General features: G+C 45.8%; 7 protein-coding genes across 7 annotated transcripts; 4 read left to right on the top strand and 3 right to left on the bottom strand.

The window, feature by feature from the left end:
* Positions 1-49: 49 nt before the first annotated feature.
* On the top strand, positions 50-1499 carry LOC136956231 (sentan-like). Its single transcript, XM_067250146.1, has 4 exons — positions 50-126; positions 293-327; positions 636-772; positions 1347-1499. The coding sequence occupies exons 1-4, from the start codon at positions 50-52 to the stop codon at positions 1497-1499; spliced, it is 402 nt and encodes a 133-aa protein (XP_067106247.1).
* Positions 1500-2728: 1229 nt separating this feature from the next.
* LOC136942154 (interferon-induced GTP-binding protein Mx3-like) lies at positions 2729-7399 on the top strand. The gene is made up of 13 exons (XM_067234965.1): positions 2729-2853; positions 2946-3172; positions 3667-3804; positions 3949-4103; positions 4301-4439; positions 4672-4870; positions 5335-5413; positions 5525-5647; positions 5735-5876; positions 6007-6165; positions 6310-6386; positions 6461-6718; positions 6869-7399. The coding sequence occupies exons 2-13, from the start codon at positions 2986-2988 to the stop codon at positions 7091-7093; spliced, it is 1881 nt and encodes a 626-aa protein (XP_067091066.1). The 5' UTR covers positions 2729-2853; positions 2946-2985; the 3' UTR covers positions 7094-7399.
* thoc7 (THO complex 7) lies at positions 7123-9498 on the bottom strand. Its single transcript, XM_067234977.1, has 8 exons — positions 9409-9498; positions 8918-9038; positions 8589-8716; positions 8416-8502; positions 8244-8301; positions 8032-8098; positions 7789-7858; positions 7123-7678 (listed from the first exon to the last, which is right to left on the bottom strand). Exons 1-8 carry the CDS (start codon positions 9425-9427, stop codon positions 7617-7619), a joined length of 612 nt encoding a protein of 203 aa, XP_067091078.1. The 5' UTR covers positions 9428-9498; the 3' UTR covers positions 7123-7616.
* Positions 9499-9845: 347 nt separating this feature from the next.
* On the top strand, positions 9846-27361 carry LOC136948643 (ataxin-7). The gene is made up of 13 exons (XM_067242563.1): positions 9846-9961; positions 11868-11957; positions 14290-14505; positions 14676-14744; positions 18677-18781; positions 22799-23063; positions 24237-24532; positions 24704-24786; positions 24903-25168; positions 25279-25477; positions 25847-25968; positions 26094-27189; positions 27344-27361. Exons 3-13 carry the CDS (start codon positions 14298-14300, stop codon positions 27359-27361), a joined length of 2727 nt encoding a protein of 908 aa, XP_067098664.1. The 5' UTR covers positions 9846-9961; positions 11868-11957; positions 14290-14297.
* A 4164-nt stretch (positions 27362-31525) lies between these two features.
* Positions 31526-34103, bottom strand: psmd6 (proteasome 26S subunit, non-ATPase 6). Its single transcript, XM_067236729.1, has 8 exons — positions 33852-34103; positions 33367-33572; positions 33107-33252; positions 32764-32983; positions 32361-32469; positions 32068-32236; positions 31872-31949; positions 31526-31760 (listed from the first exon to the last, which is right to left on the bottom strand). The coding sequence occupies exons 1-8, from the start codon at positions 33994-33996 to the stop codon at positions 31664-31666; spliced, it is 1170 nt and encodes a 389-aa protein (XP_067092830.1). The 5' UTR covers positions 33997-34103; the 3' UTR covers positions 31526-31663.
* A 431-nt stretch (positions 34104-34534) lies between these two features.
* Positions 34535-40191, top strand: slc2a9l1 (solute carrier family 2 member 9, like 1). Its single transcript, XM_067231532.1, has 12 exons — positions 34535-34558; positions 34993-35088; positions 36592-36752; positions 36892-37016; positions 37136-37265; positions 37430-37578; positions 37841-38028; positions 38402-38512; positions 38871-38972; positions 39230-39305; positions 39659-39786; positions 40006-40191. Exons 1-12 carry the CDS (start codon positions 34535-34537, stop codon positions 40189-40191), a joined length of 1476 nt encoding a protein of 491 aa, XP_067087633.1.
* A 6614-nt stretch (positions 40192-46805) lies between these two features.
* prickle2b (prickle homolog 2b) lies at positions 46806-62069 on the bottom strand. Its single transcript, XM_067244457.1, has 8 exons — positions 61675-62069; positions 57023-57206; positions 52573-52686; positions 52268-52405; positions 51100-51303; positions 50524-50710; positions 48543-49394; positions 46806-48315 (listed from the first exon to the last, which is right to left on the bottom strand). The coding sequence occupies exons 2-8, from the start codon at positions 57152-57154 to the stop codon at positions 47381-47383; spliced, it is 2562 nt and encodes an 853-aa protein (XP_067100558.1). The 5' UTR covers positions 57155-57206; positions 61675-62069; the 3' UTR covers positions 46806-47380.
* Between the last annotated feature and the right edge of the window lie 2162 nt (positions 62070-64231).

The following is a 64231-nucleotide window of genomic DNA, read 5'->3' as shown; positions in this document are numbered from 1 at the left end:
TGTTGTGTGTGTACCTGTTGCCAAGTAACATAAATCCAGGTGGATAATAATGGGTGGATCACCATCAACGGAAAAGAATACCAGCAAAACAATGGCAACTACAACTTCCAACAACTCACGAAAAAGGTACAGAACATTGACTGAATGATAATAACATAAAGACAATGTGAAAACTGTACAATCCCCTGTCCTGTATGTATTTGTGTGACTGTGATCAGTTATGTTTAGTGTACTGGATACACTGGTAACACTGGTATTCTAAATGCCTTCTGCTCCTAACTTGTTCAAACAGGGTTGCAACAGCAAAACAGCTATCCTCCATTGAAGGTACAAATGCAGAGGCAAATGCGACGATAATTTGCAATGACATAAATGAAATAGAGGGAGTCACATTTGTAATCAACATTTTAAAGTAAAAAACCTTGCATGGTTTTGAGAGATACTCTGTTGACTGGGAACCCTAATCACATACAAAACACCTCTTCTATTTTGATTCTCCTTCCTGCAAACCATAGTCACAGCCACTCTCTCTCACACACACACACACCTGCAATTCCCCCCGAAATTGCTCTCTGATTCGCATTTTTGGCTCTCTGATTCTCTCTCCTAATATTTCTCTCTGTATCTCTCCATAGCTCTGGTTGGTTCTGGTGACTTGGAAAGGGCTGTGGCCACCTTGGTTCTGGTTTTCTACACCTCAGAACGGGATGGCAGACTCAGCAGAGCTGGGGTCCGGGACCTGTTACTGACACACTTCCAGGCCTTCACCAGGGTAAAGAGGCTTTAACCTGGGAGAACATGCAGATATTCCAGCACAGACCTTTACTCATGCAGTGGCTGTGCTGTGGCTACCCTGATGCTGGTCTACTAAACCTTTTCACAGCCAGACCGCAGGATTTCTCTATTACTTCCTGACCATTTGTCATTGTTACTATAATTTTTCCTTAATCTGGTTCTTGTGACTAGGAGCAAACTTACTTGGATCATATTGGTCTTTCTTTCAAATGTAAACCCTTTCTGGTGAGCAAGAGGGTCCCCTTGTGTTGGTAGGTGTGTACTGCATATTTCTCAGGTTTGTCTTTTGTGGGCTGTTAGTGTGTCTGCTCCACTGGTAAAGAGAAATGAACTCTGTTAGCATCTTCTCTCTGTCATAGGAGAGGGATGCTTTCTGCTAGGCCATCACACTGCCCCACCAAAACACACACATTATTTGATATGTTTTTTAATATATCAAAGTATTTTGGAGGCATTTATAAAGGTTTGGAATACTGAATCTCAATGTGTGTTTAATATGTGTGGCCTAATAGCTTAGCTGAATCTTAAATACCTCTAAACATTTCTTGCAGGGTCAAGAGATGAAACCAAGATACAAGGAGATCTTTGGGGAGTTGGAGGCAGATGGAGAGAAGAAGATCGCTCTGGAAGACTTCCTGCTCTTCATCATCAGTCTCACTGTCACATCCGATCTGCTTCCAAACATCCATAGAGCTGCACTGTAGAACCACCCAAACGTCTGATCCGATTCTATATTCAGATAACCTAAATTTGGAGATTCAATTTTTAAATTAGTTCAATGTAGCTTTGGCTTTCACTTTATGTTCCTTGATGATGTTACAATATTTAAAGGGACAATTCATGTCTTACAGTAACATGTAAAAAGGAACATAATGTCTGTTAGACCAAGAGGGAAATGCCTTTGCTTCGTATGCCAACGTAGGCCTCGAACATTAGAGCAATGGTTCTCAACTGTTCTAATCTCAGGAGGACCCTCATTTGTCCTGGGTCATTAAGTCACAACACAAAAATTATATATATTTGTAATAATAGTATTACAATTTTTTACTTTTTGGGGGGGTAACATGAGCAAACGCTGCATAATAATGTCTGTGCTAATTTGCATAAATACCACAACATATCTAAACATTGGATATAGCCAGGTAAAAATCTCTCGTAGAATCTTGTTGACATCTTACAGTAAAAGACTATAGAGGCAAACAAATGTTACCATAAGGGGCAGAGATTCAGTCATTTATTCAAGGTCCACTCAACTGTCAATCAACTGTCACTAAGCTGTCACTCAGGTAAGAAAGATTTCCTTTTGTTTCCCCTACATGGATTATTCAACCTGCATTAATAAAACATACCTGGTGATCAACTACAATTTATTGGGAACATCTGGATGTGAGTTGAGCTGTGGTATGACTATTATTGGTGAAACGACCCAGCCCTAAACCCCATCTCTGCAATAATAATTAATAACGGCTGGTTTCTTCCTGCCTCTATGTATTAATGCTCATGGTTATCTTAAATGGGTTCCATTCAGACTTTAACATTAAGTATTTTACTGTTATATGTCAACTAGATTCAACAAGACATTTTCACCTGGCTATACCCAACGTTTAGATCTGTTGTGGTATTTATGCAAATTAGCACGTACCTAATTAGATTATGCACCTTTTGCCCATGTTAACAATTACAAAAAACCTGTAATAAATGTTTTGTCTTTACCCTATTCACGTGAGAAAAAGAATGAATGGGTCTTTCTCTAAACTTTCCCCAAGTGGGATTCTCAAGGGCTTTTACTCAGGACACTGAGGATCCTAAATCAGTTGAGTCCTTGTTTGCCCCACATTGTTTGTGTACTGGAGGAGGTAACGGAAGTTACATTTATGGTTTCGTTTTCGTTTCCTTAAGATTCGATTTCCCCGTAAACCTCTCCTCGTATATAGGACTGTCGAACAGTGAATTTCTTCAAAGGTTTGCCAGAGATGAGATGTGCATGAGTCTAGCTTTACTGATCCTTTCTAATCATCATCATTCTGGACATAACCGGCAGCCGCATTGGTAATTTGGGTAAGTAGCCTTCATAAACTTACTAATAGGATAGAAACACAATAATATTATAGGGCTAGTTAAATAGATTACCTTTGTTTAAAAACGTATAGGTTTCCCAGGCTAAAGCGAAATTGTCAAACAAAGGTAACTATGAACACGCTCAATCAACAATACGAGGAGAAGGTGCGTCCCTGCATCGACCTCATCGACTCTTTGCGCACTCTGGGCGTCGAGAAGGACCTTGCACTACCAGCAATCGCCGTGATTGGAGACCAGAGTTCGGGGAAGAGCTCTGTGTTGGAGGCGCTGTCCGGAGTGGCTTTACCAAGGGGAAGTGGTAAGGTGTATGAACGCGTTGTATAGAAAACATGTAGAGATAGCCTATAAATCACACAGTTGTTATCAGAATCAGAATCGTATTTAATCGCCAATAAAGTGGTCACAAACAAGGAATTTACTTTGGTGGGCAGGTGCATACAGTGAATATTTAAACATAATGAACAAAATAAATGTCGAAAATGTACAACAAAATAAAATACTAGGGCTTTATAAAATACTATAAATAAAATATTATAGAAAAAAATAATACTGAATATGTTATCAAGTGACAGAGTGTATGAGGTAAAGGGACAAAGAGAAGGTGTCAGTTTGGGGCCTTGTTAATAAGGCTGGTAGCGGAAGTAAAGAAACTGTTCTTGTGGCGTGAGGTTTTGGTCCTGATGGACCGCACCCTTTCTAGTAGTGTGGTATATGATTTCATACCGCACTACTAGAAACAGTTTATACAAACTAACTTTCGTCTCTTCTTTCGTTTGGTTCTTTTGCCCAAAGGTATTGTGACAAGATGTCCTCTTGAGCTGAAAATGAAAAGGAGGAGAGAGGGAGAAGAGTGGCATGGAAAGATCAGCTACCAGGACCATGAGCTGGAGATAGATGACCCCTCGGAGGTGGAGAAGAGAATTCGGGAAGGTGAGGTTATTCTTACTGGCTATAATGGATAACAAATATGAATGAAAAACAAAACAGCACCATATAAAGTGTAGCATGGCTGTGCACAGGACTTTTCCTGGTCTTAGTGATCCTTGTGTTCTTTATGCTTGCGTCCCTCTCCAGCCCAGGATGAGATGGCAGGTGTGGGAGTGGGCATCAGCGATGACCTCATCAGCCTGGAGATCGCCTCCCCTGACGTCCCAGACCTCACCCTTATAGACCTGCCTGGCATTGCCAGGGTCGCTGTCAAGGGCCAGCCTGAAAACATTGGGGACCAGGTGCGCATGTCACTTCTTGAATATGTTGCCATTGGCAAGCCAATCTCTTATGGTTGTCCTAGACAGTTAAGCCAAAATCTTTCTTATACGATTTCCTAGACCAAAGTTGACACAATCAGGTAGCAGAATCACGTGTTGACACACAATCAAGTTATGCTGGTAAGCCTCTATTAGACTTATATGTTATATGTTTTCAGATCAAGAGGCTGATAAGGAAGTTCATCACCAAGCAGGAGACGATCAGCTTGGTTGTCGTGCCATGCAATGTTGACATAGCTACAACAGAGGCTTTGAAGATGGCACAGGAAGTGGACCCTGAAGGGGAAAGGACCTTAGGTAAATTATGACTAGCAAATTATTTCCCCATTAGTGGTTGTTTCCCCATGATGTTTTTCTTATTATCAGCTGCTAACTGGGATTTAAAAATCAAGTATAATAATGCAAATTCCATAGAATAGAGTCATATAAACTGTCATTGGTAGCTTTGCATAATTATATTTATTCAGATATATTTATTAATTGATTGGCTGTGACGGTGTATGTGTGTTATATGTGCACCATTCTACAGGCATTCTGACCAAGCCTGACCTGGTTGATAAAGGCACGGAGGAGACAGTTCTGGACATAGTTCATAACATGGTGATTCCCTTGTCTAAGGGCTACATGATCGTCAAGTGCCGAGGCCAGAAGGAAATTATGGACCGTGTATCACTGCCAGAGGCCACAGAGAGAGAGAAGGCCTTCTTCATGGAGCATGCCCATCTTAGGTCAGTCCCATAACTTTCACTTGCGTTATTATAGCTGACAGCATTGAAAGACACTTTAGTTTTCTGACATTATAGGTTTAATTTTCATCAGATGCAGTACCATGGCTAAACCTTAATATACTAAGAATTATGATGATGTCACTTAAGGCTCTATGACATTAAAAACAACTTCTTTCACATTTTATGTTTCAAGAAAATAATCAGCAGATTAATGGATAGATAAGTTAGTATTGGTTTCAACTCTAATGTGCTCAGATAGAAGGTACAGTATGCATGATTAGATTACAGAGTCTGATTAGTGTTTGTTTGGTGCCACTCGTATTTGCTGTGCCATACATTTCTGGATGAGCGCCCTCTATTGGCCCATATCATCTTAATGCTTTTAAAGCCACTGTATTTCCTGTTTGGCAAGGTGTGGCACCTTTGATGTTGTGTCTGTAATTCTTCAACACTTCCTGCTATAGCACACTTTACAATGAAGGCCATGCCACCATTCCTAAGCTGGCAGAGAAACTAACCTTGGAACTGGTGCACCACATCGAGGTAATTTCCCATTTCCAACATTTCACTTGACAGAGTCCTTTTGTGGATCTTAAACTTTCCTGAGCTCCTCCTCCAGTATGAATGTAAATGTCACTGTCCTGTGTTCTATAGAGATCCCTGCCCCGACTGGAGGAGCAGATTGAAGCCAAGCTTGCGGACACCCACCTGGAGCTGGAGAGGTATGGCTCTGGCCCCCCCTCTGGTGCAGCAGAACGCCTCTACTTCCTCATTGATGTAAGTAAGCTCACAGTCTAACATTAACCACATCATTGAGGTGGTTAATAAAACCACTGTTCTTTCTTTTTTCATTTTGGATTTTAGAAAGTGACAGCATTCACTCAGGATGCCATCAGCCTGACCACGGGTGAGGAGCTAAACAGTGGAGACCGTCTGAACATCTTCTCCATCCTCAGAAAAGAGTTTGGGAGGTGGAAAGCCCACCTGGACCACTCAGGAGTGAACTGTAAGTTAAACAGCTTGCTGTGCTCCTCAAAACACATCTCAAAATGTAGATATCTGGGTGGTAGAGCGTTGACACAAATTACACATTTTTTATAAATTGAATACAATTCCTTGTTTGGACCATATTGCAGTTAATAAAAAGATTGAAAAAGAGGTGGCTGACTATGAGTGGAAGTACCGAGGCAGAGAGCTTCCAGGGTTCATAAACTACAAGACCTTTGAGGTGATGGTGAAGGACCAGATTAAACAACTGGAAGAACCTGCAGTCAAGAAGCTGAAGGACATATCAGGTGCAGTATATGTGCTGTCGGTGTGTAGGCCTACTACATTATAGGCTCCTAAGCAAAGGTCACATGGAGCCGTGAGACAGCCTGTTTGGCTAATGTGTGAAATAATTTCAAATATATAAATCCACCTAATATTTACTCCTGTAGATGCTGTGAGGAAGGAATTCATACAGCTGGCTCAAAGCAACTTCACAGGCTTCCCAAACCTTCTGAAAATGGCAAAGGTAAAGTCAACATCTCTGTAGTTACAAGATGGTACATTTACTGTACTGTCACTTATTGGCTGGTTGTTCTGCAGACTAAGATTGAGGCCATCAAGCAGGAGAAGGAGTCCACAGCTGAGACTATGATCAGGACCCAGTTCAAGATGGAGCTGATAGTTTACACCCAGGACAGCACCTACAGCTACAGCCTGAGTGAAAGAAAGAAGGAGGAGAAGGAGGTGGAGGAGGAGGAGGAGGAGGAGGAAAACAATTTCAGTACAGCTGTTCTCTACCGTTTAGACAACAAGGCCTCCCTGCATGAGATGATGCTGCATCTGAAGTCTTACTACCATGTAAGTACCAGTCTGCAGAAAGGTTATCAAGTCACTCACTATATTTCCCACATGAAAATAGCATGTTGAGTTATGTTAAAGGGCAAGGAATGCCCAGGGATTTACAAGTGTACAGTCACCAAGATCCTTTCCTCTGCACCGCCTCACCAGATTGCGAGTCAGCGCCTGGCTGATCAGATCCCTATGATGATCCGCTACCTGATGCTCCAAGAGTCAGCCTCTCAGCTGCAGAGGGAGATGCTCCAGCTTCTGCAGGACAGGGAGAACATGGAGACACTGCTGAAGGAAGACTTTGATATTGGCAGCAAGAGGATGGCATTGCATAGTCGCCTCAAGCGTCTGATGCAGGCACGCAGCTACCTGGTGGAGTTCTAGGTGTGTGAGCAAAGGGATAGGGACAACATGAGGTTTACCCTTTAATGTCACGTCTGGCAATGCAAAAATTCATTTAAAATTTGTTTTTATATTTTGCTCTGAATCAGTCTACTTGTATCCTCTTATATTGGTTTAGTTGGGAACATAAAAACTATTTCACTTCAGTTAGTACAGTTTACTTAAAACACTGCTTGAAGTCACCATCTACTGTTGATCGTTTAAAAGGTTTAGAAACAATCTTTGGAACTAATCCCATTGATTACCAAAATAATATATTGGTCCATTAAATAAATTAATACCTTTGTAGTCCAAGCTTGCTTCCCATCATTTCTACTCACAAAACTACAAAGCATCTGAACATTTTTTACATATCTTCAAGTGACAAACTTTATTCATCAAAAATACATGTTATAAAAATTTGAAACTCAATAAAATTCGGTTTCATATCTTTCAAATGAAAACCATATAGAGTGACATAATAGTAGTACATGACTCATTCATTACATTGATGATTACAACACTTTCAATCCCCGTTCTCCATGGGACTTGACTCCTGAATATCATAGTTCTCCGATTTCTCGTCATCTATAAATGGAAAACAGACACATATTTAACAGGGATTGTATCAATACTACGTCACTCAGAGTAGTCATCTCGGGGTGTTAGAAGTGGTAGTGATTTGTGTTCATACTCACTCTCTAGTGTTTGCTGCAGTTCCTGGATGGTACTGAGGAGAACGTGGAACTGCTTCTTCCTCAACTCCAACTGAAAGAGATAGATGGGAAAAGATGATGAAAGATCACAGTTTTATCTGAAAAGCATGAGTAGCCGCCTTTTCCTCAAAAACATTTTGATGAATAGGATGGAAGGTGCCAACGACAGACATTAACTTAGATAGTGTAAGTCGGCACAGGCGTGAAGTCCAAAACGAAGCTCACCTTGTCGTCCACATTCTCTTTGATGTGGGATAGTTGCTGGAGTTCTTTGTCAAGGGCCTCCAACTGTCTGTGATGAAAGGAAAAATGTCACATAAAAAAACATCAGTACATTATAACACTGGTATTCAAGCTAATGTAGGCATCAAAACATAAAACAACATTCAGTTGGGATCAGATCTCAGTTGTGAATTTCATTACAACCCTACACTCACTTCAGTGTTTCATGACGATCTGGATGCTGCTGGATAACCTTTGCCAGAGCATCATATTCTGAAAGATAACCACAGAACAATGTACAAAGCTGTAAATCATACAATGCAACACCAATAATTACATCAACAAATGTTTGACAAACGTCCACTGATGCAGTGCGCAGCCTCTCACCTTGCCGATTCTTTCGTATTCGCTTTGCTCTCAGTATTTCTTTTTTGCACTCCGATATTTTTTCATGCGCAGATGTGATATTTTCCTCTATAAAATGTTTGTCAAATTGGAATAAGGTTAGTTAAACAAATACATGTTTTGATAGACAATTGACTTAAGTCATGATAACTTACCTATGTCTGTGTAGATTTTCTCATAGTTTTCCATCTCTCGGAGGTTCATGTCATAAACCAGCAAAGTCTTAACCATTGAGAATTCACACTGTGCCAATGTGCTCAACATCCGCTGGTATTGTGTAAATCTGCAGTTACAGACACTTTAACTTAAGATATCATTTACACAAAGCATGGTACGGAGTACTGAGTATAGCTTACAGTTGTGCTTACAGTTGTCAGATAAGACTGATCTTATCGCAGGCGGCCTAGACTAGTCACTGTTAGTTACACAGCTCAGAGGATTGTGGCTCAATTATGTCAAAGTTTAGTTTAAAAGCAAAACGTACCCATCCTCCGGTGACCCAGATGAGTTGCACCACTTCGTGAAACTCTTTAGGAGTACATTGATGCGCCGGTCATCTCCAGCTCCGTCTCCATCAATGAGAAGACGTTTCCGGATAACTTCATCTAAGAAAACCGGATTGATTTTGCATGCAAAATGTAGGGTAGCTGTTAAACCACGTATAAGATTTGCGCAAAAGTTAACAGAACGTTAACTGTATGCTTACATCTGATCCCATGGAGAAATAAAATGCAGCACCTCAATTCATGTTGTTCCACGCTAATTATGCGGTGCGCCTACCCATTGCACAAGGCCAGTTTAAACGAACGCACCATATGTGCAGCTAGCAAAAGGTTAGTTAGCTGTTCAACACGTTTGTGAGTGGACACCCCTCAAATAACTGGTTAGATAGATGTGTAAATATGTATCGACAAGGATACGGTTAAAAACAAACGTAGATCGGCTACAAAAAACACCAATGAACACAAATCTTACCATCTGTAACAGCCCCCATTTGCGTACCGTGTGGCCAACAGACGATTTGCTTCTTTCAATAAAACTTTATTGGTATTAGCGGAAATGACCACCCAAACTACATACAAAATCAAAATTCTGAATCTTCCTACTTCCTCTGTGGAACCTCCTTGGCCCCGCCTCTAAAAAGGACAGCACTGATTGGTCAGCAGGCATATTTGACAGCTCTGTTTGACAACGTGAAACTCCTGAACTGTGGTTGCTCATGTCTTCGTCAAAAAGATGAACAGCATCCCCTTTAAATAATCATAACTGTCCAATTTAGTAAATACTTCAATACAAAAACAGTTGTCCTGGAAAAAAAGCAACGACGTGCGTGCCTGTTGGTTAAGTGACGTCTGGGTCCCAGAATGCAGTCTGGTAAACAGACATGGAAGCACCTGGTGAAGACCTCCACAGTCAGTGAACATTGCATTCGTTATTTTTCACGATCTTCGTTCTTTGATATCCACCTCACTCAACTGATTTGTCTCTGTCTGGAGTCACATTTGCACCTCCAGCGACCAGGACCTTGGTAAGAGCAGATCTTTTATATTTGCACAGCGGGTGTTAATGACTTCTGCTGAGCTATGCTTTGACAGCTTCTAGACATGGCTGGCAAAAGGCTAGCACTAGCTAACGCGTTAGCCAACTATTGCAGCTAGCTACCCGAGCTAGACACTCCTCGAGTGACAGACCATCAGACAGCAATACCCTACCCCACGTACAACTGTATTTACTATTTAGTGTGTATTGTTGTATTTTTTACATGTTTTATAGAGTGTGATCGAAACTGTGTTGTGTAATGTTAAATTGTGCGTTTCAATTATGTCGGGTCACATAAGTTAGCTAAGCTACTGTAGCTATCTTAAGTCTCCCTACTTAGTGTAGTTTTGATGTGGTTCGCTACCGTAACGTAAGCAGGTCGGCTGACCAGTGTAGTTCAATAACTTGTGCATCTTAATGTCAAAGTTTAAGAAGATGAATGCACGTGGAGAGCCAGCAGCTGAATCTAGCTATGATTTTGAGTGCACCTTTGTGCCCAGAAGTTGTTATGGTCAAGGGTACAGTAGATGTACTCGTACAAGAGTAGGGTTTTACAATTCTGAAACCCAGTTTATGTCTAATGAAAGTGTATTGAAACAAAAGACAAGCTACACCAAGATCAGAATCAGCTTTATTCACCAAGTAAGTTTACACAAACAAGGAATTTACTATGGCAGAATGGTGCATACGATAATAACGTATTATATACAACACTTGGACCAGTTGGGTTACCACTTCAATCAGTAATCACAGTCTATCATTTTTATTTTCTGCTCTACTCCTGTATTGCTCCAGACTCACACACATTAGAGGAGCGCTAGGATGGTCTCAGGACAGTGCCCTTGGCACAAATTAGGTTCTTTACTGAAGGGCAGAATGGTGGGATAACCACTGTATGGTAGTAGCTGACAAAGGCTGCTGTTCAGAAGCCAGTTGTATTGTAATTGTATTGTGTATTGTAACTTTTAAGGTTTATGACATAAAATGGCAACATTCCAATCATTGGTCCTACCTCCAACTAAGATCTACAGTATCTAGGCTTTCTACCCTAGAGGTGTGGCATCAACACAGATTTGGGCTATTCTTCAGTTGGCTTGGGCTAGGCCAATGTATGAGTATGCCCACTTGTATTAATTCGAAGTGAGACATTCCAGAAAAATATATTTTGATCAGAAATGCAGCCTGCTTACTGCTGAGTAGGCAATAGACAATTAAGTGTCTCAAGTTTAGTCTATTCCCTCATTCCAACACCTATACAGGACATTCCCCTACATTCTTGTAACAAGTAAATGTCACGGCTGTAGGCCTACATCTATAATGAAGTGTCGCAGATGTAGGCCTAAATAAAATACACAAGGTTAAACATTTGATTGTATGTTGGCATGTATAATACCACCTATATTTAATATGTAATTTAAGACTACAGTAAAGGATAGTGATCCTTATAAGATATTTGTCCACATTACCTACATAACAACCACCTCAATATTTGTCTCATTGTAATCGTAATCTTTTCTAGATTGAATCATTGATGTTGTTGTTTTTTGTGTAATCTTTGAAAGGGATTATTGGGCTGCAAACTGAATAGCTCTAGAGTGGTTAACTAGGGATACTGCTGATTGGATTGGATTACTGTGCAGTGGCGAGGAGCTCCGTAAATTGCTCATGTGTTAGCTGGTGCAGCCAGAGCTGCCAACCAAACCAAAGAGCTCGTCAGCCTGGTAGGCAGTCAGTCACATCCCTCAGCAGGACTAGGAGCTAGTGTTTCCTAGAATGACAACACTATTACTCCTTGAACTGTGATTAGGCATGCACCATCAGACAAGAAGGAAAACAATCAACTTAATACAGGCTTTTTCCCCCTCTGAATATCTGTTATGTGTTTTCTCCCCCAGATCTTTCGAGATTAACGGCTGGTGATCACTCAAACGGATGAGGATCTACTGATTGAGAGAAGATTGAGTTCCCTTTTCACATTTGACAAGGTATGGTAGAGCAAGGGATGGTGTGTATTGACATTACACACCATCATTATACGTTACCTGTACAATATTTCTAAAGACTTTTCAGTCTGTGTTTAAAAAACCCAGTTGGGCCCGAGACCTTGCTGTGTATGACAGGGAAAGGGTGAGAATGTATCTAGTTGTTTAGAAATAGGACATTAACGAGGAATGTTTTATGAATGAGCTTTGTTAGCCAACCTACAGACCATCTTTTTGAACATTGTCTTACTTGTGGACTCTAGCCTGGTCAATCTAAACAACTGCTGTTGATTCACCTAGAGGGTTGTTGCTACTGGTGGTTCCAAAGTAGAGCACACACGTCGCACTGGGAAGATTGAAACCAAGCGAGAACCGAAATAACAAGGTCGGCAAGGGGATGAAGACATTTGCTTTAATTGAATGCAGAGGCAGCTCTGTCAGGTTAACGTTTTCACCGTAAGGAGAGTGCTGTAGGTGGAAATTAATATTGGACACAAGCCTATATCCATAAGCTTTAAACTTGTACCCTCTTGCTACTACCTTGTGTGTTTTAGTTTTGTTCAGTACTCAGCGCCTCCCTCCTGGCCGACCTCATCATTAGTAGGCCATGCAGAGACTAGGCCTACCGCATGGCGCCAACATGACATCTTCCCTGCCACACACCCTGGTTGCAGATCATTTCAGCCCAAATATGCCTACTCCATGGTATCAGAACGTTCTGATGGGTCCTTCCGGCTAGTATATATTTTCTTTTTTTGGGAAAACGTATAAGCTCAAGACAGCCCCCCCCCCCCCCCCATACGTACAGTGTATCAGTATTATGTAATGTGTAGTCAGTTGAATTTGTTATAAGAACAAGTAGGCAGTTGGTGCATTGATCTTTAGAAGAATTATTGAAACCATTCACTGCTTATCATTAATAATGAATATCATTAGCAATATTGAAATGCAAAGTTGCTCTTGGAACTTGGCATTTATCAGCACCTCTTCAGATCTACCCCCCAAACCAACACGGCTGCACTGCATCCCCATGATCATCACAAATCATGTCCACCCTGCCCAGTTTTTGAAATAGTTTCTTCTGTATTGATAATATATATTGGGGATTTGTAAACTTTTTTCCCTTTCACTGGTCTACTTTAGCTTCCTTACATAAGACGTTCTGCATTTGTCAAAAATACTGTATTAGTGCTTTTTAGTGAGTTCCATAAGACATGATATCTTACTGCCCATTAACACCAGGTGCATATCCTCTGTGTTTGAAGAAGAAGATGCACCCTTCTTTTTTTGTCTTCACTTAGGGTGTAGGTCAGGTCTCAGACGAGCGTCCGCAAAGTTATATCATAGCATCAAAAGGGATGTGCAGATAAAAACTGATTTGGTTAGACTGGCTTACATACATGTACCTTGCTATCTCTCTAACCACAAACGCATGCTTAAATTAATCATGCAGTCACTTGCTTCCACGGACCAGTATTTTATCTTTACAAAACACTTCACAATGGCTTCAGCGGGATTGCATGGTTTTAAGGTATATGATACTGAGAGATATGAAAGAAGTGACCTGATTGTTTTCAACAAACACCCAGATAACTTTAAAAACTAGATGCAAACTGTATACAATTCATGTATTTTAAAATATAATTTTGAAAGAGTAAGTGGTAAAATGAGAATGTGGAAAGAAGTTATGGAATGCTTTCATCCATGAAGGGATGCCAACTTTATTCCCACGTCTTTGTGAGAAATGTTCCCAATAACATGATTATACTCATTGGAATTTCATCCACAAACGACATGAAAGGTTGTAAGAAATGTGATTCGAGGTACCTAGTTAAAAGGATGCACAATAATATGGTATCCTTTTGGATAGATGGATAATATTGAAGGCATCATGGGATATGCAAATGTAGTTGGACATTTTTTGAGAAGCTAAGCCAAGGACGCTATGAAATATGGAATCCCAAAAGCAAAAAAAGTCAGTAAAAGGTATAATTAATTCCTTTGCCTCCAATCAATCCATAACGTCTTAAAAATATATTATTTAAGAATGTCTCGTATGCTCAGGGAGAAGGATAAGTTAGCGTTTCCTCCTTAAAGTTGTATCACTTATATCTGCGATTGCCCATAATGCATAGAGGGGAACGCCGCTGTTTCTGCCACAATTGTGGAAAAAAAACAAAACAATGCTTTCAGTAGCCGACAGTAATGCTCGTCCCCGCCTAGCCACCGACTACAGATTTTGGTGGGAGTTAAACATTCGTTTGTTCCTAAAAATCAATGAAGGAATTCCGCGTACACCACCTTAACCGCCGACTGCTTTTTTGTTACATTGTAGCGGAAAAAATGTCGGAAAGGGCCGATGATGACGTCAGGGGGGAGCAGCGCAGAGCGGCCAGGCAGCTGAAGCAGCAACAGCAGCAGATCCAGCGGGGAGAAAGCTCCACAGCAATGGCGACTGTTGCGGAGCGCAGATCCCTACCTAGTCCAGAAATAATGTTGGGACAGCCTTGGAGCAACTGGGTCGATGCTGCCAAACTACACGGCAACGACGGTGAGTGACTGCCCGCCAAGGATGTGTGTGTAGAAGCGAGACATGCCCGATGACCGCGAGCTTTTTCAGCCGATTGCGTGCAGTTTAGGGAATAGGAAGAAACGCTACTGGTAGCAACAGCACGAGCAAGCAAGTGCAACTATTTATTTGTGTCCAATCACTCCCTTTAGGTGCTGAATCGGAGGAAAGTTTTAAAGAGTTCGGGAAAAATCGAGAAGCCATGCGGTTGTGCAGAGACGGTGAGTGCTTCCCTCTCTAGTCAAATCCAAGGTGTGTTTTGGTTCTGGTGGTATGCACACATACTTCGCATGCACCAGCCCAAACCTTGTTCTCCCTTTTAAGACAAGTGCACAACTACATTGACAAAATAATGCTAGTCTGCTTAATAAATTACATAATTTATAAAGTCTTTAGTTTGGGGAAATCTGCATGTTTGCTTTAGGAAGGCACTGGATGTTTAGACAGTAGAGGTGAAGAACATCATGCTAGCTCTTAATCAGATAAATATTGTATCCATTTACTTCTGTCACTTCCATCAATATTAATTTGGGTGTGGCATCTATTCTAGTGACAACAGTTATAATGATGGCTAAGACGACACTAATATGTTCAAATCAATTAAGTCATTTTGTACCAGTTCAATATGTTCTACTAAAAGACACGTCCTTCATTCATACAATTTGATGAGCCAACATGATTCATTCTTTTCCTGAGTTACTCATCATACACATTTTTAAATTAGAATGTTAACCTTACATTACAAAACTGTCTTCTCCACGTTTCTCAAAGTGCTTTCTCCATATTTTGATGAGAAGTTGGTCTTTTAAAGGTTTTGGTCAAGTACTTTTGAATAACTGTATTTCCCTCGTGGCAGGAAAGCAAGGACTCAGATCTTAACAAAACTCTTAACAGCCCCGAACAGTCTCGAACAGCATCTTCCAAATAATGTCCATTTGTCTCCTCAAAACACACTGGATGAGCTTCATCTGTGGTATCTTCCTCTGTGGTATCTTCATCTGTGGTATCTTCCTCTGTGGTATCTTCATCTGTGGTATCTTCCTCTGTGGTATCTTCATCTGTGGTATCTTCCTCTGTGGTATCTTCCTCTGTGGTATCTTCATCTGTGGTATCTTCCTCTGTGGTATCTTCCTCTGTGGTATCTTCCTCTGTGGTATCTTCCTCTGTGGTATCTTCCTCTGTGGTATCTTCCTCTATGGTATCTTCCCTACATGTTGTCAAGGCGGCAGAGGGGACACAGGAAATGGATGAAAGGCCTTTGAAGTTCAACATGTGATTTCTGTCTCACTCCAGTGTTGTGTTGTCCTATCTAGAATGTAGCCAACACGTGATTCTAACAAGAGTAAGCACTTCCCCTGATGTAAAGAAAAGGGTTATGTCTAAACCTACTTGTCAGGGCACTTATCTAACGTTGCATTTGCATTGCAAACAATGGGGCCTGTGTGCACTCCAAAGCGACATAGCACAATTCAGAAAGAAAAATCGCTTGCAACATACTACTCCCCTAAAAGCCTCTTCTGAGAGTACCTGTCCAGTCAACATGCTGCCTGTGAGGCAAATTGATCAGGATTGCGTCATATAATCATGCCATCAGAGGTGGTATAATCTATTACTCACCTAGCAACACCCCACAGAGATCCCTCAACGTTCTTAATGATGTCTTCCAACAACACTTCCCAGTGAGTTTCAGTCGAGGATGCTGTGTTTACATGTCTGACCACTAGAGAAGGGAGTCCTGAAGACGGCTGATGTAGAGGTGTTGGGATCTGCTCTAGCACATCCCACCCACATGGAATCCCCGAGGAGGAACTGCTGTGCATGGAGCTGTTTCACAGCAGCATTCCACAGCACTGAGTCCTCCACGCTCCTCCTTAGGAACACTGGAACAAGCACGACACCATAACTAAGTTGCAGAGGTTTCAGACCTGCTAATTAATATAAATGTTTGAAACGATGAAATTGCGCTGAGTGTGACCGAGGTTAGGGGACAGCCTGTTGGAGTTGATGGATTTAAGAATGCTGTGCTCTCTAAAAGGAGAGAGAGTCATGTATAGAGAGATGCTGGTTGTGTTGGTTTCTACCTTTGCTTTGCTATACTCCTTACCACAATCTCTGGTGTGGTGGAATTACTTTTTGGTATTCTTGTTAGTCTCTGTGCAAATTGCCATTCAGACCAGCCAATCTGACGTGTAAGTGTGTGTGAGGGGGAGGGAGAAAGCAGGTTTTATGGCTTACCCGGTGGATGACTAGTCCTGCCATGACTCACCAGATCTCTCCCCTGTTGGAACAGCCGTTCCGATGACAGACACACAAACACACACTAGACATGACGGTCAACGTAAGATAACTGTTCGCCTCCGGATTTGTTTCTCTGCTTTTTATATAGCCTCTTGGACTTTCAGAAGACTACAGGATCCTGGGAACTGTAGTGCCAGCAGCTCAGGTTGTGCCCAGTGTCTGTGCTGTGTGTGCAGCCAGCTTGTGTGCTGCGAGAGGCCCAAGCGCCTGGATCATTTATCACTGCCATGGATAAGGATGGTGAAATTAACTGAATCTCTCTCTTTTTCTCCTTCTCTCTTTCTTTTGTCTCAAATCTCTCCCCCCCCTCACCTGCGTACTCTCTCCACCTTCTGTCCTCTCCCCCCCCACCTTCACTCTCGCTTTCTCCCCTTCACTTGCACTCGCTCTCTCCCCCCACCTGCACCCCAATCTCTATTTCTCCCCCTCCTACACTCTACCCCCCACCCGCACTCTCTTCCACCAGCTCTCTCTCCTCTTCCTGCACACTCTCCCTCTCCCACCTTTTCTCTCCCCCATCTACTCTCTCTTTCACCCTCACCTACAGTCTCTCACCCATAGTCTCTGTCTCTCCCCACCACGTCTGTCTCTCTGACTTTTTACGTTCCAGTCACTAGTTTCTCAGTCTCTGTCCCGACATTCTCTCCCCCGCTACTTTTGAAGGTGGAGAAAATAGATGGAGAAAAGGCTGGCACGGTGACGTAGAAAGGGCTGGCACTTTTCAAGTCAACATGTTTCAGCTGCAGTGCCAGTGTTTTGAATGCAGAGTGGTGAGGTGATTCATCAGGGTGGACTGAGCAAAGAGGCTAGAGAAAGCCACACGGTGGCCAGTAGACGCGTCACAGCCACCGTGGTCACATTCAGCTGTAGGGTCGGAAGGAGTCTTGTCTTACAACAATTTGATCCATCATAAGGATGTAAAAAGAACAACAGAGTATTTTGGAAAAACAGAGCTCAGTAATCTGGTTTGCAGCTCTTTGTGCATTCTAACGGAAGTCGCTTTTGTTTTTCTACTGTCTGAACCAGCAGCCCTGAAAAACGAGCGTCTCGCTGTTAAAGCAGGTACTTGTCAAAGTGGCCCCAGACACTTACCCTGTGTTAAGTAGTGTCCAGGCTTTTAATTCACCCATACAAGTCTGGAAGTGACCTGGCAGAGAGCACACAGGTAGTCTTTGTGTGGGCTTTAATGGTCCCAGCTGCCAGACTGTGTCTGTGCTGTTTTGAGGGTCCTCGACAGCGGCGTGTTTTGGGGGGGGGGGTGAGCAGTACTCCTCCACTCATCTCCTCACAGCGCTTCGGGAGATCTCCTAATTATACCCCTTAATTAGCTCGTCGTCATTCTGCTAGTAGCGGTGAAGGTTTTGATCACATCCGGCTCTTGCAGGGCCATTCCTGTGATTTCCACTGTGGCACGGTTGTTCTAGGGACCGCTGCCTGCTCATGTAGAAGGTCAGCTCTCCAAATTAAACTGTTGGTGTCATATAGGGACGGACACGTGCCTGGTTTGATGCATGTATCCATGTGTGCAGTTTCCCTTTTTCCCTATTCTTTCTAGAAGGAATAGATCACCAACTGTGTGTGCGTGTGCACGCTCAACCTTTGGACTTCTGACCTTACACTCACCTTGTCCTTATCACTGGGTTGTGTCCCTTTTCTGTGATTCGGTCTAACCGTGAAGGGCTGTATGCTGGGGTGGACTTCGGGGTACTTCCATTTTCCAGGTTTTGCCATCTTGGTAACTGGGATATTTCAGGGAAGTTGTAGGAAGTAATGTTGGCATTGCTTTATACCTGTGAATATAACGTTACGTATTTGAATATCTTTTCTGTGCTCTCTCTCCCAATTGAATTCACAGACATGCCCATATTTGGCCAGTGTCCTGCTCAGGATGACTTCTACCTGGTCATGTGCAGCCATTGCAGTCAGGTGGTGAAACCACAGGCCTTCCAAGCACATTACGGTAAGATCTCTCACCTTAGCACACACAACCATGCCCCTCTCACACGCAGACCACCCACAAGGACTGGATTTCACACAGCGACCCCTCTCTTGGGGTCTTGGAATACACACACCCTCCTCTTCACCTCTGCACCCTCTCGTCAGTAACATGAGAGCAGAGCGGCCGGGCCCTTTGATTTCCCCTGCCTGCTGCTGTGTTTACAATTCTCCTGTTAATATTTCATGGGCTCCTCTGAGGTCCACGCCTATGTAGAAATGCTGCCTCATGTAGTGTTTTAGCATGTTTTCCAGATGTCTTTGATACAGTCTTGGAAGAACCTGCGACTAGATAGCTGTGGGGAAGAGGTGATATATTATGGATTTCCGAATCAAGGTATCGCTGTTGTGGATTTCTTTGAAAGTAGTCTAGTGACTACTGAGCTTGGTCTCTCTGGAAACACAGGGATCAACAATGGTTCTTCATTAACTGCTCCTCCACAGGCAGACAGCCAGAAGACTGCTGGAGGTTGAGAAGGGACTTGGAGGAACTCTCCTTCTCAGTTTGGTTTTGTTGTTGTGGCTACAAATGTTCACGGCTCTGTCGATCCAAAGTCCCTGTTGAGCGTTTTGTACAGTTCTGATTCTCTTCAGTGCATGAGTGGATTGAATGATGATTAATTTTCAGGAAGGGATCAGAGAAGCAATGCCCATATGGTTATGTAGGCCGTATTATGTGCTTCTAACTGGTCCGTCTGGTCAAAATACCCATTGAACACTTCATTCCTTATGAGTTCCTTACATGTAGTCAGACCCATCTCTCACTGACTACAAGTATGTAGAAGTATAATGCCAGTGCAGCTGTTCTCAGGACTGGCCACCAGGGGGAGACACGGGAAGTCAACAGTCTTCTGTGGAAGGGAACACTGTAGATGACTGAAGAGTGACAGCATCTTTGTGGTTAGCGGTTCAGCAACAAACTGCTAACACCCTAGGTGGTATCAGTCAGTAGCAGTGAATCAGCCTCTGAATCTGTCCCTGCTGCAGAGTGGCTCCAGTGAACAAGATCTGTCAGATTTACTCCAGAAAGAGGCTGTTGATGAACTGGACAGTGTTATAAATAGCGGCTTGGTGAACCACAGAACAACACTTAGCAGTAATGACACCAGTGTTCCCTGGGTGAATGAGTCAAGCCTCAGCCTGGCACCAAAGGGCTCTCTTGAACGAGGTCATGTAGCATTCAGTCCCTGCTTATTCTCCTGCTGGCGGTGTGGATATCGTGGTCTAGCCGTTAGCTGTGTAGCAGTTTCCCAGCAGGAACTTAGATTCACCCCTCTCTTCTGTCATTGAGAATCCAATCTGCATGGTGTTGGTCCTGTGTTCCTCTGGGTGTTGGTCCTGTGTTCCTCTGGGTGTTGGACCTGTGTTCCTCTGGGTGTTGGACCTGTGTTCCTCTGGGTGTTGGTCCTGTGTTCCTCTGGGTGTTGGTCCCGTGTTCCTCTGGGTGTTGGTCCTGTGTTCCTCTGGGTGTTGGTCCCGTGTTCCTCTGGGTGTTGGTCCTGTGTTCCTCTGGGTGTTGGACCTGTGTTCCTCTGGGTGTTGGGGCTGTGTTCCTCTGGGTGTTGGGGCTGTGTTCCTCTGGGTGTTGGGGCTGTGTTCCTCTGGGTGTTGGGGCTGTGTTCCTCTGGGTGTTGGGGCTGTGTTCCTCTGGGTGTTGGACCTGTGTTCCTCTGGGTGTTGGGGCTGTGTTCCTCTGGGTGTTGGGGCTGTGTTCCTCTGGGTGTTGGACCTGTGTTCCTCTGGGTGTTGGGGCTGTGTTCCTCTGGGTGTTGGTCCTGTGTGACTCTGGGTGTTGGGGCTGTGTTACTCTGGGTGTTGGGGATGTGTTCCTATGGGTGTTGGGGATGTGTTCCTCTGGGTGTTGGGGCTGTGTTCCTCTGGGTGTTGGGGCTGTGTTCCTCTGGGTGTTGGGGCTGTGTTCCTCTGGGTGTTGGGGCTGTGTTCCTCTGGGTGTTGGGGCTGTGTTCCTCTGGGTGTTGGGGCTGTGTGACTCTGGGTGTTGGACCTGTGTGACTCTGGGTGTTGGGGCTGTGTGACTCTGTCTGAACACACTACATTGAGAAGATTGTTTTTCAATCCGTGCCTATGTAGATGTGTGGTGTGTGTGTAGTCTGCGCTGTGTGCAATGAGACTGTAACAGGCTGTGTGTCAACAGACCCTTAGGGAACAATTGACAGATTCCTCAGTTCACTTCAAATCAACTCTAAGTTGAATGAGAAATATCCATGCGTGTAGATGTAAATGCTCAGGACCTTTTGCCAAAATTGTCATCCAAGCATTAGATGCGTTGCGATGTAGGTTGTGTTTCCAAACACACTCACAGTCTGTCTCTCGTGTCGCCAGGGATTCCCCCTAACTAAGAGCCCGCTGCTTATTAAACTGATTGAAACTAGACTCCCCATCATAACCACCCCATCTCCTCGTCTAGTGGGTTCATTTCCCTTCATCTCTTTGCCAGGACCTCTGTGACAAGCTTTTCAAGCTCTTGGCAAAGCATTGTGGGAGTGTCATGCTGGGGTTGCCGAGAGCGTGCGTGCAGGGCATGCAGTAACGACTGAGCAGGGCTGAGCCAAGCGGGGGGGGGACGGGACGGAGGGAGGGAGGTAGGTAAGGGCCTGGGGGTGTTCCGCTGCTGAGATGGAAGAGGAGGGGGAGGGAGAGCAGGAGTGTCATGAATGGGTTGGGTAGAGAGAGACATGCCTAGGGTGTGAAGCTTTGCTTTGGAAAGCGAGAGAGAGAGAGAGGGCCTGGCGTGTTCTCACTGTCTGAATGAGAAGGTAGAGCAGAGTGCCCGAGGCTGTTGCCGTGTTACCGGAGCAGGGAGAGGGAGAGGGGGATTGTGGGTGGTGGGGGGAATGGGGTGATGGAACAGGGTTTGGGAGTGGCAGCTGTGTGCGCCGGGCCCTCCCCTCCCAGTTGCTGTTTGTGCAGCTCACCAAGGAGGTAATGTTGCTCCCCACAGAGCCTGAGCCTTGGCCAGCGTCCCAGACCTGCGAGGAGTAAGCACAGGGCTAACAGAAGGGAGCTACAAGCTAGCAACAGCACCTCCAACACAGACACCAACACAGCCTCTATGCTAGTCTCCTTCGCTCTTTTTTTCTTTCCCCTTGTTCCTATCCTTTGTTTCTTTTCAGGTGGTTCCTAGTCACCCGTTCCCACATGCGATGTGTGCTTTCTGACATGGCGGCGAGTTATTCTGTAGAAAGACGAGAGCGTGAGGGAATGGTACCTTGTTTGGGACAGCTGTGTTTGTCTCCTCCTCCCCTCAGTCTTCACATCAGCTTGCCATCTGTGGGAGAGGGCCTGGTGTGGGAGAGGGCCTGGTGTGGGAGAGGGCCTGGTGTGGGAGAGGGCCTGGTGTGGGAGAGGGCCTGGTGTGGGAGAGGGCCTGGTGTGGGAGAGGGCCTGGTGTGGGAGAGGGCCTGGTGTGGGAGAGGGCCTGGTGTGGGCTCGCTGTAGTTCAACCCGTCACATGCTGCGTGATTCCCCAATCCCAAGCAGTAAGAGTAGTCACTATGTAGATTTGATTTCAGAGAAGCTCCGAGCCTTCTGTTCTGCATTTATCTTTTCTATTTTGGTCTTTCCTCTCAGTACAAGTCTATTCTCTATTATTGTATTCTTCTCTGATGCCACTACTGGCTTTTATCAATTCACAGTGTAGCTGCTGACAGGAAATCAAGCACCCGACCTGTGGGTTACTTGAGCTATTTCAGGCACAGTTGGTTGGCAGACATCAGAAATATCATATTGTACTGGGTTATTTTGGCTGGCAGCTTTTTGAAATGTTGCTTTCACTGCATTTGTACGTCATTAAGAAGTATATAGTTTCACTACTTTGTTCATTTCTGACTCAAGCCCTTGGCTTTCAGTAACTCAAGTGACATGGCCTTGCGCCGGACAAAAGGCAACTTTATAAAAACCAGTGCAAGTGGGATTGTTTCTATATTCATTTCTAAGCGTGTTTCCTCCTGTCTCCTTCCAGAGAGAAGACACAGCTCGGCCAGCAAGCCTCCCTCCACCTTAGCCCAGTCCTCTGCCTTCTCCCTGTCAGCCCTGCCCAGGAACAGAGCCAGCGGGGCAGGGGCAGGGTGCGGGCCGGGGGCTGGGGGGGTTCTGGGCCGTACCTCCTCCAGCGGGTCCAGTGTCTCCACCTCCAACTCCAAACTCCTCAAATCAGCCAAAGAGAAGCTGCCAGGCATCCAGCGCAGGCCCCACTTCCCCCCATTCCGGGTGCTGCCTGATAAAATGTAAGAGGGCAATCACCAGAGACCTGCCCTGTCTAACCCTGGGAGTGGGGTTAAACCCCCGCTGACAGTCGACAGAAATGTTAAACCACTCAGTGCTGAACCGTGCTCAACCCAGTAATGTGGTGTCTTGTTGAATTTTTATCTTAACTGACTTCTTTTTGATGGGCCTCATTCATATAAGAGGCCGACACAGTGCGTTTGATCCTCTGAGAGGGGTCTTCTGCCTTGTAGGGTGTTCTCCTGCTGCTCTTTAGAAGTGGGCTTCCCTCTGAGGTTTACTGACACTATCCTACAATTATCTGAGCCCCACTTTGTTGTGTTTGCCAAGTCAATTTGCGGCCGCTCAAAGCGTGTTGAAATTCAGCCTTTGTGAATACCAAAGGCTGATTGGGCAATTTTGTTTGCCCAACCTGTCAATTTAAAATGAGGTTATTTTAACTGAAGTCTTTGCATTCTAAATATGATTCATGGTTTCCCCATCACTCCCTGTCCTTCGGTCTGTGCCCTACTCACTCCTCCCTGCCGTCTGTGCCCTCCTCACTACTCCCTGCCGTCTGTGCCCTCCTCACTCCTCCCTGCCGTCTGTGCCCTCCTCACTCCTCCCTGCCGTCTGTGCCCTCCTCACTCCTCTCTGCCGTCTGTGCCCTCCTCACTCCTCCCTGCCGTCTGTGCCCTCCTCACTACTCCCTGCCGTCTGTGCCCTCCTCACTCCTCCCTACCGTCTGTGCCCTCCTCACTACTCCCTGCCGTCTGTGCCCTCCTCACTACTCCCTGCCGTCTGTGCCCTCCTCACTCCTCCCTGCCGTCTGTGCCCTCCTCACTCATCCCTGCCGTCTGTGCCCTCCTCACGCCTCCCTGCCGTCTGTGCCCTCCTCACTCATCCCTGCCGTCTGTGCCCTCCTCACGCCTCCCTGCCGTCTGTGCCCTCCTCACTCCTCCCTGCCGTCTGTGCCCTCCTCACTCCTCCCTGCCGTCTGTGCCCTCCTCACTCCTCCCTGCCGTCTGTGCCCTCCTCACTCATCCCTACGGTCTGTGCCCTCCTCACTCCTCCCTGCCGTCTGTGCCCTCCTCACTCATCCCTACGGTCTGTGCCCTCCTCACTACTCCCTGCCGTCTGTGCCCTCCTCACTCCTACCTCTCCAACGTTGGTCTCTCGTTCCATCTCTTTACCAGCCCTGCAGTCAAGGTGGAGAAGATGCATCTGAAAGTGGACTCGTCGGCCAAGCTTGTACAGGCCCCTCTGGCCCCGCCCTCCTCCTTCACCTCCTCCTCCTCCAGCACCACTGTGAGCGCCTCCTCCTCGCCCATCAAGCCAGGCCTTAACTGCTCCTCCATACCAAAGGCTCCCCAGCTGACCCCTAGCCAGATCCCCAACGGCAAGGGCCACCTCTCCCTGTCAGTGCCCAGTCTGGACAAGAAGCAGGACAACAGTGCCAGTAGCAGACGTCACCTCTACAAGAGACTGTCAGGTAGAGAGACCCGTCTCCTTATGGTTGTGGTGGCCTTTGATGCGACATCATTTTTTTTCTCTGAAAAATCATGAATCTATTTCTAATTGAATCGTGAGGTACCAAAAGATTCCCACCCCTAGTAGTCATGCCACAGACGATTAAACCATGGTTTCTCTCATTTTCCATCAGAACGGGAGTTCAATCCAGACATCCACTGTGGGGTTCTGGATATGACTGCTCGGAAGCCATGCACAAGATCTCTAACATGCAAGGTACCGAGTTCGCTGTCTGCACTGTTTACAGTATTATCTTTTTGGTTTTTGGCTCAGCTCTAAAGCTGTTCTTTATCTCACTCTCCCTGACCTTTTCCCTCCATCTTTCCCTGCAGACACATTCCTTAAGCCAGCGGAGGGCAGTGTTGGGCCGGAGGAAGCGCTTTGACACGCTACTGGCCGAGCACAAGAGCAAAGCCAGAGAGCGGGAACTTCAGCACCCTCAACCCCAGCAGCCCCCCCCTCTCAGGGAGCCCCACCCCTCCCCCTCCCACCTCGCTGCCCACGACACCCACCAAGTGGCCCACGGCAACGGTGCCAGCGACGCCACCAAGCCTCTCCCGCTCGGCAAACCCAAACCTCACAATCCTGGTCTTCCACGGTGAGCCCGCGAGCGGAACTACCAACTAGAATGTTCCAAATGCCACGGTGGCCAGTTGTCCTGCCTTCGTCAGTATGGTAGTGACTGTGTGTTTGTGTGTCCCCTGTTAGACTGAACAGCAGCATCTCTCACGGAGGGGGGGGGGGCCCGGGGGATCCCCCTCTGTTCCACGAGTCACCCCACCACCCTGCCCCGGCCACCGACGGGGTGTCGCGGCCCTCCAGTGATGAGGGGGAGAATGAGGAGAGGGAGGAGGGATCGGACAGACTGGACTGTCACTATTCAGGTTATCACCCTCGGCCGGCCTCTGTAAGTCACACTGTGTTCATGTCCAAACAGAATCTGACAAAGCAGATCACGTTTTAGAACTACAGTAGCATGAAACCCAATACTACCCGCTTTAACATGGTGGCACTTGTTTTAGAGGAAGGCTAGTAGCATATTAACCTCAACCTTTTGCTTGAGAGAATGTTGGGGATTAAAACAATCAAGTATCCATGCAGGGACATTTGAATTCAGTGTAATAATCGGTTCTCTATAAACGTGGATTATACACACAAAGGGACCCGTGTTCTCTGTGTAGTTTACCCCCCCTCCTAGCATGCAGGCTACGTTGAGTTTGTAAAGCCTTACAAATAACCACCCTACCTGGATCCCACCTCCTCCCTCCTCTCTCAGTATTGCTCCTTTGGAAGCCACCTGTTTGGGAGAAGCTGTTACTCCTTCGACCGGCGCTGGGACCGCGTGCGATGTGCGCTCACAGCCATGATGGACAAGCATGTCAACTCTCAGATGTGGAAGTAAGGCTGTGTTCTTCCCTCCATAACTCCCTTTAACTTGCTTTACAGTGTTTTGTGTATTCCCTTCTTCACATTGGGGGTATCTGAGGGTTAACGTGTCTGTCTGTCATGTGTTCCTCCTGTAGGAAAATCCCTTTGGCCTTGGAGAACTCCTCCTCCTTCTCCTCGTCTGTGCCGGCCCACAGGACAAGCACAAACTCCCATGGTAGCATCCCTCCCTCAGGCTTCCTCAGCCCTCCCGCCGCCCCCCCGCCCCCTTCCTACGCCCAGTCCTACGACGGCAAGTTGGCGCTCTCGTACGGGACCACCTTAAACGCCCGTGCTTCCCCGCAAGGCGGTAGCGAGCACCCGGCCTACGGCAGCGTGCAGGCCAGACAAGTGTCTTCGTCGCCGCAGATGCCTTCAGCCCACTCCTCCTCTGTCCCGCCGGGCCGGGCGCTGAAGTCGCGCTCGGGCAGCAAGTCGTCTTTCAGGCCCAGGGAGTCCTCCTCGGCCTCCTCCACACCTGCCATATCGAACTCCACCAGCGGGGGCAGCGCTGGGGCCAACAGCAGCGCTGGCTTCAGCTCGGGGAAGAAGAGGAAGAACAGCTCCCTCCTCAGTTCATCTCACGCCCCGTACAACCAAGACTCGTCCTCCAACGCCGCCTCGTCCTTCAAGAAGAACTGTGCAAACACCACCACGGGAAGCTCAGGTAGCACCTACCACCACGCCTCACTCGCACCCCCCTCCTCCTCCTCGTCTCACAGCGGCGTCCACAGCGTGGGGCTGAACTGCGGGCCCACCGTGCGGACCAACTCCCTCAGCCTGAAGGCCGAGCCCTCGGGGGGGTCGGCGGGGGCGTCTGGACCCTCGGCGCGGGGACCCCCCTCCGGCAGCCCGGCCGAGTCCATCAAGAGGATGAGCGTGGTCATGAACAGCAGCGACTCCACCCTCTCGTTGGGGCCCTTCGTCCACCACCAATCAGATCACCACACGGCCTTCAGCCACGCCCACCACACGGATGGACGCCTTGAGGGAAAGAAGCGTAAGGGGTCTCCTGCGACCAGCTCCCTCAACAGTGGAGGGGGAGGAGCGGGGGGCCTGGGGGGAGGAGTCAGTGGGGCGGGGCCAGGAAGGCCCAAGGTGGCCAAGTCCCCCGCCATCAACAACATCCACGGCAAACATGGCCGCACAATCCCAGGAGCCCCAGGGCTGCCCAACAACTCGCTCATTCATCAGGTGGGTTGGTGTCTGTGCTGCACAATACAAGGGGGGGTATTCATACTTGCTGTACACCTGTGTCATTTCCCGCAAGCTAATTGCTGTACTGTGTTTCATTAGTTGTTCATATTTGACAGTTCCTCACCTTGACCTGTTGTGTGTCTTCCTCCAGCCTAAGGCCCGTCCCTGACAGCGGTGGCTGGGTTCTCTGTATGGAACCTCGGGCTGAGGCCAGGACCGGGGCTGAGGCCAGGACCGGGGCTGAGGCCGGGGCTGAGGCTGAGGCCGGGGCCAGGGAGCAGCAGCAGGCGGAGACTGTACGAGGCCTTCTAAATCTGCGTTACTCTCAGCTTCCCATGATCCTCAGGGTCTGATCTGGACAGCCCAGTGACGTCATCGTGGAACATTTTCTCCCAAAGCCATGTGAGGGTGCTATGAGGGGTGTTGGGGCAGTGTTGCCCCCTGTCAGTGTTGTAGTGTGACACCTTCCTGTGGGGGGGAGGAAGGAGAAGTCGGCCCTCAGACCTCAAGCCTGCGTTCCGGGGTTTCAGGAAGAAGGGCTGGCACAAGAACGACTGGGAGTGACTGGAGATCCAACACACCAATCTCTTCCGTTTGTGTGTGTGTGTGTGTGTGTACGCAAGTGCGTGTGATGTCAGATTCTGCTGGACTACTGGAAATTCTAACTAACACCCACAGCGCCTGATCTCAGAGGCCTTGGACGGAGAGGGCAGGAGGAGGAGAAACTGTCAGTTGCAACACTTCAAATACAATCACGGTTATTCCTTTCTATTAGTCTGAATCATGGCGACATGTGAATACTTAACCTGAGGTTATGTAGAGTAGCCAGAAGCAGATCCAGTCATTGGTCTGTGACACAAATAATTATGCAAGTGTTACCTTTTTCTGTTTGATATTAGCATTTTTTTTGTTGCTAAAATTGAACTACAAAAATTCTTTGTAGAAATAAGGAAGCCAGTCCATTGTGTGTAGAAATGGGGCAGACAGACAGTTTTGCATGCAAATGTGGAAAAGGATGTTGAGTCTTGACATTTATTTCTTTTAACTTTAGTCAAAGAGGAATAGCTAATTTTTAAGGATATGTCTTTTCCTGAAACTTTTCATTTCTGAAGAGCCACAACAGTCCTACTCCCAACTGTGAACAGCACTAAAACCCACTACTTAGTTTGAAGAAGTTTAACCAAGTTGTGCTTACTTGCCCCTTATGTTAGCCAAAGGCAGCCATCCATTTCAGTGACTTTAGTGTGTAACCACTAACAAGGTGCCCTACCACATGATATCTAATGACACTACATTGTCTGGTTGCGTTCAGTTTTTGTCTGACGCCCATTGACCGGGCTTCTGGTCTGTAGAACGGGATGTGACATTCATTCCGTTCCATTCACAGTCATTGCTGTCCGGGTTTTGACGCCTCTTCACAGTTGTGTGATTGTTGAGTGTATGGGGTTGAGTCTTGTTAGGTCAGACAGCCAGACAGATTTCTGTCTTAATCTGGTCACACATGCACCCTGTCTTTCTGAGCTGGTCTTTCCTGGAGGCAAGTGGTGTTTTGGTGCGAGATTCATGGAGATGGCTTCAGATTGGGTTACTAACTGATAGTATCTCTAGTCAATTTCTATTACGCCACTGATGTCAGACAGAAAAACACAGCAGAGACAAGTGTTTTATATCTTACTTTAGACTTTTTCTTATGTATTGAACAAATACTGAAGTATCCCTATTTGAGAATACATATTTTTTATTCGAATTGTACATATTGGAATATGTATTTTTGCACAGGAATTTTCTTACACACAATTTTTGGTACAATTAAGATCCTTATTATTTATTTAGTAAATTAGGTGACAAGTTTAAAAACTTGTTTATTTGAAGTGGTTCACTGCCAAGTCTGTAATGCAATACATCTCTTAACTAGAGATTGAAGCATCTCATGAATCATGTACTGAGCTCCTGTATAAAGGTGAAGGTGTTGTCTCTGTGGCATCATAGTTTGACAGAAGACATTATTTACATTTTTCAAGGTCTCACCTGTGCTTTTACTATTAAGTTGCCTCTGTATCAAAAACACGATTTTGTTTATGTGACCCACATAGCCTGTTATGCCCAAGAGGCTAAAGCGTGGTTGTTCTCTAACCAATTTCCATGGAGTCGGTCATTCACTTTGTTGAAGACGATTTAAAACATTTCACAATTGAAACACTTATTTTCCTTGAAGGCTGAAGGGACTAAAAGCAATCACTAAAGAAAGGAAGATGGAACACTTCAAACAGTGTGACTGCTTGCCTCATTGTTGCCAAACATTGTAATTTGAATCACAGCTTTTTAAAGAAATTCTTAGTTTGCCGCTTTTAGAAAATAATAAAATAAGTGCCTGAATTTGTTTCTCACTGACTGTTTAAGGACAGCTTTGTCGTTTTTAAGTTTTACCTTACTTGAATGTTCAAAGTGTTTTAGGAGCTTGCTTTTAAAATCTGCCTATGAACTCTAAATGTGGTCAAACCTGTCAGCTAGCTGGTAAGCAACAGTGTTATTTTTTTTTTTCTTTTATCAAAGTTTTCCATGATGAGAGAAGTCTAGATTTCTAGGCAGACTTGAGCTTGCTGACTTTCCTAGGTCTACTATAATTTGTTGGTCACAGGTTTAGTTTTGTTTACCCTTGAACTCCACTGACAACTCTTGACCTTGTTTTCATGTGATGGAAACGTTGCAAAGATTTTTTTATATATATTATCCATCAAGCACCATATACTTGGAATGTGAAAGTGAGAGAACACAACTTGCTTGTGGGAGGAAATTCCCAAGTATATCCTCTTATGTAAAAGCGTGTATAGATGATTTTCCTTTTTTGTATACATTATCAAAATAATTTGATCAGCTGGACTTCTGTGTATTGGCTGCTACGTAATACATGAACAAAACATGTTAGGTTAGATTTACTTAATATTTAAAGAAAAAGATTGTATAGTCTATTTGTTTTGTAACAGGTTTCTGTAAATAAAAATAATTTATACTGCTATTTATATGAAAAGTAAACTGTCTTGGCCTCTTTTCTATAGTACTCTTTTCCAAAAAATTACAGGATTTATTATTCAGCATTTTGTTATTTACAGGGTTCCCGCAGGGTCTTAAGTCTAAAATTCTGAACTTTAAATTTAAGGCCTTAAAACGTCTTAACTGCCCAATTTTCATCCGAGGTCTTAAATTTCATTTAGTCAGGTCTAAAAAAGGTTTTACCCTCGTTCATTTCCAGAAACACTGGCCGCAGAAAGTTATTACAAAGTAGCAAAAAAGTATTGAGTCATAGCCTACAAAGCAGAGCTGTAGAGTCCAGGGTTCGAATTACGGGGCGGGGCTTTGACCCCCCCTCATTAAGACTTGGACCCCCCCTCATTAAGACTTGGACCCCCCCAAAAGAGGTAAAAACAATAGGTTGGGGGGGGTCGATACATTTATATATCGTTCTTGTAATCGTAAATATTACTTTATGCCCTGGAGAAGAAGCTGACCCCCCCGATTGTCATTGTATAATTCGCACTGTTTGTAAACAAACTAAAGAGAATCTTCCTGAGATTAACAAGCGTTTGGCGGAGGAGAGACGATATTTATGAAACTGTGAAGGTGAAGTCCCACATCTCACATGACCACAATGTTACTTTTAAGTTAAAATAAACAATTTAAAATTTGGGTTTGAATCCAGGCTGTTGCGGTACTGCCCCAGCATGTCTGAAAGAGCACTCACACTAACCCAGTGAGTTAAGAGGGGAGCCCTGCTTTCTTCTGGTTTTCTGACACACCAACTCTGCAGGTTGTTACAACTAGATAGTTTAATGTCAAAGACAGGAGAGGGGATCTGGACAGTCGGAGTGCGCTGCGGTTACAGGGATCTGGGCCCATGGATGTTTGGCACTACGCTGTGCTGGTTTTGAACCCAGGTCGTTGTGGTGTAAGCCCTTGTTCTCAACTCACTACACCATGGGGTCCCCCCGTTAAATTAGGCATTAATTAATGTGATTTCTTTATCTGTAAATTAAATAAATTCTTTTTCAATTACTGATTTCATTGAATTCAAAAGTTTAAGAATTTCTTTGATTAGAATATTTTTTTGGTAATGCGTCGTGTAGGTCTTAAATTTCAATCTTTATGGTCTCAAAATGTCTTAAAAAGGTCTTACATTTGACTTACTGAAACCTGCTGGAACCCTGTATTTAATCTCCCATGGGATTGCAATCAGACAGTGGTCATTAGGAACACAGATCTACCCACGACACACAGATGATTGACCAAGATTCAGATATCACTTCCAGTAGTGTGTTCAGTCTTCAACAAAACTGGGTCACCGAAAAGATTTTTTTATTATATACACAATATAAGGGTCACTTTTTCAGACAAACTATTGGTGTGGATACTGGTACAACAGAAAACCCCAGGTGTTCCTTCCACGTAATGTCAGCCGACTCCTACATGGGCCATGCTACATGTTGATGACTCGGGACAGCTTCTGAACTCTGTTCAGCAGCAGGTCCCCTTTCTTGATGGTCTCCTGATACTGCCAGTTCTTACTATCAGGTCTGGAAAACACAGGAATATATACCAATGATCTCTGATACTTGTCAATCCAGCATTTGGAAACTGCATTCCAACTTCATAATTTTGACAATCATGCAAGACAACACATTTACCTGTTGGTTTCCACAATCTCGTTCACTTTGTCTATTTTGCAATGGAGGCGTCCGGCAGCTATGAATCGAGAGAGTTCCCTGAGAGACAAAAAACACAACAATTGTAATATTAGTCAACTGCAATATTTTACTTTAAAGCATAGTCATCAGGTTAAGCCTAATACAATGTGCCAGAGATGGTCCAGCCGTGACTCACTGGTCGATGAACTCGGTGCTGACTCCGAAGGCCTCGGCCATGTAGCCCAGGGTGAGGGAGCGGTAAGACTCCAGCAGCTGGCTGTAGGCGTGGATCCGCATCTCCCTCACATAGTAACGGTAGTGGGGGGCAAACAGCCAGTCCTTCTTCATTTCCTGCTCCACCGTTGCTGCACAAGGGCCAAAAGGAAATATCACCCAATTAACTTTACTCCTGAGGGATACGACAACTTTAAGACAGGATTAACAGGAAGTAGTGCCGGATCGGAATATTGATCTGAAAGTGTCAATTACCCAGTGACTGGAAGAATACGGAGTAACGGCACTCGTACAGAGAAAAGAGGTACTGACGGACTGCAGGCAGACTGTGAAGAACCTCCAGGATCTCAGCTCCCTTAATCACCTGGGGAGGGGGTGGGGGGTGAAGGGGAGCACATTGTCAGTCTCCATACTGCATACTGCAGAGTAGTTGAAATATAACACACCTGACCTGGGGCTGGGCGATATATCGAATATTGGTGATAATATTGCAATAATTTTTACGATGATGTAAAATTAGAAAATATTGTGTTAACACACACAGACACACACCGTAATTTTTTTTTATATTGAGATAATTTTTTTAAAATATCGCCCAGCCCTTAACACCAGTCTTAACACCAGCACGAGTAGCAGGGAGGCCCCATCCATCACCCACCTTCTCACGGAGGTCAGGCCTCTTGAGGGCGATCATGCAGACGTAGACTGTGTATGTGACGAAGGTCTTGTAGTCCATGAGCTCATAGGAGGTGAAGGTGGACACCGTGTCCAGGAAGAGCTCAGCTGCCTGTTTGAAGTCCCTGATGGCTACACAGTACAGGCCCTGGTACACCTTCAGGCGGTTCCTCCTGTCCCAGTCACCCCCTTCTTCGATAAGGCTGCAGAGACAGAAACACAGGGGGAACTGTGAATATTCAACACTGTGGTGTGGCTGTTGATTGGTTGCTTGTGAGGAAATATGAGTGTTCGGTACAACTTGTATAAAACACTTTAAACACTACCTTTTGGCTTTCTCAGTATTGCGTGTGATGAGGTCACTGTCCATGTAGAAGAGTCCAATCCTCAGAAGGTAGAACACGATGTCTAGCCGATGTCCCAGGGCAACAGTCTTTTCATAGGTCTTCCTGAAGGCAGTGAGTGCACCCTCCTGACCAAACACCCAAGACATAACACACATTGCAGTCAATGACAAAACACCTGGTGACAAAAGGTTAGGCTGATTACATGGTTACATTTTATGTCATTAAAAAATCTGAAGCACCTTATCCCCAATTCTAATGAGGTATTCTGCTTTGGCCATCATAGCATCTCGGATTTCACTCTCGCCCAGGTTTTTCTCCGCATCTTCAAGCACATCATCCAGGCGTTTAAGCTCTTCCTCGTTGGCCTTCTTCATCTTGCTCTGCAAGTCTGTGTCAAGCTGCCACTTCAGGTCCTTGCACAGGCCCTCGTAGTAAGGTGCCATGTCTAAGACGAGAGAACACCATCACCACAACATGCCAAGTCATTTTGCTATAAATATTGCTAGCTACGTAGCCAAGAAGCGCTGTTTCCCATGCTAAACATTTTAGCTTGCTACCTAGCGTGCTAGCTGGGCTAGCTTAGGCTAACTTGACTGTTAGCTGGCAACTGTCAACAAGCGGGGTTCAGGACTTGTTTTACTCAAAGCTAGCAAATTACAGGATATCCAGTGGTTTGTAAAATATATTTTAAATAACATGAGATATTTTGTGATTCACCACTTACTGTTCTCTTTTATGGAGTCCATGAGCTCCGTCTTCACTTTAGCATCTTGTCGGTGACCATCCATCGTGAGCAAAAATTTCAGCTGTGCTATCCTAAGATCAGGGTTCTTAGGCAAACCTTCTTCTTCCAGATTTTCTAACGGCATGTTTGCAAGTATAAAAGAGAATCAAAACAAACACAAATGTTTTGTTAAGAAATAAGTCAAAAAGCTATCGTCTACTAGCCAGCCGACGATGACTACAGAAAACACTGAACTTGCTACTTCCGCCAGACCGACAACCATAGAGGAAGAAAGACAAAGACATATTAAGAGCCGCGTATCCAGTTATGTATTTACTGCCGTCTGCTGGATAAAGATGTGACTGCATCTTCAATAAATCAACTACAAGTTTAAAAAAAAAGACACACAATTTTTGTAAAATATATATATATATAATAAAATATGGACAAACGTGTTTTTGTGAGGGTTTTTTACTGAACAAATGTTACATATTGGATTTAAAACAATAGTACACACACGACCAATTAGATTGTCTCTCTGACTGCTTGATGTTATAGTTCCTCTTCCTTCCCTTGAAAAAGTAAAAGATTAATCATACACTTAAAATATCTAACAGGGCTCAAGGGATGTACATGAGAACATGAGTACATGAGTGTTGAATGGACTTCACAAGTGAGACATAATGGAGGGTTTTCTGAGTCAACTGGTAATCAAACCTTTAATTATATTTTATTGCAACACTATTCATTATGTAAGGCGATGTTGATTGTATAAAATAATACCTAATAATACATTAGGCAACCCAAGAAGAGTTTTTATCATAGGCAGAACGATCAAGGCATTCATCAAACAAGTATTAAGAAATAGACGTTTAGATAATATTTTGTTGTATTGACGTCATTTAAAATATAATATACAATAGATACACGCAATTGTCCAGCAATACCCTTGTAATGGGAGACCCATGACTCAGCAACATTTTTATCTGTTATGATGTGAGAAATTAATATACCCAAAAGCATTATACCCTATAGAATAGTACAATGTCTAGTGGTGTAACATTTTTATGTGGTAAATTGTGATAAAGGTGTGAGTACATTTTGACAGAGAAGCACACACCTCTCTTGTCCTACCTTCCAGACCCATGGGAATGCTTGGTTGTTCATCATAGTTCTGGGGATTGGAGGATCCTTTCAAAACGGGTTTCATGTCACTGTCCTCAGTTCACCCTCACCAGTAAGATGAACATTTCTTCATTCAGTATAATCTACCAGTTGTTGAGAATAAATGGAAGAGGGATGTCGTCCTGGTCCATGCACTCATGAATTTAAATGATTGTGTCAGTACTTTCTAAAATAGTAGGATGAGTGAGAAGCTAACCTGCTGTGAGATTACTTGGCAGGGCACAGATGGTGAATGCACCATTTGTTCAAGGTTCAGGACTATCCCCATCTTGTTACGCTTCACACAACTCAGAATATTCAAAATGAACATCTGCTGTGGTACATGTCTACCTTGACAGGCTTTAGCACAAACTTGTAGGCAGAGATGGCAAAAGTACACACATCCTTCACTCAAGTAGGAGTACAGATACTCATGTTTAAAAAGACAAAAGATAAAAGTACTGACTACACCTTTTCACTCAAGTTAAAGTAAATAAGTATAGGCTCTGACATATACTTAAGTAACTACTGTGCAACAATGTAACAACAGTGTAATCACAATGTAATGATAGTGTAATAACAGTGTAACAACAGTGTAACAGTGTTGCGTTTCACTTGTCCATGCACAAAAGTCACTTGAGGTGTTATTAAAAATGTTATTTGTTACATACAACATTTACACAATTTCTGCAGAATGACAGTGTAATAACAGTGAAGAGATGGACATCCTTCACTCAAGTAGAAGTACAGATTCTCATGTTTAAAAAAACTGGTAAACATTGTACTGACTTTACTTCTTCACTCAAGTATGGGCTCTGACACATACTTAAGTAAAAGTAGCCATTAGTACTACCTGGCAACAGTGACAAGAAATAATATTGATCATGCAACCAAATACAGATTACAACTAAAGTAATTAGCCTGTTTTGAAAGTGTAAGAAGTATAAAGTACAGATATTTGTGTAAAGAATTTAAGGCGTGAAAGTAAAAAGTGGACAGAAAAGATTTCTGAAGTTACTTCCCATCTCTGCAACAGTGCAACAACAGTGTAATCACAGTGTAATCACAGTGTTACATCATTGTAACAACAGTGTTACAACAGTGTAATAACAGTGGGATAACAGCATAATAACAGTGTAATGACAGTGTAATAACAGTGTTACAACATTGTAACAACAGTGTTACAACAGTGCAACCACAGTGTAACAACAGCGTAACAACAGTGTAACAACTGTGTAATAACAGTATAAACACAGTGTTATAACAGTGCGATAACAGCATAATAACAGTGTAATGGCAGTGTAACAACAGTGTTGTAATGACAAGAAATCATATTGATCATGCCACCAAATACAGATTGAAACTAAAGTAACAAGCCTGGTTTGAAAATTTTAAGAAGTAGATAGTACAGATATTTGTGTAAAAAATAATTAAGGAGTGAAGTAAAAAGTTGTCAGAAAAATAAATTGTAAAATACTGATACCAGAAAAATCTACTTAAGTACATAAGTACTTCGTTAATTCCCATCTCTACTTGAGGGAAACAACACTTGTTTTGACCTCGTATGTGTTTTCAGTATATCCAACGCTTCATCAATAGCAGTTGGTCTGGGAGACATGAGGAGCGTGCAGCTTCACAGACGGTCACCCTCATCTGGTCAGCTGTTGTGTCCATCTATGCTGTAGGGGGGCTGTTTGGCTCTGTGAGTGTTCGAAGTGTAGCTGAAGCATTTGGGAGGTAATTGGCCAATTTTTCAACACAAAAGAGACCGTCCTCTGGGACAGAGAATATGTAACGAATGAATTGACCATCTAACTGAATGTATACAGGGAGAAAAATATAATGTTGCCCATGTACAACTTGGTTTTATCTACAGAAAGAGAGCCATGATTTACAACAACGTAATAGGCATTGTTGCTTCAGTGATCATGTTTACAAGCAAGGATGCAAATTCCTTTGAGATGGTCCTAGTGGCACGATTCCTGTATGGATTCACAGCAGGTAGGTCTACCATAGATGACTTAATATAGCCTGAATGGAAAGTTGTATCATCATCTGTTATTACAACAAAATCCCATAGATGTCAGGCTGTCAGTGTTCCTTGTGTGTGTCAAACTCAGGTTTAGGAGGAAACCTCCATGTCATTTACTTGGGAGAGAGTTCCCCCAAAAGGATCAGAGGTTTAGTCATTTTAACCTCAGCTACCTTTGTCTCTATGGGTAAACTTGCAGGACAAGTTGTTGGTCTAAGGTACAGTATAATGATCATCTGACTTTCCCTAGTTTCACCACATTGTTTATTTCCGTTGTGCTTGTGGTTAACCAATCAATGTAGTATTGTGTGATACACAATATGTTAACAGATATGTATTGATTTATTGAATAGACTTGATGGTGGGTATTGTGTTTTCTCAGGGAGATTCTTGGCCGTGAGGACTTGTGGAACGTACTCCTGTGCGTCCCTACATGTTTCTCTGTTGTTCAGCTGGTCACCCTGCCCTTCTTTCCTGAGGCCCCCAGATACTCATTAATAGAGAAGGGAGACACAGAGGCATGCAAAAAAGGTTGGGATATTTCTGCACAGTCATTCATGCTGAAATCCACTGTCCAAAGGGCCTTTGGACAGTGCAACAACTGCAATAACTGAAACAATGGAACACTGAGTGCTATGCAAATGTATATAAAAAACGTAATTATACTGAATGTAGGAGAATATCTGAGTTGACATTTACATTTTTAAGTCCCCTAAAGTATTGGCAAACAAAATACAGTCATTATGAGCCATGCTGGGTGATCATACAAATCTGAAATGCTTGCGTGTCCCAGCTCTTCAGAGTCTGTGGGGCGGAGGTGATTATAAGCGGGAGATTCAAGAGATGGTGATGGAGCAGACTGCCATTAGGGGGGTTCACTCCAAGAGCCTGTTGGAGCTGCTGAGAGACAGAAGTGTACGCTGGCAGCTGCTCACCATGATGGTGATCTACGGCTGCATCCAGTTCTGTGGCATCTCGGCTGTAAGGATGCTAAACTCTACCCTTACATTTCCTCTGGAGCAGGCTGGCATTAGCTACGCTGCTTGATCTCACAATCTGAGGAACTAAATGTACTCTATTGAACTGAGTTAGCTCTTGTCCTCCATCTCTCTCTCTCTCTCTCTCTCTCTCTCTCTCTCTCTCTCTCTCTCTCTCTCTCTCTCTCTCTCTCTCTCTCTCTCTCTCTCTCTCTCCCTCTCCCTCTCCCTCTCCCTCTCCCTCTCCCTCTCCCCCTCCCCCCCCCCCTCCCTCCCTCCCTCCCTCCCTCCCTCCCTCCCTCCCTCCCTCCCTCCCTCCCTCCCTCCCTCCCTCCCTCTCTCTCTCTCTCTCTCTCTCTCTCTCTCTCCCCCCTCAGATCAGTGTGTTCTCCTATGACATCTTCCTGAACGCTGGTATTCCCCAGGATAAGGTCCGCTATGTGACGTTGGGTGTGGGAGCGGCTGAGGTACTCACCTCCATCACATGTGTGAGTCCTGGGGAAATGCTCCGTTTACACATGAACACCACAATCACACCTGCAGAGGAGGTATTTCACCCTTCCCTAGCAACCGTAAGAGATTGCTTCGCTAACAGGACTGTAACGGCTGAGATCGTTCCCTAAATACAGCAGCAACGGCTCCCCTACAGGTGGACTCTGTCACTAGGAGGCCACAGCCTCTCTTGGGCTTCCCAACGATAAATCATCACAGAGACCTCTTAACTCTGCTGTCTCCGCTGTCCTCGCACCACAGCGTTAGATGGATGGGGAAAGTTGTGGCAGGGTTCTGGTTCCCTCCCCTGTGAGAGGGCTGCCACAGCTCTCTGTGTGTCTCCCTGTCCCCCAGGGCCTGCTGATCGAGAGTGTGGGGAGGAGGCCGCTGCTCTGGGGGGGCTTTGGAGCCATGTCGGCCATCATGGTATTAATCACCGCCACGCTCAACCTCAAGGTGACCTCTGAGCTCTTTGGCGGAAGGGGGCTAGTGTGTGTGTGTGTGTGTGTGTGTGCACTTGGGGGTGTTTGGATATGTATTTGGGGACCTTACCTCACTTTGATACAAAAAGAATGTGACATAGGTTATATATGTAAGCAGCGGGTGTCACAGACACAAATGTCACCGTTAAAGTGTGGCCCTTTATGTTCAGTTATCTTGTTATGTATCTGCTTCCAGGACCTTATGTACCTGAGTCTTGTATCTGCTTCCAGGACTACAGCTACTGGATTCCATACAGCACTGTTGGCTTAATATTCCTCTTCATAATCTTCTATAGTGGAGGACCAGGTATGTCTACAATACAGTACATGTAGTATGGCTATGGATTGGATTTGGACAGAATGCTACCCTCCATGGTGTCATAGTTACAGTAGTACACATCCAAGGCTGGGGAACAGTCAGGTGGCTGAGCGGTGAGGGAGTCGGGCTAGTAATCAGAAGGTTGCCAGTTCGATTCCTGGCTGTGCCAAATGACGTTGTGTCCTTGGGCAAGACACTTCACCCTACTTGCCTCGGGGGGAATGTCCCTGTACTTACTGTAAGTCGCTCTGGATAAGAGCGTCTGCTAAATGACTAAATGTAAATGTAAATGTAAGGCTGTGGTTGTTGATCTGAATAGTTCCTCCTTGGTCTTTCTACAGCTGGAGTGTTGCCCTCTCTCACCCATGAGCTTTTCATCCAGTCATGTCGGCCAGCAGCGTTTGTCTTCGTAGGTATCCAGCGCTGGATAGGCTTTGCTGTCCTGGGCCTGGCCTTCCCCTTTCTCCTTGTAAGTCATCAACTCAGAACTTTGGTCACGTCTGAATGAACTGTCTGTTCGTGTGAGCTCTAATTTAGACATCACAGGAATTGAGGTTTAACTGATAAGTGTCTTGGCTCTGAATGGAACAATAGAGCAGGAGCTTAATGACAGGAGGTGAGATGCTCTTCCTGCCTACGCTGCAGTGTGAGTCCCTGGTCTTTCACACCTGTTTCCTCGTGTCTGCAGGTGGAGCTCGAGTCCTTCTGCTTCCTGCTCTTCTCCTGCATGTGTCTGCTAGCCGGCTTCTACGTTTTCTTCATCCTCCCGGAGACCAAAGGCAGAACCCTGCTGGAGATCAACGAGGAGTTCCAGAACATTCACTTGTGTGGGAAACCCCCCTGTGATGATAAAGCCATAGAAACCAGATTATGAGGTGTCAGAGATGAAGAACTGCTGGAAGAAGGGAAAAAAATTTTAGGTGCTACTCATGGCTCATTTATGATAGGTTGAGTGTGACCAAAAATTATTGAGAAGTACATCATAGATGTCACATGCATCCACTACATTTCACTATAAATGAAAGAATATAGTTGTACAATGTACTGCATCTCATTTCTTCTTCATAGGTACTGTTTACAAAGCACAGCATGGCTTTGCAGTTTATAGAAGTTATTTGCCTGGTGTGTGTTTTCCTTTTCAAAGATCACGTCCATTGAAAAATACCATAACTTTCCCACCATCGCTTCATGAATCTCCACACTCCCAGTTCCCTGTGCTTCTCTTTGAGACACTCCTCCAATAACCCTAATAGCATGAAGCCTTCAGACCAGCCAATCAGTCTGCAGGACATGCAGAGGCTTCCCATAGCTTCTACACCATCTCCCTAGACTTCCATAATCATGTGGCTCTTTGAGGGCTCTCACCCCCCTTATCACTGGCCACCAGCTGCCCCAGGACTGGAGCTCTTCATTAGCCCTTAAACACGGAAGCAGCACTGCTCCCACTCCAGGATGCCCGTTGATTGACGTTATCTTGGCCGGGGAGAGATTCTGTGTTGGCGTCCCGCTGTACCTCGTTATCTCTGGTGGGGATTAACCAGAGGATTAATTAGAGCAACCATAGTAACGGATAACGGCTCCGCCTCAAAGATTTGGCTGGTCAGTCACTGTGATTTCAGCCACTGAGATTTCCGTGCTTCTTCACATGGTAGTCTTTAACGGGAAGGACAGCTGCTTAGGTAGGGACATGATCAGGACAACATTAGAGCCATACTGTTGCTCGTCAATAAAAGATAGCTTCATAGTTAGAAGAAGACTTAAGAGTTGTATTTTTTGGTGCAAAGTGACAGTTGTTTGTCATTTTTGACAGAAATTTATTCAGTCAAAAATAACCACCAAAATTATGTCTTTTTGCATTTGAGTGTGGCACACTTTTCAGTGCCCCAAAAGAGTTGTAATGACACAAAAACATCAACAGATGGCGCAGTCAATCTGCATAGTTAAAACCACTAGACAGCAAAGTGGACCCACTAGACACAGGGTGACAAAGCATGAGGATATGTTCATGTGACACACAATAGCACTGGCCTATATCTTATGTAGTCCATGTTTTCTATTTGTCATTTGATAGCGGAATAAGATTTTGTTGGTAGTATTTTATCAGAATAAAACAAAGAATCCTACTATGAATCATCATTGAGTGGCTTCTGTCAATGCTTTCCTGTTGACCTTCCTGTTGTAGTTGACTTAAGGGGTGAAACGGACACCATTACTCTGAAAGACTAATCAGGGGCATAGCTTGAAAGCAGTTTTATAATACCTGGTGGTATTTTATGTTCTCTTAGAGCCTTTGCTAAAACCAGAGCCTCTGCAGAGCGGGGAAGCCTGCTGCAGTAGGAGCTCCTCTGGGACTCTCAGGTGAGAAGTGGGCCAGGTCCCTGTTTTTAACTGTTTCACTTCCTGCCTGGGAACACTGGACGCACTCCAGAAAAAACACGACCCGTTGAAAACAACAGAGGAAGGCAACGTAAGCATTAATGAAATCGGACTCAGTGGAGATGTGCTAATTGTAACGTTGTTACTGAAAGGTCACAGAATCGCTCCGTGTTAATGCAGTGTCAAGGACAGGGGGGTCGACGTGTCCATAGGATTCAAAACCCAAGGCCACTTAGTTGAGATTTTCTTTTGTTGAAAAGGTGCTTTTGCTAAGTGGGGGATAATCTACTGGATGTGGAGGATTTAGAGGGTCACTGTAGATCTTTCTAGAAAGGCATACCCAAAGCTGAAGGTCATTCTGTAAAAAATGAGGGGGATAACACCAAGGGTAGTTGTTTATAAATGTAGTAACGTTGATGTATTGCATGGATGGGGCTTGTGTTTACACTGTCCTGTGCTGAGTGTGTTTTCAGTTTTCTGGGATGGTCATAGTCATGGTCTCTAGGTTGGTCATGGTTTCAACCACAGCATCTGCTATGAACCACTGATTAGAGCGAGCACCAGTCTGCGGGAGCTCAGAGGAAAATACACCCTGAAACAAGAAGATCATAGACTATCTCTGGCTCATTTACAGCTAAGGGCTAAAGAGGCCCATTCATCACGATAGGTTTGAGAAATGTAGGGAAAGAGAGATGGAGAGAGAGAGAGAGAGAGAGAGAGAGAGAGAGAAGCTATGTAGTTGTGGTGATTTAGTGCAGGTGGCACACAGATGGGACCCCTCCCGGGACCTAAGCTCGTTAATGAGTCACTGCCGGGGGGCCGGGGACGTGACATCATGAACCAGACGGACCCCTCTGGCACCAAGGAATAAAGGTACCCAGCATGCCACTCCCCATTATGATGAGTTGCCCCCAAGTCGTTTGATCTGCGGATTAACCAGCTAAAAACTGGCACAGCCTCATGGCAGAATGGTGAATGTGTCAGATCAGCAAGTACATCATGAACTTAAACCCTAAAAAAGCAGCCTCAAGCTAATCAGGGTAATGGATTGCTCAGGGGCACAGCCATACAGCTAAAGTTGCATTAACCGTTAAACCTTTAGCTTACACTCAAACGTGTTGACAAACACGTTTGACCGTTGCTACATACATCTTCGGTTTTGGTTCTTGTGCTTCCAGACTGTTCCAGCAGTGAGTGGTGGTTTGAGAGGGTGCAGGAGTCCCAGTATGAGTGTAGGAGAGGGGCTAGCAGATGGAGTTAATACCAAACAGAGGGGTTACTGTCACACAGTATTAACAGCATACCCTCAGGAGAGGAGTGGGCTCCAGAACGGCCAGAGGCACTCAGGCAAGACTGGATGAGTCGACGCAATATTTACCAAGAAGGATTCTGGGAGGTCATCGGTCGAGAAATCCACCTCTGCCCTCTTGTTCCTATATGTTTATAAAGGGGATTATAGGTCATGGACACCAATTATCCCCTCATGGCCAGCTCAGAATATGGGAAAATACTGCCGTGGCCAAAAGTATTGGGAGCGACATACATTTTGTGTTTGCAAAGCTTGCTGGGCCTTGGCATAAAATGCTAACATAATTTCAGTGTCATTTCATCAGCACAGGGGAAAGTGTGAACTAGTTCTAGCCAGGTGAAATCACTCTATCATTGTGTACGGTTTTAAGAGCAGATTGACTGCTGTAAAAGAGGGGACTATTAGCATATATTCAAATCAAATCAAGTCAAATTTATTTGTATAGCCCTTTTTACACGCAAGCATGTCACAGAGGGCTTCACATACGCCCATAGAACTGCCCCTCAACCAACCTAAACCCTCAAGGAAGACAAGGAAAAACTCCCCAAAAACTCTCAACAGGAGAAAAAAAATGGAAGAAACCTTGGGAGGAGCAATTCAGAGAGGGATCCCCTCCTCCAGAGACGGTTGGTGAGAGAGAGGAGCAGAACACAGGCTAAGCATAGTCATACAGTGTCGATGGGTTTTGATATATTGAAAATGTTCGCCCCAAAAAAGCTTAAAAAAATATGAAATGTGCCTTTAATGTATTCCAGTATTCTATAGAAACATGTGAACATTTTTTCCTCAAATATTGAACCAGCAAACTTTGCTAAACACATTTGTCATTGCCAAAACTTATGGCCACGACTGTACTCAAGAGTGGGCTAGCACACCATCACTACTACAATACCAAAATCAATATCTAAACAATACCAATTATCTGGTTGAAAAATTGATGGGTTTAATATTTAATTTATAAACATCCCGTTTCCATCCATGTCCACATTGTAGAGACTGTGGTGAAGGTCAAATGCTACTTTAATTGTTGTGTGAGAGTGTATGCATTCTTACCATAGTAATTGGGAACACATGATAAGATAGTGGGAGGCACCAGTGAAGGCTTGGCCATTCCTGTCACGCATCTTCTATTCACTGGAACTGGACTATGTGTGTGTGTGTGTGTGTCTGTGAGCACTGTGTGTGTGTGTGTGTTTGTGTGTGTGTGGGAGATAACACACCAGCATTCTTCAGTTGTAAATAATTGAATCGGGCTATTTTAGTTTGCTCTGAGCTGAGCTGTAATTTGGAGCCCTTTATCTCTTAAGGACCGGTAATTATGTCTGTCAGAGACTTCCAAAACAACTGTTCCAGCTTCACTTTGACTTCAAATAGACAACAACTGACATATGTGCTAAAAGATGCACAGCAGCGAGATGAGAGAATATACAAACAAACAAAAACATTTTTTCAGCTTACGGCCATTGGCAAGAACATAGTAGTTTATTTTAATTCCAATTCCACTTAGTATTGCTAGTTATGTACCGTTAGTATAGTTAGTCCTCATATTTACATTTTAGATTCCTATATGTTTAATGTTTGCACCTTCCTGCCAAAGCAAACTCCTTGTCTGTGCAAACTTTCATGGCGAATAAAACCCATTCTGATTCTGATTCATAGCCTGGACTTAAAGTGACCATCACATTCGGTGTCTAGATAAAACCTTTGCTACAAACATCTAACCATCGATATGACACTTACAGTAGCTGACATTTTTGGCCATTCAAAACCCTAAGAAACAGAGAACCTGGATGTCTAATGTTGACACACCTTCAAACAAACATGGATTGCTGTTCTCAAGAAACACGACTGTCTCCGTCAGCCAACAGCAGACAAGGTTCCACTGACAGAGCGATCCTGCTCCTCAGACACGGCCACACTTACGACTCGCAAACCTCAGACTCTTTCAGGGTTCTGTCGTAGGCACCCACCCATGCTGCCAAGTATAGCACAGTCACATGACCCTGGAGTCCTTTGCATGCCTGGGCCAATGGAATGTAAGGAACATTGGTTAATTGGCTGCCACATTCTGAAGACGTTCTTTAAAAAGCAACTCATTTGGAATCATCCGAGTCCTGCTCCTGTCGTCAATGAGGCATGAAAGGCTGCCAGTCACAAGATTTCACAGACATACCTCCGTTTGAGGTTTTCATTACAAGAAACTAAGATAAACCTTCAATTGGGCTATTTTGCTAACTATAGAGGCTACCTACTAGAACCACACCTTCACTTTTCCTGTTTCTTTAAACTTGAACAGTTCAGCTTTTTTTTTAAACAAGCTTCATACAAATGTTGGACTTCCAGTTCCCATAGCAGCCCATGATGAGTATTGTTCCAGGCTAGAGCGTATATTGAATTGTCTGGAGACGTTTGTCTCTTCCTACTCTGGTGCAGCCCACAAGTCCACCCAGCTTCCCCTCTGAATCAACACGACTCTGGGATTATCCCCTATGATGCCCCTCTATGGCACTACCCAGAAGGCATATGGCCACAATCTGTAACAGCCCTAGCTGTATCTCCATCTTCAGCTCTGCTTTAATTAAACACATGGAGAAGCCACAGAACCCCAGAGCCAAGCCTCCAACAGCTTTGTGTGTCTCCCTCGCTGTGCTCATGCTGGGGCCCAACAGGAACGAGGGAATGAAGAAATATATATGGGCTGGGTTGATTAGGTAAGATTCTGCTCTGATGAGATTCAAAATGAGTTTCAGCTGCCCCTAAGAGAGGAAACCATGTGTTTAGATCAATAACCTCTTTATAACCGACGATAGTGATGGTTTTATGATTCTTCTGTTCCCGAAGGTTTATTACTTTGGAAATGATGCAGTGACAGTCAGCACGTCAGCTGGGTGGACATCACAGGGGTCTGCAGGGCTGGAGAAAGCGAGATTACGGCAGAATCCAGGCCAAGTCATCAGAGGACAGCCCTAATGTGTCTCACATGTTTGTGCAGCTGTTTTTTGTCATAACACAGCAGACAAAATGACAAATCCCTCCCTCCCTCAAAGTTATTTGTCCACCGCAAAGTATATAGAGAGGCTGGAGCATAATGTCTTCCAACGAAGGCTCCTTTAAAGCCGCTAATGTGGCCATCATGTCAACAGCATTAGTGCCCCATCGCCTTTAATCAAGAGACTGAGGCTAAGTACCTAGGTTTCAAAAGTGGAGCAGAGGTGTGTGTGTACATTCACAGATTAAGGGATGTGGTCCTACAGTAATCCGTTGACCACATGGACCTAAAAGGGAATCCAATTTAGAGTGTGGCTCAACATTTGTCTTTTGTCCAGTGCTAAAGGTCTAAGAAACAAGTGGAATAAGTGTAAATCCAAACACTTTGGGTATGAAATAATGTGCAAGATACATGTAAATGTAAGATAGCTAATATGAGAAAGTCTTACTTCCTGAGAATAAAATGACCAAAGGGGCAATAGTAGTTTCATCAGAATGAATATTAATTAGTATATTTACTAATTTGCCAGCATATGATTCAAGTGTTAATCCCTACACCTTCATCAGCAAATACATATCTTACTGGGGCTTAGAACAAGAATAAAAATCTCTCTGCCAACACATTACGGCAGCCAAGTATACATTATCATCACATAGTGACTATCAATGCTTCCATTAGTATTGGGATATGCCAGGTAATGAGGTGTGACTTATCAACAGTTTCACTCACACAGAGCAGAAGGTGATTGTTCAGTGTGGAGAATCGTTAACAAACACCAGGCTCTCCTGAAAGAAACAGAACTTGGCACTCACATTTACTCCTTTATTCCAACGCAGAACCAGATCATCAAATAAGCATGCATGCATTTGTCTATTTCTACATTATAGATATTTAATACATAAATGATTCTATCCATACAAAATATAAAAATATGTGGGACCTCATTTACAATACTATTTACATAACTTAACTTAAGAGAATTTATATATTCACTTACCTATGTACACATCATAAACTGATTTACTGTCTCTTCAAATCACATTGCATGAAAAAAGCTGGACCATAACTAGACTGTCTGTACCTTACTGACTGTAGCTGAATGGAAATGGCATTATCATAACTGCTGGGAATAACATGATGGTTTATTAAAAAGCACATGTGTGAGAGTCCGAGAAATAGCATGAACACACATCAGAAATATTAAGAGGATAAACATGCGAAACTTTTGCGCCGCCAACTGTTTACCCAACTGCATCATCACACACGGTTAACCGCACAACAGTAAACACTCAACAACATCCTAGAGGTGGCTGTGTCCGGTCCTGAAAACACACCTTTAGTGTGTACCCGGGTGTTAACTGGTCAACATTCAGGCAGAAGGGGCCGGTGTTAAGAAATAATGCAGTTTTTGCTTTTCCTGCGTTTGCGGGTGTGGAGCTGCCCCCCTCGGCCACTGAGCTGGTGAGGCCCCCCCACTCCGGTGGAGGCGTACTTGTGGATGAGCTCCTGGCTGCTGAGGTAGCGCAGCTGCACCGGCCTGGGGATGGGCTCACCCAGGAAGTAGCCCTCGTCCTCCGACTCTGAGGAGGATGAGCAGGTGGAGCACCACTCGTCCTCGTCGTCGTAGTCGTCCCAGGAGTAGGGCCCCAGGCGCCGGTTGGCCATCGGGTTCTGCAGGGTGAGGTCGGAGGTCGTGCGAGGGCACGGCCTGAACTGCTGGGGCTGGTACCGCCTCCCTCCGCCCCCAAACGGCTCCCTGGAGCCCCTGGGAGGGGGGAACTGGTCGTAGTCCTCGCGGAAACGCAGCTGGGGTCTCTCCTGGGGTCTCTCCCTGCGCTCCGCCGCCAGATGGAGGGCGTTCTCCGAGCGGGAGCGTCTGGACCTCCGGGAGCGGTGGTGGTGGTGATGTCGTCGGCGCTGGGGCGTGTCCTCGGGGGCGTCCATGTCCGTGGCCACACCCCCTCCTCCTCGTCTGCGTGTCCGCTCGCTGATGGGCGGCAGGCGGGCGGCGTTGGCGCTGCTCACCAGACTGACGCGGTCCTCCTCCTGGTAGGTGAAGCCCGGGGGCAGACGGCCCACGCCCCTGCCAGGGGACTCGCAGTACTGCAGGGGGTACTGGGGGGGCATAGGGGGCTCCATCTCCAGGTAGGGCTGGCCGGAGGTCAGACTACGCAGTGACTCGGAGCTGCGGAAATGGACGGAGGAGTTGAGCGTGCCCATGTTGCTCTTCTCCGACACGTTCATGCCAGAGTCTTTGCTCAGGTCGGGCATGGAGAAACGAGAGAGGTGCTCCTGCCGTCGGCCTCCTCCATCTGCAGAGTTTCCTGGAGAGAGAGAGAGAGCGAGAAGAAGAAAAAATAGGGAGAAAGAAAGAAGGTAGATTAGAGCGAATCAATCACGGAAGGCCTAACATTTAGCACAGCAAAGTGAAATGTCTGCAGTTTGCACTTATGCATGAATACACTGGGCTAAAGAGGACCCCCAGAATAGAAGGCATCTTTGCTTGCCCTGCTCTGTCCTGGGGAGGGTGCGTGTGGCCTAGTGCAGGTACCTGTGGCGTTGGACAGGGCCAGGGACTCCATGGAGCCTCGGGGTGTCTGCTCCAGAGGGGTGAGCTGCTCCGTGAAGCTAAGTGCATTGATCGGGTTCCTGCTCCGCCCCAACTGCGGAGCCACCACCTCCCTCTCCCTCTGGAACCCGTGCAGACTAATGGAGCGCTTGTCGGAGAAGCCGTTATGCTGCTGTGCGCTGTGGGGAGCCTCACTAAAGCTCTGCTGGGGCTTCAGCTTGGCCTGGTAATAGTCCTCTGGACCTTGGTGAAACCAGTTCTCGTTCAGAGACTGGCCCTTCAGGGCGGAGATAGGTGGTCTCTTGGTGACGCCTCTCTCCTTGGCCCTGTGGTCTTGTTGGCTGCCCTGGCCGGAGGAGGCGGAGTTATATGCAGTCCTGATGTTACATTGGCTGAGCAGCTGGAGCGGGGTGGGGTTGGCGGTGGTGTCTGGTCGCCCCTCGTAGGGGTAGCCCTCCCCCCCCTGTATCTGGTTCTGCCAGGAGGGAGGCTCGCGGGTCAGGCTGGGCGTCTGGCTGGACAGACTGAGCAGGTCCATCTGCAGGGAGAGAGGATCCACCTCTCCAGAGAACCTGCCACGTCCTCCTCCTGCCTTCCCAGCCTTCAAACTCCGACGGGACTCCCTGGTTGAGCGGGCGCTCTGGAAGGCGGAGTCGGAGGAGTCCGACCCGTTGGGCTCCTCCCCCAGGCTGCAGGAGCGCGAGCAGAAGATCTGGCCCTGCTTAGGCAGGAAGGGCCGCCCCAGTAGAGAGCGCTTACAGCGGGCGCAGCAGAAGCAGCCCTCGGTGGCGTGCCAGTGCTGGCCGTCATACGTCATCTGACCCTGGTCAATGCCTGTAGGAGGGAGGACATGTGGGTCAGTACAACAGTAGCTACCAAATCCGGTCTAAATGAGAGGTCCATTCACTTCCTGTTTGTAGTGTTGCTTGTCTGACAGCATGCAATAATTATAAACGGGATTTTCTTCATTAATAGCCGTTTCCAGTTAATAGCCTTTCTTTGACAAGAGAGAGGTGAACAAACCCGTAGGCTACGACACTTAAACCTAGAGTTTAGAGGCAAACTCATTAACTGGAATTCCTAGTGTTATATAAACACATTGCATTCTAAGTATGTTTAGAGTTGCTGGAAGAAAAGGGCCCGTCGCTAATGGTTACCATCTGGTTTCAACATGTTTTCTGATGGTTTCAAATTATAATCAGTTTCACCCAAATACTTTTTGTATCCTGTCTGAGAAATAATTACAGAGCAAATTTGTAGCGAGGGACATGCCAGATCCCAGCTGGGGATCCTGACAAAGAGAGGGCAGCGTGGGTCTGACAGGAAGGCTTCATGGTGGCATGGGGCCAGAAGAAGAATGTGCTGCTGGCTTCACCCAGGGCTCACACACTCGGCCCTCCCTCTCACACAGACATTGGGTCTGTCAACGTGACCATGTGTTCACTTTCCAGCGTTTCCATCCATATTGGAGAAGGTACAATAACATACAGTAAACAGTCAGATGGCTGAGCGGTTAGGGAATCGGGCTATTAATCAGAAGGTTGCCGGTTCGATTTCAGGCCTTGCCTGGAATCGAAATGGAATAAGTTTAAGGGTAGGTTTGTGCTGTGTGTTGGGTTTATGGCTGGTCCATGGAGTAACCGTGTACAATGGAGCCCATGTTTCAGCCTGTCCTTGCCCACGGGTGTCTTAACGCTAGGCTACCTCTGTGCATGACATCACGCCATGCCATGCTGAAACGCTGAAGCAAAACCAGGTCACCTGCAGACTCTCCTCTCACGTCTAACTCTGAGCTTAAACCAGGTCATTCCACCACTCTCTCCCAGCGCTACTCTGGTCTTGCAGCTGAAACCAGACCCTCATTCATCTTGTATATGTGCGTGTGTCGATGCTAGCGCGTGGCGCTGGCGTTCCTTCGCCGTCTGCTGTGGCGGTGATGAATGGCGTGCTGGCGGGGGCCTACCGATGTGCTCGCCACAGGAGTCGCAGTACTCGGCGTAGAGGGACTCGAAGCAGGAGCAGCAGTAGGGCCGGCCCTCCTTCATGATGTAACGCTGGCCGCCCAAGACCGTCTCACACTCGAAACAGCAGAAGTGCTTCATGTGCCAGTGGCGTCCTTCTGCCTCGGTGCACTCATCCGCAAATATGATCTAGAAAGAAGGAGGGGGGATAAGAGGAGTGAGGGATGATGAAGGTATCATTTATCAAGGCGAGTATTCTTGGAAAGTTCCCCCCCCCCCCCACCACCCTCTTTGCTCCAAGCCAATTACAAGAACTGACAGGACAAAGGCTCCAAGGCCAGGTAGCTGGTATTCCCTGATCCACCTCCCCCCACTCTCCCATAATACGACTACTGTATTACCTCATCCTGCCTGTCATCAATGTTCATGTGTTGATGGGGTGGGTCCATGAATTCTGCATGGCTTCCTCTTAATTATTCCCATGTTTTAGCCACTGTATTTAGCCAAGCTGGGAGTTTACCACAGGTGACTCTAGCTGGGCCTGTGTGTGTGTGTGTGTGTGTGTGAAGCAGCCGTACCTCGTCGCAGGCCGTACAGCGAGGTTTGAGCCTCTCTGCGTGGTGTCTGCCACAGTAGATCTTGCCCTCCTGGTAGAAGTAGATGAGATCCACCAGGAGCTCGTCACACATGCTGCACACGAAGCAGCCAGGGTGCCAGCACACACCGTGACCCGCCCGCGACGCAAACACCGCAATGTCCCCGCCGTCGATCTGTCCTCCACACTGACAGGAGAGCAGGGCAGCAGAAACACGAGAGAGGGAGGAGGTAGGGAGGGGGAGAGAGAGGGAGGGAGGGAGGGAGGGGGAGAGATGGAGACGGAGAGAGTGGTGGATGAGGGAGGGGGAGTCAGACAGTAGAGAGACAGGCAGGGAGGAAGGGCGTGGAAGACGGTGAGAGGTGGAGGAAAGAGGATGAATGAGAGAATGACAGAGAGGAAGAGGTCAAGAAGTGAAGGGGGGATTGAAAGGGTTGGGAGGGGAGAGAAAGGGAGAGGGGGCGAGAGAGTTACAATCAGGTTATCTAACTGCCTCATGGATGCATAGAGGTCAGTGGGGGGTTGGGATTAAATCAATACACAGTCTCAGAACAATCTGCTCCTTCACACACTGGAAGTGTGTGTTTGTGTGCGTGTTGTACGTGCGTGTGTATTTGATGAGCTATGTGCTGAGCGAATGAGAAACATAGGACATAAAGCAGGTACACACGCAAGCGACACAGACATAATGCTGGTGGTCCGGGCCTCTCAGGGCTCCAGTAAATCAGTGGCGGGGGGGTTGAGGAGTGTGGAACTGTGTGAACACTACCACACCGTATAATACAATCATACCAGGCCAAGAGAACATCCACAAGGTGATGAATCTTTGATAGAACACTTGGTCTTGGGGTACACTTACACTTTTTCAGAGCATATCTTTTAGAAGGGTAGACTAAGTGTTCACATCTAATATTAAATTCTTACTGAAAAAAGGTCAGTTTCAATGTGAATGTCTCAAAACATAGCAATAAGAAGAAAGGATTGTCTTGTACGTTAAGGAGATGATGCAAAGCAGCAGGACAGGTGGACAGAAACAGTCTGCGTGGTGTGTGTGTGCGTTTGTGGTGTGTGTGTGTGTGGTGTGTTGTGTGTGGTGTGTACGTGTTCCTTTCTCACCCTGCGAAGCTGAGAAAGCTTGAGGGTGTCTGTACCTGTTCACAGATGGCTCCAGTCATCGTCACAGGGAAGGGTCTCACGTTGCCCCGGCCCAGATTCTCCCGTTTGCGCTGGTTACTGAAGAGCTTGAGCTCCCTCTTCTCCTCATCATCCAGAGTGTTACAGTAACGCACCTGAACACACACACACATTACAACACATGACCTCCAGCAGTGTTTACGTTCCTCCAGACTAGCCTGTAAACACATGCAGACGATGGAGTGATGTCCCTCCTGTAACCTCCACCTCCCCTATCTGTGTCCCCTTATCTGTGAGGGGTCCGGGGTTCCCGGGGGCTCACCTCATTGTCGTGGGGGGGCAGCTGGTGGAGCAGCTGCTTGATGCGGTGCTTCTCTCCTGGACTGTTCACATAGGGCACCTTGTCCTCGGGCAGGGAGCTGTAGTACTGATGCACCTGAAGAGATTTACATTTACATTTAGTCATTTAGCAGACGCTCTTATCCAGAGCGACTTACAGTAAGTACAGGGACATTCCCCCGAGGCAAGACAGAGAGATGGAGGGGGGGGGGTTAGTACAAGAGTATAGAGGACACAAGCATAGAACCATCTCATCCAAACACTCACACACACAACATTGTAGATGTAGAGCATGACAATGTATGTCTGCAACTCTCCTACCCACCCACACACACACAGGACACACTGCAACACACACACATTTACAATCACTTTGATTTATGGCCCGTCCGATTTAGACTTAATGGAGCCTGGCCTCTCTTACCCTCCCTCCCTCTCAGCATGTTGACATGGATGCATTAACTCCTTCCCATCACACACACACACACACACACACACATGCAGATACATACAGTAATTAAACGTGTGTGTCGGCTAGAGGATTCATGTCACTACCGCTATTTGAAATGACATTCTACAGTCCTCACGCAATGGCAACCAACAATGAATGTCATTGGGGTGATATTTATGGCGGTGTCTGTATTCCAGTGAACAGGGAGCACAACGTGAAGAGGGCCAGCGCTCACAGAGGACTATGGAGGCCAGAACTATGACGGCTGGAAGATTTAGGAGGGACTGTGCAGACAACAGACCGCTACAGAGCTAGCAAGGGGTGGGGGGGTCATGTGAAGGAGGGAGACAATAACAGAGTAGAGCAAGATGAGAAAGAGTCAATCACTAGGTGTGTTCGGCATTGGCTGCGGCTGCATGAAACGACCGGCGAGAGTTGCCGCTTGCAACTCCTCGGGGAGGAGTTAAAAACGGCTCCGTACAGCCGGACATTCCTGGTTCTCGTGGTTTGCTGCGTTGACGTCAGTCATGGCTGATCAAGCGCTGTTTGCTTACTTTATCGTTGATGAACTGCATGGTCGCAAATGTAATTGTTTTCGCATTAGAACTTGCACGAACCAGTGCACTGAAATTTGTCATTTTCTGTATTGGGCTGTTAAACTCTCTCTCCAATCTGCAGATTGATAATACAACCAGAACTCAACTAAACTTTGTCTTTCCGTTAGTGAAGAGGTGGACTAAAACACTTTCTTCAACAATAGTAGGCTATCGCAGTCTGTCAATACTATGCAAATACTTGTACGGTTTGGTCCGGATTTGACCATTGGCGAAACTGAAGGTGTCAGAATACAAAACACGCGTCAAAGTTGTTGTGTGTGAGTCTAGCCAATCATGAAATAGCTGTGTCGTCATTGGAACCTGTGTAGTTGCTCTTGAGAAAATGCGCTTGGCTACACAGCCGGCAGTTCTCTAATAAATCTTACAGTACTTTGATGCATACGTCACAGTGACCTAGCCTCGACCTATTGAGCCTATCTGCTGACCAAGAGGCCACAGGCGGGCCTATTTCAATAGCCTATCAAATAAATGGATCTTGTCTTAGGGTGCGGTAGGCCTACACACGATATGGCACACAGACAACATGGATACACTAACGTAGCGAAGAAATGCCTCAGCGTGTACTGACTGGAAGGACAGATAGATTTCCGGCCCATCGGCTACATCGTAATTGCCAGGTTGATGGTTCTGTTACCTTAAGTAAAATAAGGTTTGCAGTATGCTTCCTATCTGAGACATCTGGTTATTGTCTGTGGTTTTTATAAATCAAATGATCAGCTTGTTCATGGCGGGATGTGCTTCCTCTGTGTGACGGCTCCCTGGCCAGCTTACTGTTGGCTTCACTGGTGTTGGCCAAAGATGAGGAATAAAATCGCTTTGGGAGCCCTGCATACTTTATGACAAGTCAACCATGGTCAAGAACTGATAAATCAGGAGACACACACACACACACACACAGAAAGATGCACACAACACACACACACACACACACACACACACACACACACACACACACACACACACACACACACACACACACACACACACACACACACACACACACACACACACACACACACACCAACCCCCATCAGGATGAACAGGTATGATAATAACTGTAATCAAAAAGCACACCAAACAGACAGATCTACAGAGAGACATGTTTTACAGGCACTGGAAATTGTAAGGCTTTGTGTTCGAGTGGGACAGTGACAGGGGTAGGAACCCCTTCACAGCTGGTTTTCATCTCTGCTCACTGGCAGGCCTGACAGACACAAGACTTTCCCCAGTAACCAGCCCTGACAAACTGTACCAACAAGCTCAAGTGTTTATTGGACATACCACACTCCAGAAACACACTATTAGCAACATGGAAGAGTAGGACATGCCAGGTAAAAAAAATTATCTTAATTTTAACAATGTCAGGATAAGACAGGGAGCCATGGTTGCCTATACATTTACAGTGCACACTAGATGAAATGCAACCTGAAGTGAGTGTGGAATAGGTCTACTAGTTCTTGGCCAAGGAATCTCAAAGCTTTCTGAGGTTCCTGGCATGTAGAGGAGCCGTCTCCTGTGGCAATAGGTGGAACATCAGGCTCCAGCAGCAACAGAGATACATCAGCAACGGCTGCTTAGGAACATATTTGGCTTCTACGCGCGGTTTCCTGGCAACTTCCTGACATTTTATTAGGTCTTACATCCAGAGAGGGTGTGGATTGGCTGGAGCATCCTGAGCCTGAGCCCAAAATGTCTCCAGCCCGCTCAGTGACGGCCGGATAAGAGAGTCAGCAACCTCAGATCTTCCTTTGATAAAAATCTGTGTTTCAGGAATGAGCAATGATGAATGGAACAAATCACATATGTAATGTGAAGTCTATAATTCAGTATGCAAACATTTTGCAGAGTTTGGTGTGGTTTGTACAGCCTCACATACAGCCAGAGCTCTCATATATGCCTATATACGACTTACCCCCAAAATCTGGAAACCATATCGGATTGAATAGCGTCAACAGGCTTAGGCAAAACATCTACAGTTACAACATGGTGACTTGACACCAGTAGAGAGTGAATAGCAGGCTGGTCTGCACAGAGCAGTGAGACGCGGTCCCTGTGGAGAAATCTAAACCCACTGCTCAGATCCAGGAGATTATCTAGTATTCACCCTCTCTCTCTGTGGCGGCACAGGGCTGGGTGATGAAAACCCCCTCAATGGGACGCCTTCCGCCCCTCTCAGAGGTCAAACAACACACCCGGCTCCACAAACTAGCAGACCCGGTTGGGAGGAGATCAACAGCTACGCGAAAATTAGAATTAAAAACAGATAACTAAAAATACAATTCTCAAATGTCATGTAATTTAGGAAACTAAGCTGAAATATACTCTTGTATATATAATAACTCCTGTACATGTATGTAGGTGAAAGGTTTCAGCTTTTGCTATCCAATACACAATCCCTTTGCCAGCCCCTAACCCTCCCCAGCCCACCAGCCATGTGCAGCGCTGCCTTGCAGACGGAATGGTAATTGACTGGAGGTCACATGTGACCCTTGGGGAATGACAAATGGCTGTGCTCAGCTTGGGGGCAACCCAAAACGGGTCCAGGCTAACGGTGTATTGACCACCTCATTGCCCAGGCAATAAGGCTTGCTGTCAGTTCATCAAGAAAATGAAACTCCCGTCTATAAAAAGCTTCACAGTCCAATAAAGAACACGCTCACATATGCACACCTACAGTCCACTGGAGTCTTATAAATGGTTATGGTAAAAGAGCACGGTCCATTTGATGTGTTTGTGTAGAGCTCAGCTTCGTAGGGCCAGTAAAAAGGAATGAATGATTCAGTAAACATTTTGCAAGCAGAATGAATGAGAAAGTAATTCAACGACTGGGACTATTCTCCTTTCCACATAACCTAACACGTAACAAGTGAGCGTGCTTGTGTGTGTGTGGTGGCCGTGCTTGTGTGTGTGTGGGGAGCGTGCTTGTGTGTGTGTGGGGAGCGTGCTCGTGTGTGTGTGGGGAGCGTGCTCGTGTGTGTGTGGGGAGCGTGCTCGTGTGTGTGTGGGGAGCGTGCTCGTGTGTGTGTGGGGAGCGTGCTTGTGTGTGTGTGGGGAGCGTGCTCGTGTGTGTGTGGGGAGCGTGCTTGTGTGTGTGTGGGGAGCGTGCTCGTGTGTGTGTGTGGAGCGTGCTCGTGTGTGTGTGGGGAGCGTGCTTGTGTGTGTGTGGGGAGCGTGCTCGTGTGTGTGTGGGGAGCGTGCTCGTGTGTGTGGGGAGCGTGCTCGTGTGTGTGTGGGGAGCGTGCTCGTGTGTGTGTGGGGAGCGTGCTTGTGTGTGTGTGTGGGGAGCGTGCTCGTGTGTGTGTGGGGAGCGTGCTTGTGTGTGTGTGGGGAGCGTGCTCGTGTGTGTGGGCGAGAGAGGCCGGTACCTGTTCAGGTTTCAGTCCGGGAGGCACCCAGGCGTACTCCTCCAGGGCACAGCCGGAGTCATCGTCAGAGGTGGAGTTCCTCTGGAAGTCGTACATCAGCTTGGTGACCGTCTTCTCCATCTCCAGAGGCATGGCCGTCACAACATGCTCCTCGCGACGACACTTACAATGGACACAGATCTTCCTGCAAGACGCAGAGAGAAGACAGATGTGAATGACGTCTGGAGAAAGGGCCTCTGAAGGTTGTCATGACGAACGGTGGATTTTAGACTTTATTAATGGCATAATTAGATGAGCCACATTCTGATGTCTACTTGTCTTTGTTCTGAGGCGTTCTACAGCCAGGAGGAGGAAGATTTGACATTTAAACTCCCTCCACAGTTCAAAAGGTTGAAGTTCACATGTCAAGGCTTCCTGCTGTGGCTCTCGCTATGAGAGTCGAGTCTCAGAGATACTCTATCCCTCGCGATCCTCTTGGCAATTGGTGAGAGACCATAATGACAAACAGGTTATGGAAATGATTTGCCCCAAGCTATTGACATTGATGGAAAGCAGTACAGTAAATACACACATCTCCCTCAGCCTTTACAAGGTTTGCTTCAAACGCTTGCAGATGCTATGAGAGGATAACCCTCGACTCTTCAATCAAGAGGAGTCACCCAGTCATAAAAGGACAGTATCTGTGTCTACTCAGGGAGCAGGGATTGGGAGTTTGAGTTACTTCCCTGGTAGTGCACATGTATAAAAACGTTCTCCTCAACATGAAAGTACATAGAAGACAAAGACAGCAAAGGAACACACACAAACTAAACACACTATGACTTGATGTGTTATAATCAAGCAAGCACAACAAAGCCACTAGTATATATAACTTTGATGTCCTTCAAATCGCTTGACCCAGTACCCAGGGGAAACACCGGGTGGCCAGTGGGTCACATCCAATTAACCTTTCCTAGCCCACAGGCAACCCAAACAAGGAGCCAATCCCATTAGCCCCACAGACAGATGCCTGTCAGGTAGCAAAGTGGAGGCTTCGGACAGGCTTTACAAAGCTTAGTGTGCAATTATGTAGGTGCAACACCTACTGCGTATCCTTCAAAAAAGTATGCAATGATATGCCCATGATATGCCCATAGTTTTTTCTTCATTCAGTCGCCTCTTTGTGATTTGCTCGGTGACTGATGGACAGACCAGTGCTGCCAGAATGAGCACCATCACTCTGTCGGACATTAGGCAAACTGCAACTCCAGTACCCTTGAGCAAGGACAATCAACCTCGCATTCCTGGAAGGTACAAGCTTGCCAACAGACTGCATGAATACTGAAACGTCAAGATATTGCATTATGAATATTGATGGAGTGTTAAGGGGTGCAGAGAGCCAGTTCCTGCAGACTAAGTCATCAACCTTCTGACAAGCCCTTGGCAGGGGAGGGGAGGGGGGGGGTCTTAACAACCCCTCCCAGTGCTACGTCTCCACTGCCTGGGGCTGTACCACGAGCCTCCTCATTACAACACAGCACATCTCCATCATTACTAATGCATGTGTGATTAAGCAGATGACACCTGCTCTCTTTCTCTGGTTTCTTTCTCTCACAAAAACTCAACATGCTGCATTAGAGCAGGAGAGCTGTTCGGGGGGGGAATGTGGTAACAGCCCTAATAAACAAGTAACGAACAGGCACACATACACACATCTCCCACTCTTTTCATTCAGGTTACTGGATGATTCTGCCTGACAGGGAGCAGGCTTAGAGATAGGGATTTAAAAATAGCTTGCTGGAGCACATCAGCCCTACTGGACAGCATTTTGCACTGCATTCCTGTGCAGAGGACAGAAAAACTTCAGAGCCCAACTTGGCACCTCTCACAATCTTGGTTGTTTGACGGCAAGAGGGCAGGAGCTTGAGATCTGGGGAGCCGCCGTCTTTCCTACTCTATCACCGTAGCTCTCCCCGGATCCTCTCTCTCCCTCTCCCATTTGTTCTCCACCTCGGTCTCTCATTCTGGATGTATGGCTGTGTCTGCCAATGATTCACCACAGAAACATCTTGCCTCACTACATCAGGACTGGCAGAGATATGCCTGTGTTTCCCTCTAGATCTCATGATTTACCGCATGCAGCACAAGACTGGGCTCTCCCACTGAAACCCTAGCCCAAGTTCCCCCATGTCATCTGCATGATTTCAATTAGGAGGGATTGAGGGCTCTGGTAATACAAGTCAAGTACATCACAAACGCCTCGTAAAGAAGCCCCAGGGTTAAGAGAAGAGAATGAAGTCAACTGTTTTCCTCCCTAAACCGGACTGGCCTTCCCTCCCCTGGGGGACATAACAGCAGGATTTTCATTGGTCGATGTGAGGAGGAAGCCTCCTCGAGGGGGGGGGGGGGGGGGGGTATGGTTGGACAGTAATCCCTGTGACTGTGCTCCAAGCAGACAATCATTTACCACACAGGGTTAATTATCCTTGTGCCACTCCTGCCAATTACCTTGGTAACGGTGGTGTTTAGATAGCCACAGTCTGATAGGACATCCATCAACTATACAGCCCCAGTTCAAAAGTGACATTTCAACCAATACAACTAAGACGCCAGACTTGAATCCTGGCAGGTTTTGCATGCTCTGGTTGTGCGTGGCATCCATTGTTTACCACATGCAAAAACTGGGACAACAGTTCTTCTAAGGATACTAGAAAACGTTGAAATGGGTTGAGTTCACACAGCTGGGATTCACTTCATAACCGATCAAGTTAGGCCATAAAACAGTTCAGAGCACAGCTTTAGGACACATCGACAGAACCTTTTCTATTCTCTGCTATTCTAAAAATCTGCTCCCAATGACACAGGGCTGGCCTTGGTGAGCTGGATGTGGTATTCATAAGAAACCTCAACCCCCATTCACTCCCAGAACCACTGCAGCTTTTCCATGGCATCATCCTGGTCCGCCGGTCGATTTTTAAATGGTAGCTCTACAGAGGACAGGAGAGGACTGACAACAGCTGGGTGAATGCACTGGCCAAGTCTCTTCTTTCTTACTTGTTTTCTTTGGAAGTACAGGGAAAAAAGGAGGACTTAAAAAAACAAACCTTTTGACTACCCTTTGTTCAGATAGATGAACGTTTTCATACAGAGTTTTCCTTCAATTAAGCTGTTTTTTATATTTTTTTAAAGTGATTTTGTCTCCCTACAGTCTGTACATTGACTTGGGGCAGATATGGGATGGTTTAAACAAGTTAAATAGGACTGGAAGTTTTTCTGACAAGAACTGAACTCAACAAATACATTTACTAGCACTCACAGAGAACTACTTCCAATATGTTACCCTTGATTCAGATTGGGTTTGTGACCATCTGCTGTAATACATCACTGTCCTACCCCTTGCTCCTGCAACACACAGGCACCTGTAGATAACCCAACACACCACACACACACACACCTACAGATAACACACAAGTACAAACACCAACTTAAAACATAACACAGCTATACACTATACGCTCCGTGGATGAGACAAATATACATTTTCCTCTCTGATTGAGAAACACATCTTCACACTCTGTCTTGCATAAACGTATAGTGTGGGCAGTCCAAGAAATGAGGACATGAGATTTCTGTAACCTCTAACTGAAGGACATGCTACTCAGCACTGACTGCTTCATGCAGATCATGTTACTTATTTATAAGTGTTGACTTGTTTAATAAACGTAAGAGCTATGTAGTTAGATACGTCACCAAGGAGACAGGTTCGTTTTGCCTTTCAAGACATCAGTTGTACCCAAGGAAACTTGACTTTAATAGTGAGAAACTGACCTGCAACCACGGAGCAAATCACCCGTGTAGCCTACAGTTATAATAATTATACTGGGATAATGCATTTGTTCCAACATTCGTCTATCTGAAAGGAAATTACTTTGATAAACTAAATCTGAATCCCAGTCAACACAACAATTGACTGGAAAAATATAAAGGCAGCAATCTTTTTGACCTTGGTTTATAATCATCTGCGAATTCATATGTAAGCCTACTGTCAGAGACGTAAAATGACTATTTTGAGACCGACAGACTTCTTCGTCAGAGATCGACCCTCGGGGCCAGCTGCTGAACTCACATTATTCATTATTCCTCAATCAGTCCGTTCATATGCTAATCCAAAGTGACCTACACTGACTCAATCAATCCCGTAGCCGGACAGAACAGAGGCAACACAACAAAGACTATAATCCGTCTGAAAAGTGCAGGCCGGTTTGACCGCTGCGCCACGGAGAGAAAGGGGATAAAAAACGTCCAGTAGCTTTTGCTCGCTTCGATGACGAACTGAGACAGAGCCCAAGATTTTTGCAGTCTAGAGAGGGCTATGCTGAAACGCAGCGCATTAAACGGTAAACTCAAACTTTGTGAGAACTAAATTAGAACGCTTTTCGGAGATGATTAAATCCTTATAATAATGATAATAAAATATTTTAGAGTTGTCACCTGGGTAATATTTGAGTATGGTTTAATTGAGAGTGGTGTATGTAAGATGGGGGAAAAAAGATTCGACATCAATAATTTAATTTAATTCTGAAAAGGCTACAAAGACAGACATTTAGACGCTATCCTGCTCAGCTGTGCAAACACAGCTTGGCTAGTGAGCAAAAGGTGCGATGTATGCTTACCTTCTTAAAAAGTAGAAGGGAGGGAGTCCAGACCCCTGCTCTCAGTGCTGATAGTTTCAAAACTGTCTTTCCTCATTGCACACTTTACACAGTTCCTCCACCTCAGTCTTGCCACGAAACACCCCACTCTACCTCACTCTCTGGTGGCGACGCCGCAAACTGTTTCCCTATATAATGTCCCCTCCGCTACCCTGAACTCCACTCCTCGGATGTAAACGACCGGAACCTCTGAATTGAGAAAATCCAACTCTTGGCGCAAGCATACGATTCTCCCTTTTCAACACTTCGAAACGAAAGCTCCAAACAGTACTATCCAAACGAATGAATCCGCTTTAGAGGCTGGCGTCCGTGAGCTAGTGAGTAGAATGGTGATCCATGGGGACTCCTTCGGTGCGTAACCGCACGGAGCGCTAGGAAGAGAGTCTCGCTCGCCAATGACTGAATAGCGGAGGTGCTTCTCTTCTGCTCACACTGCCCCCCTTGCACCGCCCCCCACCCCGAATACTAATGACCACGCGTGATGTCAGCAAGTCACCGGCCTAAACAGTGGTATAATTAGCGACGTGAATGGCTTGTGTTTTGGAATCATTTGCATGCAAATTAAAACACTTTCCTGAATCAACTGCCCCTGGGCAATCCGCTAAGCAGAAACAGAAAGCCTGAGAGAAAGGGAGACTGAGAGAAGGGACGACTGAACAGAAGAGCCGCGGGATACTGTCCTGGGGAAAGGGAGAGCCACGGCGAACATAACGGCGATGCTTAACATACTGGCATTAGCAAGATAATGGATAACAGGCTTACAGACCAAAAAAAAGCACAATAGGCCTATAGAATAGTATTGTGCAATGGAATAAGGAACGTCATAAAAACATATCCTTTATGCACTACAAGTGCACGTTTATGCACTCGTAAAGTGGTATAACTTTTAAGATGGCAAATCTAATAACACCACAGTAGACCAACATAGCTACAGTGCTCTAACAGGTGTAATATCTTAAAAGGTTGTGGCGTGGTCATTTGTGTTGCTTTTCTTTTGAGGCTTTTCACCTCCACCACATCCTTATTTTAACTTGGGTAGAGCAACCAAAACACATGCCCTGAGAATGTTTTTACACTGTTAGGGATCTGGTTTGTTGATGTCTTAATTGTGGAGTCATGGAATCAAGCTACACGAGTGACAGAACAAACACCCTGATGGATCTCTAACAGATTACCTCCATCTTGGCTATTTTAGTTTCACTTAATCTGTCAAACACTTGCATGGCTATAAGCCAGTAATACTGACCAATCATGTTCTGGAATCTGTCTGCTTGGACTGTTGCTGCTCTGCTAATTTGTGTTTGTCTAGTGCTGCTTGCGTTGAGAGAGGAAAAGTAATAACCAAACATGGCAAAACAGCAGAGTTACTATCTATGGATGATGATAAATAAAATAGAAGAGGAAAATGAAAGGGAGCGGGTTTGGAATCAAATCAAAGTTTGTGTTTATATTTCCTCAAAGCCTTCTATGCAGATAAACACTACAACAGGAAAGTACATAAGCTTTGAAGCTATTGAAAACAGCCCATGGCTATGACAACATCTCAGTTTGAGGTCAAAGCTAAGATCTCTCTCCTCTCCGTTCTGGTGAAGTTTAGACGTTCCAGAGTTGGCCTCCGGTACTTCAGATTTCTGTTATTTGTTTCTAGCCTCAATCTCCCTCTCACACGTGGCCAAGCACCTCTCGTCGGTTTGGTATGGCCCAGACCCACACACCAGCACACATAATCCCTACCCCTTTACAAACACAAGAGTATCAATTACCTCTCAGCCTGTACTTAAGGCCTATCCACAGGCTTTTACAGGGAACCCTAAGTGACAGCGTCTCAGCTCGCTCCAGCCACAGAGCGGGTGCACTGGTCCCGGGTCTGTGGCTGCCCCAGATAAGTTGGGACCTTTCCCCAATAAACTGGTCTCCAGCCTGCAGCAGGCTTCTTTAAATGCCTTCCTGAGCCCCCTATAAAAGCATGGCGGGGTCGGGGAACATGCCACAGATAGCACTAACTCGGCTGAAGAGATGGAGAGCCTCGTCTTGGTAATTTTAGACCGGGAGATAAACAGGTTCCCTCCGTTTCAAAGCATGCTAGAGCATATCGAGGCTTTTGTACCTATAAAAACACAGGATGAGTGATAGTGTACACTTGTTGCCCTGAGGGAAAGAACTAGCAAGTTATAGTCTTGAAAGGATCTTATCATACAACATTATTTGGCAAGAATATTTGTCAAGGAAGGAAGGAATTTATAAAAGGGGAAACATGTAAAAATGCTGAATGTTGTCACTGTGGTCTACTATTCAAACATGGAGTTGATCCAACAATCCAAAATAATCTTCAATGTCATTTTTTGTCACGAGAACACCACCCTCTCATCTCCTTTCATGTGGCAAATGCTGATGGCTATCATTCTGAGTCAACACCCAGGCAGCTGGGACTCACCCCAACAGCTGACATCCAACAGAGAGAGGAGAGAGAAATAAATGGAGAAAGAGAGAGAGAGAAGGAGAACGAAAGAAGGAGAGA

Source organism: Osmerus mordax, chromosome 1 (genome assembly GCF_038355195.1).
Source record: "Osmerus mordax isolate fOsmMor3 chromosome 1, fOsmMor3.pri, whole genome shotgun sequence".
Lineage (NCBI taxonomy): Eukaryota > Metazoa > Chordata > Actinopteri > Osmeriformes > Osmeridae > Osmerus > Osmerus mordax.
The sequence above is the reverse complement of the archived record's forward strand: the minus strand, read 5'-3'. Positions and strand labels throughout refer to the sequence as shown.

Bases quoted from the DNA above. Each gene is read 5' to 3' on its own strand.
- LOC136956231 (XM_067250146.1), top strand. From the start codon at position 50: ATGGGTGGATCACCATCAACGGAAAAGAATACCAGCAAAACAATGGCA. The intron at 328-635 runs GTACAAATGCAG...ATCTCTCCATAG, and splicing joins ACAGCTATCCTCCATTGAAG to CTCTGGTTGGTTCTGGTGAC. The intron at 773-1,346 runs GTAAAGAGGCTT...CATTTCTTGCAG, and splicing joins ACTTCCAGGCCTTCACCAGG to GGTCAAGAGATGAAACCAAG.
- LOC136942154 (XM_067234965.1), top strand. From the start codon at position 2,986: ATGAACACGCTCAATCAACAATACGAGGAGAAGGTGCGTCCCTGCATC. The intron at 5,877-6,006 runs GTAAGTTAAACA...ACCATATTGCAG, and splicing joins GGACCACTCAGGAGTGAACT to TTAATAAAAAGATTGAAAAA. The intron at 6,387-6,460 runs GTAAAGTCAACA...GTTGTTCTGCAG, and splicing joins ACCTTCTGAAAATGGCAAAG to ACTAAGATTGAGGCCATCAA.
- thoc7 (XM_067234977.1), bottom strand. The intron at 8,503-8,588 runs GTAAGTTATCAT...AACATTTTATAG, and splicing joins GAAAATCTACACAGACATAG to AGGAAAATATCACATCTGCG. The intron at 7,679-7,788 runs GTGAGTATGAAC...TTCCATTTATAG, and splicing joins ACTGCAGCAAACACTAGAGA to ATGACGAGAAATCGGAGAAC.
- LOC136948643 (XM_067242563.1), top strand. From the start codon at position 14,298: ATGTCGGAAAGGGCCGATGATGACGTCAGGGGGGAGCAGCGCAGAGCG. The intron at 25,169-25,278 runs GTGAGCCCGCGA...GTCCCCTGTTAG, and splicing joins CACAATCCTGGTCTTCCACG to ACTGAACAGCAGCATCTCTC. The intron at 25,969-26,093 runs GTAAGGCTGTGT...TTCCTCCTGTAG, and splicing joins GTCAACTCTCAGATGTGGAA to GAAAATCCCTTTGGCCTTGG.
- psmd6 (XM_067236729.1), bottom strand. From the start codon at position 33,996: ATGCCGTTAGAAAATCTGGAAGAAGAAGGTTTGCCTAAGAACCCTGAT. The intron at 33,253-33,366 runs GTGCTTCAGATT...GTGTTTGGTCAG, and splicing joins TCATTAGAATTGGGGATAAG to GAGGGTGCACTCACTGCCTT. The intron at 32,237-32,360 runs GTAATTGACACT...GCCCTTGTGCAG, and splicing joins CGTATTCTTCCAGTCACTGG to CAACGGTGGAGCAGGAAATG.
- slc2a9l1 (XM_067231532.1), top strand. From the start codon at position 34,535: ATGGAGGGTTTTCTGAGTCAACTG. The intron at 35,089-36,591 runs GTAAGATGAACA...ATGTGTTTTCAG, and splicing joins TCCTCAGTTCACCCTCACCA to TATATCCAACGCTTCATCAA. The intron at 37,017-37,135 runs GTAGGTCTACCA...TGTCAAACTCAG, and splicing joins CCTGTATGGATTCACAGCAG to GTTTAGGAGGAAACCTCCAT.
- prickle2b (XM_067244457.1), bottom strand. From the start codon at position 57,154: ATGCCTCTGGAGATGGAGAAGACGGTCACCAAGCTGATGTACGACTTC. The intron at 52,687-57,022 runs GTACCGGCCTCT...AAATCTCTTCAG, and splicing joins CCGGACTGAAACCTGAACAG to GTGCATCAGTACTACAGCTC. The intron at 52,406-52,572 runs GTGAGCCCCCGG...GTGTGTGTTCAG, and splicing joins TGCCCCCCCACGACAATGAG to GTGCGTTACTGTAACACTCT.